Genomic DNA, 60,492 nt, shown 5'->3' on the forward strand with positions numbered 1-60,492 from the left:
CTTGATGATGCATTTGTTAGATCTAGATAGTTTTGGGTTTTTTGAGCTTTTTGGTCCCATAATCTTGATATCCATGAATATGGTTCATTCTAATCCAAATGAGTTGTCCTTTAAGACCTTTTTGGATGTTTTGAGTCATAAAAATGTGATATTGGTCCCTTTTTTCCCTCCATGCAAGAGTTATGATATTTTAGTGGAATATTAAGTTAGGGTTACAGCTTTTGGACCATTTCTAGCCATAGTTAGTCATAATGGTGGAAAGTTTATGACTTAGAACAATGTTTTAGATCTAGATCTGAGTTTGGATGTAAGGTCTTTAAGGAATAAGCACTTTTGAAGAAAAAAGGATCCAGACGGCGTACGTTGGGCGTACCAAGAGGTATGTTGTGCGTACTGGGCTAAGACCCTGTGGATTGGGAGCATCGCGACTAGACCCATCATAGAGACTCCGTACGTGGCACATACTTACTCTGCTTTGACTTCCTTTGACTTTTTGACTTTATGACCTTGACCTTTGACTAGGGATTGACGAAGTTTGACTTAGGGGTATTTTGGGTATTTTGAGTGGTAAATTGAGTTTAGGTCACTGTTTATTGTATAGGTGACTGGTAGAGGCAACATTTGGAGCAGTGACTTGTTCAACTATATTTTCAGACTGTAAGGTGAGTTTTCCTCACTATACTTGTGGGTCGAAGGCACCAATGTCGGCCTAGTAAATTATGTATCCTGGTTTAGGATGTTGCTATGCTGTAGTGATCTGATGAGATATGCATGTTTATCTGTTTGTTGTTATATATTTATATGTTGCATATGTCGACATAGTGTGGTTTGGGTTGAGGTTGCACTGCTTTGTGTTGTCGGCCAACAAAGTTCTCCAAATGTGATTTTTGGATTCGAGAAGTCTAATTCTTGGGTCATGTGGTTAACCAAGAAGGGATAATGGTTGACCCAGTAAAGATGGAAGCTGTAATGAAGTGGGAACGACCAAAGAGTCCTACGGAGATCCGAAGCTTTCTAGGATTAGCCGGATATTACCGAAGGTTTATCCAAGGATTTTCTTCGATAGCTGCTACATTGACAGCTTTGACCCATAAAGGAGCCACTTATACTTGGAGTGAGAAACACGAAGAGGCATTCGAGAAGCTAAAGAAGAAGTTGTGTGAAGCTCCGATTCTTTCTCTGCCCGAGGGAGTTGAAGACTTCGCAGTTTATAGCGATGCATCTGGAGTTGGGTTAGGTTGCGTTCTGACCTAAAGGGATAAGGTGATAACATATGCATCGAGACAATTGAAAGAACACGAAAAGAACTACCCCACTCATGATCTGGAGTTGGCAGCGGTGGTATTTGCATTAAAGATATGGAGACATTATCTTTACGGCACGAAGTGCAAGCTTTTCACTGATCATAAGAGTCTTCAGTATCTCTTTGATCAAAAAGAGTTGAATATGAGGCAACGACGATGGCTGTAGTTGCTTAAGGATTACGACTGCGAGATACTTTACCACCCTGGTAAAGCAAATGTCGTAGCTGATGCTCTAAGCCGAAAAGTCAACCTGGAAAGAAAAAGGCCAAGATCGTTGAGAATAGAAGTTGTCTCGACTATTGTGGAAAGTATTAAGAAAGCTCAGGAAGAAGCTTCAGAGAAAAATGATCGGAAGGAAGAGAGTTTGGGCAAAAAGTTGGTGTTTGGTACGGATAATCAAGGATTAAAGGTATTCCAAGATAGGATTTGGGTACCTAAAACGGGAGGAATGAGAGATATTTTGATGGAAGAAGCTCACAAGACCATGTACTCGATTCATCCCGACAGCACAAAAATGTATAGGGATCTGAAACCCTACTACTGGTGGCCGACGATGAAGCTCGATGTTGCGAAGTATGTGGTAGAATGTGTAACCTGGGCGAGAGTTAAGGCGCAACATCAGAAACCATATGGGAGTTTAGAACCTTTACCTGTACCCATGGGTAAATGGGTAGACATCACCATGGGTTTTGTCACTAAACTGCCCAGAACGAAGGACGGTCACGACATGATTTGGGTGGTCGTTGATCGGTTCACTAAGAGTGTACACTTCATAGCAGCTAATGAAAGATGGCCGATGGATAAGCTCGCAAATGCTTACGTGAAGGAGGTGGTAAGACTTCACGGTGTTCCTTTAACTATTGTATCAGATCGTGATAGTCGTTTCACGTCAAGGTTTTGGAGGAGTCTACAAGAGGAATTGGATAAGAAATTGTGTTTAATTACAACTTATCATCCGCAAACCGATGGTCAGAGTGAAAGAACGATTCAAACATTGGAAGATATGCTAAGAGTGTGTACCCTGGAATTTCAAGGTAACTGGGATGAACATTTTCCTCTGGTGGAGTTTTCCTACAACAATAGTTACCATTCGAGCATTAAGATGGCACCTTATCAAGCCTTGTACGGACAGAAGTGTCGTACGCCGTCTTGTTGGCTTGAAGCCGGAGAAAAGCAGTTTATGGGCCCCGAGATATTCCATCAGACTGCTGAAAAGTTGAAGGTGATTAGGGAAAGGATGTTAGCAGCTCAGGATCGTCAAAAGAGCTATGCTGACAAGAAGAGACGACCGATGACATTCGAAGTTGGAGATTTGGTTTTGCTTAAAGTCTCACCGTGGATGAGACTGATAAGATTTGGGAAACGAGGAAAGTTGAGTCCAAGGTTTATTGGACCATTCAAAGTTCTTCAAAGGATTGGGAACCAAGCTTACAAGCTCGAATTACCCGAAGAACTAGATGGTATTCATAACACATTCCATGTGTGTTATTTGAGGAAGTTCACGGGAGAAGTTCCCGACATAATTCCAATTTCAGAGTTAAGGATGGATGAGAATAAGAGGCTAATCGAAGAGCCCGAGGCGATTGTTGACCGTAAGACGAAGAAGTTACGACGCAAGATGGTCGACTTAGTGCTAGTCCGTTGGAAACACACGAATGGGCCGAATCTCACTTGGGAGACGGAGAGTGACATGATGAGTCGCTATCCGCATCTGTTTGTTGATGCATGATTCTGGGACGGAATCATCCTAAGGGGGAGAGAATTGTAACGCCCGTGTTTCGGGGCTAAACATTAGTAGATGATGTAATAGTCTAGGTCAACCATTGTAACCCATTTTAAAGTAATAAAGATGAATTACTTGAATATTATGTGAATTATGTGCTTTTGTGTGCTTATTGCTTGTTTATAATAATATAAAAAAATAAAAGATAAAAATAAGCGTCAAAAATAAAATGTTAGATGAACCCGATATCTATGACGAAAGTCGTAGTGGTCGTGACAAGGATTCTGGAGATATAAAGAACGCCGAAATCCGAGTTATAACGAAGAAGTTATGACTTTCGAAGTTTCGCGACAAAACCGGCACGACACTGCGTGACGTAAATAGTGAATTTACGATAGAGGACTTTTTAGCCTTGGTGATCTACACGAAAGCCGTAGTGTTCGTTAAACCGAGAGCGTGCATAAAACGAACGCCTAAATCTGACTTCGTATGAGGAAGTTGTAATTTTTCTAAGTTTCAGATCGGCAGTGCACAGTCCGAAGTTCAAATAGTAGATCGGTCGACTGTTGGCCGACACAACCTACACGAGAATAGTAGATCTCGTCAATAGGATCTCAACGATAAAAATACAGACGAAAACAGACGTCGGATGAAGAAGTTATGGGTTTTTATCGGACTAATCTTGTCTCGGACTATTAAAGAATATAAAATTTAAACTCGTTCGAGAATTAGCCGACAAAGTCTAAATGGAAGTCGTAGATTACGGTCCCCCCTACGCGTGGATATAAAGAACGTCAAAAACGGAGCTCGTACGTGAAAGATATGAATTTTTGAAGTCGGAGTATGAAATTGCGAGACTATGCGAGGAGGGTACGCCCAACGTACCTTCGGACGCTAAGTGTACCGAAGTACGCCCTGCGTACGAGGTTCTACGCCTCGTGTTCTCGGAAGTGTGCGGACCAGAAGATAGCCACGTCGCCCCACCGAAGCCTCGCCACGTGTCGTCCTTATCCGAGACTACGCCCAGCGTAGACGAGGATTACGCCCAACGTAATCCGAAGTCTCGCAGCTATAAACAAAGGCCGAGGGCTGCCATTCTTTTCACAACAAAATCTCTTCTCTCTCTCACTACTTTCTCTCTCTAGCCTCCCTTAACCTCCCTAAAGCCTAGGAAAACCCCCTCGCCCCCGAAGGAAGCTCCGGAGAGCCCGAAGGCTCCGAGAAAAAGAATTTTTCGGTTTGAAACTCTGCCCGCGCGGAGCCCGATTTTCAAGCAAACTTCCCGGTTTCGTCAAAGAAGATTATTTTAAGAAGCGAGGTGTTGTCCGAATCACTCCGTAACAGGTGAGTGTATAGTCACTTTCATCTTACACATAGATATGAAGTATTTTATATAAATTATGTGCTATGTGTATATATATGTTATCTGCTTACCAGAGATGTTTGCTGGATGAAAGATCTATACTTCCTTCTTTCATATCTGAAACTTTTTCCTTCAGATATACACTTTCTCATCTCAGATCTAAGCTTTTCCTTCAGATCTAAACTGTATACTTTGAGATCTATGTTGGACGAAAGATCTGAACTTCTTTCCTTCAGATCTGAACTTTTTTTCTCCAGATCTAGACTGTATATGTATTCTATGCTTTGAAAGTTATGCTGGATGAAAGATGTAAACATTATTTTTCAGATCTAGATTGTATATGTATTTTATGCTTTGAAAGTTATGTTGGATGAAAGATGTAAGCTTTGTTTTACAGATCTGGACCATGTATGTATTTTATATCTACAAATATGTTGGGTAGAACATGGGTAGATGAAATAGATGATGTGTGATAAAATGATGAGAGGCCTTGATGTTTACGATGTTTAAGATGATCCAGTCGTCTAGCGGAGTATAGATGACGACCACAGACTTTTCTAGGCAGTCCAGTGGAACGCTAGCAGGCTCGCAACCTGTAGGTGTTTTTGAAGATGTACTCCATCCCCCCCCCCCCCATGGTTGCCTTTTTGACATGTATCGCTGAGGAATCCCCTAAGCAGTGTTGTCACCCCGAAGAAAAATCCTTAGGATATGTCCCTTATAATTATGATGATTTAGGGACATAGAGTGAGGATAACGGGAACGGGTAATCGGGTTAGTGATTTGATGAAAATAAATAATGAACTTATTATTGTGGGTTGAAAACCCTATATGCTCACCAGGCTCCTAGCCTGACCCACTCAGTTTTCTTGTATTACAGGTAGTGGAAAAAGCATAGTTGGATGACTTGACGAGAGATTATGGATTTGAGGCCGGATTGTGTTTTGTGGCCTAGAATGTTTATTTCTTTTTGGTTTATGCTTATGGTCTGTATCGATGATTGACATCCCGAGTTTTTGTAATGTAATGAAAATACATTTCTTTAAGAAATGCTTTGATAAAATTTATATCATATTTTGTTTTGGGAACAAATTTCGCAATACTTTTCTTAAGAAGTTACTCTGATTTTTATTAAAAAGCATAAACGAAATCGGTCTTTTCTGGCCGTAAAAATGGGGATGTCACATGGGGATCCTAGGATATCCTAGGAAGTGTTGTTGTGTGCATGGTACGTTGTTCAGCGGGTTTTGGTAGTATCATTATGAGGAAGTAACTTAAAAGATCTGGGATGATTCTTGAGGAAAGTATGAATATGTGTGGAAGGTAGTATTAAACCCATACTACTGGAAGCACATGATCCACTTGAATCAAGGAAAGTCACGGGGAGTCTAAGAAGCCAGTAGAGGATGATGTGTATGTTTATGTTTAGTGGGTAAAGTGTAATGGATTAATGATGACAGTTTGGTCCTGTTTAATTGGATGACGACGTCTGAACGGGAAGCGGAACCCTCTAAGATTGGTGTGAACTCAGGGTTACATGGTTGGATTGTCACTGGGGTTTCACAAATATTGCGGGAAGAGTTGCACGGTATTGTGAGTCGGATCACTAACAGGTTAATTGCCAAGTTCGAGGAGTGAATTGCAGCCTTTCACATTCTTCAATGGCAGGCTAATTTTAGATACTTCAGATAATCGGGGCAAGGCAAAGGCTTGATCATGCACATCCTTCAGTTTTTATGAGATTTTATTTTGGGATACTCTAATTTGTGATTTTGACCTTCGGAAACTAAGTTTTGTAAACATTTATGGTTTGTGGTTTGGTTTTGAAAAATGAAAATTTTACCTTGATTTTTGGGATGTTACAAAAAAATTTTAACATCAATATTTTAATCAAAATCATATACAAATACTAAGGTGATAATACATTGAAGTTTTATTTTAATATTACCAACTTTTTAAATTTTGAGTAAAAATTATATAGAATTAAGCTGATAGAACTCAAAAGTTTTTTTTTACTAATGGTACTTAATAAATATTTATGAAACCTAATTAAATGCTTAAAGCCTTAAATTGTGTTTAATCAATTAAATAAATAATATGATCATCTATGTTAAAATAAATTGTATAAAAACCTTCAACCCAATATTAAAAACAAAATTATAAGCATAAAATAAATTGTATAAGATTATGAGTTATATAAAAACATTCTATTTTAAGTCTAGAAATTAGTGTTGTAAAAATCGGTCTAGGCGTCCGATTAATTGGTGCCTAGACGATATGCGGTCTCCAACCGCTTACGATTAAGGGTTAGAGGATTAGGCAAATCGGTCTTAGTCAATATGAATCAAAGTCTATTCAACTTGGTCCAAATCGGACTTAAACGATCCAACTAAAACTCCAAATCGGTCCAGCTGACTTTAAGGGACCTGCCAACTCAAAGGAGTCAGCTTGCCAAAACATAGTTGGGTTTCTTTTTCCACGGAGGATGCATGCTCCCTTTTATGAAATACATTTGCCTTGATAGAATTCTCCCACCAACGATGTGGGATGCTCAATCTTTTAACTCATCCTTAATCTTTTTTGCATCTCGTTCTTCCCTGGTTTTCTTTATCGTTTGTTTCCTTCTCAATCTCATTTTGGATTTCTCCTATCCTTCAAATATACCTATCGGAATCTACTTTTCTTCGGAGGTCATCAAATGTAGAGATGAATCTAATTCTTCCACTAGAGATCGCATCATCGACGAATTTTGTGATTGGGTTGATAGTATCGATGAACCAGGTGTTGTTCCAACCCTAACTTACCCCTCCGTCCACCACAAAAACATACACTTCCATATTAATCATTGAGCAAGTTTTTTCCACTCAAATTTATTTCAAATTCAAAGATTCTGAGAATAGATTGGTGAAATCGGGGTTTTGCTTTTTTGTGCCCTTACCTTCTGGTTCTAATTGAGATGATGATGAGAATATTGTAGTAGAGTATGAAAAAAAATCATGAAGTTAGAATCGAATAAGCTTTAGTTCTAATTTCAAAGTTCTTTTGATCTGCAGGAACATCGGCTTGCCTTACTGCAAAATTCTATTGTCGAAATTCAAGAAGCACTCCTCATATTTTATTTTCTTCTCATGTAAATGGCCAATTTTTGTGTTATGTTTCATTGGTTTATTTACATATTTTCAGTTTTCTTTCAAACATCTTCATTTTACAATAACATTTTATATATTTTTCACCATACTGTTGTGATAGGAGCAATGAATATTATAGCATCATCATCTACCCAATGGAGTGTGTTAATATTGTAATGGCGGATTCAATGGAGGGATAAGATGGTCTTGGTTAATATGAACAACCAAAAATGTGATGCCTCAACAGATATGTCTTGCTCCATTGTTAGTTGGATGTGCTTTGTGTGAGAAAAGATAATTATAGAGATCTAACATGTATTTAAATTGGCTTTGTTTCACAATGATACTAGAAAAAGAGTCAAATTGAATTGCCATAGATCTCCACAAAAGTCAATTGTAAAACACACATATTAGATATTTATTCTTTTTACACATGCAATTTTTATGCTTATTTACTTATATTAATAGGATTAAAGTTAGATTTATTAGTTTTTGAATAAATATCTTAATAATTAATGGTCCCCGATTAATTCTAGCCTAGCCGATTAATCCTTTAATCATAGTCCACCGATCAGCTAACGTTGAACGTTTTTTTATAATCTTGCTAAAAATAAATAAATAAAAATATTGATTTGTTATCGACTTAAGTGCATTAATATTTAAATGGTGTATTTACAACTAAAACGTTGGTTTAAGCTATTTATTTTACAGATCATTGCCATTTTTTTTCTTTTATATTTTACTTTAATGTTTTTTTTTTCATGTCGTTTTTTAATTAAAGACATCATGCTATCCTGCCAAAACTCAATTTTATTTTAAATTAATTTTTTTAATTAAATTCATATATGATTATTAATGTGTTGCTAGATTGAAATTTTAATTTAATAATAGTACTCTTAAAATTTCAAATATGGTCTTTAATTGATATTTATGGTTCTTAATTGATACTTATGAAATTTAATTAAATATGATTTAAATAGTTAATTATATTTATTCAATTAAATTAATAATATGGTCATGTAACAATCAATAATTATATTAAAAATCTCCAAAATTACTATTAAAAATGTTGGTTTAACTTGATTTCTTTTCTTTAAAGACAAAATTGCAAAAATGGTCCCTGTGGTGTGCATTTTTTTGGGGTTTTAGTCCAAACTACGACTTTTTTGGATTGATGGTCCTTTTGAGCTAGTTCTGTTGCGTTTTTGGTCCCTCTAAATAGTGAAATGACTTTGATACCCTTGGGATATTTATTTTCCATTTTTCTTTCATTTATTTTAAATCCAATACTAATTTATTTATTTTAATAATTAAAAAAAATAAAAAGGGTCTCTCTCTCTCTTCTCTCTCTCTCTCTCTCTCTCTCTTAATCATCACCTTCGTCTCACCATCCCCCAAAATTCACCTCACTAACAGATAATGCTTCAATGGTGTCTTCACCCCCAAAACCAACTTTGATTCTCGATGTCAATTTTTTTTTGCCATTCTTCAATGATGAAATCAAGTCTTCGAAGAATCCGATTAAACATATACATCTTTGTCGTCATCTGAAACCCTTCTCAGATATGTTCATATCAAGCCCTAGGTGAAGAAATCAACTCTGTGAGACTCACGATCGATGGATTCAGCAAGTCTCAGATATGTTTATATCAAGCCATGTGCATCGTAATTGTCAAAATTAGGTTTTCAGAAAGTGAAACGGCAGTAAATAGTGAGCAAATAGAGGAGAAAAAGGATAAGGAACTCCGGTAAGCTCCTCCTTGGTCTATTTGTTCGTCATCGATGGTCCAATTAAGGGGAAGCATAACAGAACGACAACAAATAGTGAGAGGGTGACTGCAATCGGTGGAAGAAGGAAGAGCAGTCGGTTCTTCCGGTGAGCTCCTTCTCTCGGTACTCCAACCTTCGATGGTGCAACTGTCATACGGGGTGATTGCGGTGGTGTTTAATCAGTTGTGAGGAGGGCTTAGCCGGCAGAAGATTATTGCCCTTTTTCGGCGACCCTTGTAGGTCCTTTTTCTCTTCTTCGGTAATCACAAACGCAGGGAAGCAGAGCAGCAGTAGTTGCGCCGGACAGGAGGTGTTTGGTAGCCGGAGTTGATGAAATTGAAGGGAAGGGGAGGAGGGTTGCCATCGCTGGTGAAGGTCACCGGTTTTTCTTCTTCTTTGGCCAGAGGTTGAGAGAGAGAGAGAGAGAGAGAGGCACTCTAATTTTTTTAATAATTAAAATGAATAAATAATAATTAAATTTTTAAAAAAATGAATTTAAAAATAGAAAATAAATACCCAAGGGTATTAAAGTCATTTCAGTTTACCGAGGGACCAAAAACGCAACAGAACTAACTCAAAAGGACCACCAATCCAAAAAAGTCGTGGTTTGAACTAAAACCCCCAAAAAATGCATACCACAGAGACCATTTTTGCAGTTTTGACTTCTTTAAAAGAAGGAAGGTGTTGAACTTTCATAACATATTACTATTAAGACAAAACTTCAAAAATGGTCCCTGTGGTTTTCGAAAATCTGAAGTTTAGTCCCTAATTTGAAAAAACCTCACAGATGGTCCCTGTGGTTTCAAAACTTTTAACAAATGGTCCTTTTCACTAACTTCGTTAGCTTTTGGCCGTTAAGTGAAGGGCATTTCCGTCATTTCACTACCACATGGACCATTTATGAAGTTTTGCTTTATTTAAAATATATATATATATATATATATATATATATATATATATAATTATTTAATATTAAAGGATCTCCCTCTCTTTCTCTCACACACACTCTTATCTTGCCAACCTACGACTTCTTTACTCAGACCAGTTAAGTAACTAAGCTTTTGGCTACTGATTTTGTTATTTCTTCATGATTCTTGACTTTTGGTTCTCTATTTCTTCTCTAGTGCTTGCTTCTTGACTTTGTTGCTGAAATTCTTAGATCGAGGTTGGGGTAACTGCCAAATTCCTTTACCTTGTTGGTATTTGGGATGAGTTCGTGCAGAGCCTTAATCCTCTCTGCAATGAGATCAAGTTTTTGAAGAAAACATAATACGAGGTTTACAAGAAAGATAAGAAACATGGGCCTGAATCTTCTAGCTCTACTTCTCTGACGTGGCTGTGATGGTGCTCCACCACCAGTGTTGCAATTGTGGTCTGTACTTGGTTCATCAACACCGTTGTTGCCGCTCCCGTAGATCGAAGTTCTATAAAGCCAATAGCAATAATAATCAAAAAGCACGCACACACATATGGGGAAGGGCGGTGATTATCGCGTCCACAAATTGATGATGACAACAAGCAGCTGATAGTGGTCGGGAGATGTAATCGAAATCGACGGCGCTAGGGTTTCTAGGAGGTGGTGTCGTCGTCGGAGTCGATGGGTAGTATGTGATGCAGTGATAGTCGTTGGTGGCTATGAAGGGGGTTATGAAGGTGGAGGTCGGAATAGGGGAATGAGACTGGTGGTGTACGATGGGTGATTTGGCGGTGGTGAGTATGTGTTTGCAGAGAAAAGAGAGACGGGAAGGAGGGGGAACATTGTGTTCACCAATTGAGAGAGAGAGAGAGAGAGAGAGAGAGAGAGAGAGAGAGAGACCCTTTAATATTAAATAAGTATTTTTTTTAAATAAGGCAAAACTTCATAAATGGTCACTGTGGTAGTGAAATGACAAAAATTCCCTTCACTTAACGGTCAAAAGCTAACGGAGTTAGCGAAAATGACCATTTGTTAAAAGTTTTGAAATCACAGAGACCATCTGTGAGGTTTTTATAAACTAGGGACTAAACTTTAGATTTTCGAAAACCACAGGGACCATTTTTGATGTTTTGTCTACTATTAATGTGTCAAATCTAGAATTTATATTACAAATAATTTTTCATTAAAGTTATATACTAATGTGTTTCTAGATATCGTTAGTGATTTTTTAGAATATTTTCAATTCACAATAGTTTTATCAAAAAAACGAAAAAAAAAAAAAATACAGAAGCTAGAATATTTTCAATTCACAATAGTCTCTTTTATAAGATTTATAAAGATAAATATTTTCAGATTTATTAAAATTGCAAATTACTTTTATACAATTAATCTAATTATACAGTTCACAACTTCACATAACTTATTTTCTTTTCTCAGGTTTAGTTTGTTATGGTTTAAAAGTTGAAACCAAAAACCGAACAATTTTTTTTCGTTTTTCAAACTTGAACCGATATTGTTTGATATTTAATTTTTTAAATTTAAAGAGTATGTGTATTTAGTTTACAATCCAATTTAGATTAACCTAATCTGAACCGGTTTAAATTGGTTTAGCTTTGATTTAGTTTAATTGTTTTATTAATATTTTGACTTAAGAACTCCGATTTATCCCCGTCCGGTTACATATTTGCCGTTGGTCAAATATTCGTTTAATCATGGTGATGCAAGCAGGTTTACAAGTATATATGTGGCGTTATAGTGTGGCCTGTCCGGGGGTATAAAAGTCAAAATCAAACCACAGACCAATATACACCTATTAGGCTATTACTAGGTCCACACACCAAAATTTCTAACCGGAATGAACGGTCAACACAACATGCTTTGAATAATTTATTTTACCACTAACCGCCTTATACTATTCCAGTTCTTGCAAAATCATCCCCTCAATGGAATATTTGCTCTTAATCAAGGTTGATCCTCAACTTAATAACTTAAATTCTATAATTTAAACAAAATTCGAAGGTTTTGAATAGTGCACACCTACTTAAAGAGCTAGTGGTACCACATCGAACAATATATTACTAGCACATTAACACTATTTATTTAGTTTTCTAATAGTGTATATCTTTTGCATGATTTCTTAGCAAGAAAATACAAACAAGCTTAACTCATTAAGTCTAGGTGCCCTTCAAAGATGGATTCTTCTAATTCTTATGTGACCCTAAACTCGTGGATTCCGTCAAGTAGGGGTGGGAATTATTTGGTCCGGAACCGAAAAACTTGAAAACCAAATCAAACCGAATTGTGAACTTGGTTTTTGGTTCGAGTTTCGGTCTCATGAAGTTTAAACCAAACCAAACCAAAAAACCGAATTTTATAAATTAATTAATTTAAATATATATTATATATTTATATATTAAATAAAAATATTAATTATAAAGTAAAAAATTATTTTAGCCCATTTACTATTTTATGTAGTGTTAAACTTGATCGGTTGCAAGGCAGCCCTCACGAAATACCAATCGTCAAAATTCGATTCCTCAATTGCCATTCCCGCTCATAAAAATTCTTTTAGCCCATTTACTATTTGCAACTTTAGGTTTCTATGTTAAAAGCAATGTAATTTATGTTTGGAAAATTGAAACACTAATTTTTATTTTAAGATAATATTTGGTTTCCTCGGTTTTCAGACCGAAACAAACCGGATTAGAATTTGGTTTTCGGTTTGGTCTGAAGAATTTGAATTCGATTTGGTTCAGTTTTCGAATTTGACCAAAAAAAATTCCAAACCAAGGAAACCGAAGAATCCGTAAACCGAACCGATTCTCACCCCTACCGTCAAGTGTCTATTTTTAGAATACATAATAGTTAATAACAGATAGATAGCTCAGTGTAATAATCCTAAATTTGTGACAAGAGATTTGATAGACATCTATCACAGATTGCTGCAATAATAACCCTAAAACTTCTATTACAATAGAGCTTGGTGATTTTTTTTTTTTTGTAGTTGTATGATGACCTTACAAGTTAAGTGTTCATATTTAGAATTGAAAATAATAGGAGGTAGCTAAATGTAAAAATGCGTGCTGTACAAGTGGGAACAAGCCAAAGTCAAATTCCTCGGTAGTTATATCTTATATGACCGAAAGTTTCAAAAGCCCTTCACCGTCCTGACACGGTCTATTCCTCTTATATATATCACACCTCTCCATCTTCTCATTCTTCACTAACCTAAACAAAACAGCTCCACCACCACCATTATCGCCGCTGCCACCACCATTTTCGATCACTGGTGCCGCCACCTCCTCCTCCTTAAACCATTCGTTTCAAAAGCAATCAAATTAGCTTACGGAATCAAGGAAACTGATTAAAGATGGCAATGAGAGATAACTGTCTTGCTTTTGGTATCATCTTTTTGTTATTGATAACACAGCTTAGTGTTGTCCATGGCCGAAGCCTGGAACGGACACCCCTCACCACCACCACCACCATTGCAGCTACTGAGTGCGAACAAAGTGGTGGAGGGATGGCGGAATTCGGAGTTTCTTCAACCAACGACACCAGTGATGTAACCAGTAGTAGTCGAAGATTGAAGATGAGAACATTAGAATACATATTAGCTTCTGGGCCAAGCAAACGAGGACCAGGCCATTAGCTTACATAAAATTCCATTTTTTTTCCAAATTTTCTTGGGTTTTTAGAATTTTTTATTGGAAACTGCGTGTATACATGTAAAGTGTAACCAAATTCCAGGATATATAATTTTAATCATACGATTGAGAAGTTCTTGTTTTTTCTGATGTTTGTGTTAGATGTATAAATCGCTTTAATTTGAAGGAATGCATATCTGCATGAATTTAACGGTTTGTAGGTAATAATAATGCACGGTGGCGCTACGGCAGGAGACAGCGGGAATTTGTCCTGCGCCACCACACATGACGGAACGTAGTTCAAGTTTGAATTTACTTTTATATTAATTTGAGAAAAATATTATAATAATATTATGAGTTGAAATCAGACTTCTGTTCTTTCGTAAAAAAAAACTTTCTTTAAGACGCAATTCAATACAAAACTATTAATCGGAGTATAAAGTTGCTTTATGGAAAAATAACTAGATAAAATTGTTGAAAATTATTTTGGTTTTTTCGTATTATAACAATAGTTTAAATGTTTGTTGCATACATATTCCTCATATTCCGACATTGTAGCTATGAAACATATGCTAGAGTTTCAATTGGTTAGATCAGATCTTAAATTCCATTCCCAGTTAAGTTTTACTTTTTGAGTTATTGAATAAATATGAGGGGAAGTTCAATTCTAAGTGTATTATTTATGTTGGGTTACTTCCATTCAATATGCTCCGTAATATCGCAAGGTGTTGTAGGTGTGTGTGGTGTGTTTTGCATTTGAACCTTTATGTGTGGAATTAATGGTTCATAAAAATATCAGACGTGAGTTTGAAATTGATTTTGTTTATGCGTTGGTTTGCTGCATATGAAATCTTTGAAAGGTCGACATATAGACTTTCTAAACATGTTATTTTTTTAAATGCATGAAAAAACATGTTTTAAACTTTTGATTTAAAAATTGAGTATAAATTGATATAATCAAGAATTTGTAGAATATCAGATTTGTTCAAAAAAAGCAGGGACCTTTATTTACTACTATAGTAAGTTCCAATGAACAATTGCGTTTATTAGACACACTTTGCCCTACGGTTTTCACTTATCGTTTTGTTCAGTTTAGTTTAAATGGTTTTTTAACTTCAAAAAAATTTATAAAAAAAATCGAACAAAATAAGGCTCTGTATAATCCATTTTTTGTTTAACTGCTTTTGGTTTGTTCGGTTTGCGGTTAAATCCAAAGAACATATATCAAACTTCTTTTGCTTTGGTAGACTTACATTTTCTCTTATCACATAATTTTAGATGATTATAATACTTTGTATCATTTTTTTATTATTATACAAAATATTATTTTATAGTTAATATTAGCACTTTAGTTATTTTAAGCATGTATTTGTCTATAATTTAAGTATATAATTATAAAAGTTGACGTAAATTTATAAGAAACATGATATATGAACATAAAGTTAATTATAAGAAATGCGGTATATACGAATTATGTTTATAGTGTTAACTTGTTTTTTGGAATCATTTGAAAGATCCGGCAACCACCACCACCCACCTCTAACAACCACATCATCTTTCTACAATCCATACAACTTTATCATTTTTTTCCTACAATGCATTGAATTCTACAAAGTTCAATAAAATGTTATAAAATGTAATTTATAGTAAATATTTAATAATTAAAAACTTTTCTTTTTTCCATTGAAGAGTTCAATGGCCATTGAACTCCAAATCTATTGAATGTGAAGGTGACATCTCACAATGATAAAGTTCATCCATTGAATGACACATAGACTTGCCACCTCATCAACTCTCCCATTAAACTTACCATTGTGAATGCTTTTATTCACATGTGAAAATTTCCACTAAATCAAACATTTAACCTAAAATCCAAATTTGAATCAAATCTAAAACTGAACCATAAAATTAAACCAAAACATGAAATCACAAACTTTTCTAACATTTTCCTTTAGTATCAAATCCAGAAATCTAAAAACATAATAAAAATCAAATCTGAAAACACAAACCACAAAATCAAATCTAAGAAACATGAAACCAGACACGAACCAAATCTAAAAACCTAGTGAAATTCAATCCAAGCATTTTGTTGATGTAAATATCGAGTAGTATCGATGAATGGTTGTTTGTTGGCAGCTTCAGACGCACATGTAATCACATTGTTGGCTTCACACGCACATGTATTAACTTCGTTGGCTTCATTGGCCCTTCGTACCTCCACTTTGAAAGGTGGTGACTAGAGTGAAAAAACCAAATATATTGAAGAAACATACATATTGAAAAAAAAAAATACAATACAAGTTATTTCATGTCTAGAAAAATAAAACAAATTAAACACTAGGATTGTTGGTCCGAATTAAATACAAAAGATATGGACAAAACTAGCATATTAAACAAAACACAAAACCAATAAACTACATAATTTACCAAATGGCTTCTAGCCCAACGGTATCAGGTGTTGCCCTCCCTCCTTGAGGTTGAGGGTTCAAGTCTCGTCGGAGACATAGGTGGATGTATGAGTAGTTTAGGATTATATTGTATTTGCCGTTCAAAAAAAAATAATAAAGAAAAATAAACTACATAATTTACTCTTGTATTTATTTTCCATTTAAATGTTTTGCTGTTTAATTATCATTATTTAATTGAGGCCTGGATAGTGAATTTCGTATAGGGAGGAAGAGACGGCGATAACAATGGCAGCGGAAACAAATGCCAGTAATGTCGTCGTACAGCTTGAGATGAAAGAAGCCCTCGATACCACCAATAACATGGAGAAGAGGAACATTTCCTTCAGCATTTGGCCCCCGTCTATTTAAATGTTTTGCTGTTTAATTATCATTATTTAATTGAGGCCTGGATAGTGAATTTCGTATACAAAGGAAGAGACGGCGATAACAATGGCAGCGGAAACAAATGCCAGTAATGTCGTCGTACAGCTTGAGATGAAAGAAGCCCTCGATACCACCAATAACATGGAGAAGAGGGTTCAAGTCTCGTCGGAGACATAGGTGGATGTATGAGTAGTTTAGGATTATATTGTATTTGCCGTTCAAAAAAAAATAATAAAGAAAAATAAACTACATAAATTACTCTTGTATTTATTTTCCATTTAAACGTTTTGTTGTTTAATTATCATTATTTAATTGAGGCCTGGATAGTGAATTTCGTATACGGAGGAAGAGACGGCGATAACAATGGCAGCGGAAACAAATGTCAATAATGTCGTCGTACAGCTTGAGATGAAAGAAGCCCTCGATACCACCAATAACATGGAGAAGAGGAACATTTCCTTCAGCATTTGGCCCCCGTCGCAACACACACGCGATGCCGTCAGAAAGGGCCTTGTCGACACCCTTTCCACCACTTCGATCCTCTCTAAACGTTATGGCATTGTACCGACAGAAGAAGCCACCGCTGTCGCCGAACTTATAGAGGATGAGGCCTTCGTTGCCGCCTCCGCCTCCTCCGCCTCTGCAGAAGATGACGGCATCGAGGTCCTTCAGGCTTACTCGAAAGAGATAAGCAAACGGATGCTTGATCACATGAAATCTAGATCCGCTCTGCCGGAAACAGCGTCGACGTTGGAGGAGGAGAGTTGTGTGACCATCGCCACTTCCGCCAATTATGCTTCTAACGATGATGAAAGCTCTACGGTCGAAGTGACTGAATCTCAAACTATTTGAAACTTAAAAGGTTAGGGTTTCATATTTGTAGTTTGTTTTCGGATCTACAAATTTCTGGGGTTTTGGTTTTCATGAGGTTATATTCATCAAATTTTCAAAATTAGAATCAATTTCTAGATCTATTTTTGATTTCGATGTTTGGATTTCTAAGATGTTTTTGAAAAAATTGTGTTGGTTCTCGACTTCACTTCTTATATGCTTATTTTGAGTCGACGAAATCCAACTGTATCGTGCATTGAATCTGGAAATTGGCTCATCCATGGCTTCGCTAAATTAAGTTACCGTTCCTTCAAAAAGGTTAAGAAATTAGATTAAAGTTTCCAAAATTGGGATGCATGGATTTTCAATCTAAGTTGTTATCGGTCATATTTTCATCATGATCCATCTATGATTTCAACTGATTAATTAGTGAATGGGAATTTGACTTACGAGGGTAAATGTTTTTTTTTTGTTTTTGTTCGTATTTAGGTAACTTCTTTATTTTTGTATATATCTAGTTAACGAACTTGTTGGAAGTGTTCAGGGTCAGTAGAATTCAAATGCCCAGGACGAGCCGGAAAAAAAAGGCCCTAAGCCCTAACGTGTAACGACTAAAAATACATAAACTATTTTTTTTAAACGACTATAAACTTTGTAGCAATAAACAAAGCAAAACCATAGTATTTTAATGAGTCATTACATATTGTATGTGACAACTGGAAAAGTTAGAGTCAAGCAAAGTCTAAAGATGTATTATGTATAAATGAAACCACATCTTAACTTTGTTGCAATGAATCATCTATAGACAAAGAAGCATCATTTGTGTAAGCAAATATATATATATATATATATATATATATATATATATATATATATATATATATATATCTAAAACCATGTTGGAATGAACCATTGAAAGTCAAATAAGGTCAACAAGTTATCAAGGAATAAAGGAGGCAACAAAAGTCAAATAATTAAACCTTAAAGCATGAATTATACATTGTAAGGAGGGTTTTCGACTTTTAGGCCCTATACCTTTGAGTTTCGGTCACATAGGACCGAAATCACCTTCATGGGATTTAGCCAAAACCGAAAACACCTTGTATAAAGCCCATTAAGGCCGAAATCTCATTCTTGGATCATACTTAGACCGAAATCTTCTCCTTAGTTGAAGCTAGGACCGAAATCAACATTTTAAAGTGGTATGCAAGTGATTTCGGTCATGCCTTGACCGGAATCACTCTTATTTAGGCCGAAAACCCCATAGGATTTAGATATTTTATGCAATATGATTGGTTGATTCATTTCCCAAAGCGATATATCACACTTACCAACGTAAGTGTCACTTCTCTTACACATCTTATATCTTTTATCCCATATATATAAACCACCTTTTAAGGACCATTCTCAAACACTTCACAGTTAACAACTTCACTCCCATTCTCTCTCAAATATCAAGCCTTATTTCCCCCTCCAAACTCATCAATTAAATATCCCCAGGAGCTTTTTATTTCAAGGTTGTTCTTAAGGATCATTATAAGTTCCTTATAATCTAGTATTTATGCAGACCTTTTTATGTTAAGTTCATCTTATTCACACATTAGTATGTGTTAAAACTCTTAGGATTCAATCATTTCCGAGTGTTCGTAACTTGAAGATCGTCACCGTCACTTCGTTATCAAACCGCATATACAGATAAGGTGAGTTCATACCCCTACATTTTTCAAGACTTTTTCTATGTTTTAGGGGGGGGGGAATACAAGTAACACACAAGAAATTTTATGTTAAAACGTAAACATTTAAATACGTCATTTTACTATTTTTACAAAAAGTATTGAATACGTGAAACGGCTTTACTACCAACCTCGTATATTTTTACATATAACGTTTTGATTTAAAACGTATAGATATGAAAAATGGTTACAAAATACACTACATTATATATATATATATATATATATATATATATATATATATATATATATTGAGTACAAAACGTTCATTTCATTAAAACTATATAAATATAGTTTACGAAACTTTACCACCTTTGTAACCCGTTGAGCAAAGGGTGTAATAATTGTTTTACGTCACTTCTTAATTATCCTGGAAAAAGGGGATAATTACATATACAAACGTTTTCATTACAAAAACACATACTCTCGTTGAATAAATTTGTGAGACATTGTCTTCATCGTACCTAACTGAGGTATATACGAAAGTCCTGTTTCATAACCAGAATCTCCCGTAAGAGAGTGTGATACTTGTGTATTATCTATACGAGACTGATGATCTCACACCCTGACTATTAGCTACAGTCAGACCGGCAGGTTATGGGTGACAAATTTCATAAACACTTTGACGCCTGAAGAACGTCGCGACAGACAATTCATTTTTAGCACGGTTATGAAAACTCACATGGGGAAACGACTATACGTATATTTTACACGGTAACACATTTCTTCAAACGGTTTTATACATGAATAAAACTACATACGAGTATTTTAAGTATGGAAAACTGGTACATTTTGGTCTTGGAACATTTAAGACTACAACTCATTTCTATGGAAAATATTAGATTTTCTTGAATAAACACCATCATTTTACAAGTGAACGGCTTACATATCATTTATTAAAAAATATCGGATTTTCTGGAACAAACACGATATCTTTTCACAGAAAGGCTTACTATTTTCATATAAACTCTTATGAACTCACCAACTTAATTGTTCACACTTTTTCAAACAACTTGTATTCTCAGGGAATCAGTAAAACAGGTAACCACCAGCTTTTGAGGATGGGACGCTAAGGTGTCAAACAAATCTTTTGTCATCATATTGTAATTGACTTCTGAAATATGTAACACTTACAATGATGTAACTTTTTCAATTATATATATGATGGTTGTGTTTGCTTTCTTTACTACTACTCAATTGTTATGATACAACACATGAAAGTCACCCACCCCCGGACGTTTCCGCCATCCTGGTTTGGGGGTGTGACATTGTAACAGCTAACCGACGATCCGGGAAGCTCTCCTAGCATTCTTGATATCAAATTGGTTGATCAACCCATCGTACTCTATACTTTCTAAGATTTCGTTCTCGATAGATATCATGACCAAACCGCTATGTCTTTCTTGGTTCATTGTTGAGCGTAAGTAAGATTTCAACAACTTCAATTTCGAAAATGCTAGATTAAGAGAATGTCAACCACAAGGAGTGTAAAATGCTCTAGGATTTAGATCTAAAAAATCTCTTTTGCACTGCTTGGTGCTTTCCTTTCATATTTGCCCCATTATCATAGCCTTGACCACGCATATCAACAATTTCAAGACCAATAGAACTCCTCAAGTTTAATATCAAATAGTCCTTTTCCGGTGGTATCATCAACATTCAAAAAACCTAAAAAGGACTCCTCCACAGTTACAGAATTATATGATAACTTTAAATACCTCACTATTATAGTCATATGTTCTTGGTGACTTGAATCGGGAGTACAATCAATTATGATTGAGTAGTACTTTGCTTCCTTTATCTTCTTGATAAGTTCTTTTTTAATTTCTTGAGCTATCAAAAGTATTAGTTCGTTTTGGATCGTGTGCCCAAGATAATGCACATGAAGTTTGTCACTTATGATCCGCCGCACATGCTCTTTGATAACCGGATCACACTTCCAACATTTCAATGACACCCAAAAAATTTCCAATACCTATTAAATACAATTAACAAATAAGAAGTGGAATCAGTCATAATAATTAACAAAAAGGTAATTGGTGGAATTGGATAAAAAAAATATACAATTTATAATTACCTTTTTCATACAACTTTTCATTTGATCCACGGAATGCTAAATTATGTTTAGCAAGAAACTTCACAACTGCAATGATTCTCAAAATGACTTGTTTCCAGTAATCTCTTTCTTTATTGAATTGCTCGTATTGAACTTTATCAATTGTTTCGTTCAAGTTCAATCATTTATGCATATCAAACCACTTATTCCTATTTATGAGATGATCCAAGGAAATTTCATGTTCTTTAACTCTAGTAGTAACATGGTGTCAATGTGAATAACCTTCATCACCCAATTTACCTTTAGAAATCCATTTTCTAAATACTTTACAACAGAAACAAAATTCCTTGTCAAGCTCTTTCGAATATACTAGCCACTCTCTATCACACTTGTCCAAATTAGATAAAGTTCTTGTATATAATGCTGCAGAAAATCGTCTACCATTAATATCGTAGGGACCATACATAATACTAGCATCTCTTTTAGGACCTCTCTCGACCAAAAGTTTTATCTTCTCACGATTAAGTTTTTTCCACCGTCTTGGATCACATATATCAACAAGATCTTTAACGAGCTCTACTTCTTCTGCCTCTTCTACTACTACTTCTACATGCTTGTAACATCCCAAAAATCAAGACTAAATTTTTTTTTTGTTTTTTTTTTATTTTAATACTTGGGAAATTGTCTGAGGAAAACATTACTAATATCATGTCAAACCACAAAACCATAATTACATGTCTCAAAAACCATAATGTCAAATAGTATAATGTCATAGTAAAATCCCAGGGTTCTCAAATGCGGAATCATGTGTGTGCGATGCGCTGCTACCCTGCCGGCTCCTTCCCCTTAGATGAAGAGGTACCTGAAACCAAAACTGAAAACCGTAAGCACGATGCTTAGTGAGTTCCCCCATCATACCACATACCATACAACATACATTCTGTCGGGCAATTATGGGGTGCCAACCTACCCATGTCAAGCCATTATGGGGTGCTGACCTACGCATGTCAAGCCATTATGGGGTGCTGACCTACCCGTGTCAAGCCATTCTGGGGTGCTGACCTACCCATCGCCGCTGTCTCATGTTTAACTCCTTCTGATCAAAGATATGTTGCAAGCTCTTATGGTCAGTGAAAATGGTGCACTTGGTTCTGTAGAGGTAGTGTCTCCAGATCTTTAACGCGAAGACCACTGCTCCCAATTCTAGATCGTGAGTTGTGTAATTGACTTCGTGTGCTTTCAACTGCCTCGAAGCATAGGCGATAACCTTTCCTCGTTGCATGAGCACACAGCCTAGGCCCTGATTGGATGCGTCACAGTAGACAACGAAGTCTTCCGTCCCTTCGGGCAGGGACAAGATAGGTGCGCTGCATAGGGCCTGCTTCAATGTTTCAAACGCAGTGTCTTGCTTGACTCCCCAACTAAAGGTTACACCTTTCTGTGTCAGGGTAGTTAAAGGCTTAGCTATTTTGGAGAAGTTCTGGATGAACCTGCGATAATAGCCTGCGAGACCCAAGAATTGCCTGATTTCTGTGGGTGTCTTTGGTGCCGACCAATTCTCGATCGCTTTGATTTTGGAAGGGTCCACATGTATGCCTTCCTCACTAACCACGTGACCGAGGAAAGTTACCTTCCTGATCCAGAACTCACACTTTGAGAATTTTGCATAAAGCTTCTCCGCCCTCAGTGTTTCGAGTACCTGCCTCAAGTGTTGTTTATGATCATCTTCGCTCCGCGAATAAACAAGTATGTCGTCATGGAACACAATCACGAACTTGTCTAGGAAAGGGCGGCACACCCGATTCATCAGGTCCATGAATACTGCCAGTACGTTGGTTAGACCAAAGGGCATTACTACAAACTCGTAGTGTCCATAGCGAGTTCGGAATGCTGTCTTGGGCACATCATTCTCGTGAACCCGCAACTGATGATACCTTGACCTTAGGTCTATCTTCGAAAAGTAACTGGCTCCCTGAAGTTGATCGAATAGGTCGTCGATTCTGGGTAGGGGATAACGGTTCTTGATGGTAAGCTTGTTCAGCTCTCGGTAGTCGATGCACATCCGAAAGGATCCATCTTTCTTCTTTACGAATAAAATCGGGGCTCCCCAAGGTGAGGAACTCGGTCTTATGAATCCTTTGCTGATCAGCTCATTGAGCTGGCTGGATAATTCTTGCATTTCTGCAGGCGCTAAACGATAGGGAGATTTAGCTACAAGAGTAGCTCCAGGGATTAGATCGATACGGAACTCGACTTGACGCTCGGGAGGAATTCCTGGGAGATCTTCGGGGAAGACATCAGGAAAGTTACAGACTTCGGGGATTCTCTCGAGATCTTTAACTTCTTGCGTCTCGTTGACAACATGAGCTAGGAATGCATGACACTCCTTCCGCATATACTTCTGGGCCTTGATGCATGAAATGATACGAAGGCTCGAACTAAGTTTATCACCGAAAATAGTGAGGGCTTCGCCAGAGGGAAGATTGAGATGGATAGCCTTCTCGTAGCAAAGGATATCATCACGATTGGGGCTTAACCAATCCATGCCGATAATGACATCTAAACTCTTAATGGATATAGGCATAAGGTTGATGGAAAAGGAATGACCGTCTAGAGTGAGAGTACAACCTATGAATATATCGTTAGTGCTCTCCTTCTTTCCGTTAGCCATCTCGACGGTAAATGTTTCGGTTAGAGGTTGGGATTTACACTTGATTCTATGTTTGAATGCATGACTAACAAAACTTCTCTCCGCACCAGAATCGAAAAGAATGCATGCATAAGAGTTGTCAAGTAGGAACGTACCCGTAACAACGGTAGGATCAGCGACTGCTTCCTCTTGGCCCATCGCCAGCACTCTTCCTGTATTGTCACCCGTTTTCGCTTTGGGGCAGTTTCTTTTGAAGTGCCCAACCTCTCCACAGCCATAGCAGGCTTGACCAGCACCCGCCCCAGGAGCCTGGTTGGTTGGTTGAACAGGTGTCTTGCAGTATCGAGCCATATGTCCCTTCTTTCCACAGTTGTTGCATTTTAATTCACGGCAGGGTCTGTGATGATGAAAGTTACACTTGTTGCACAGAGGTAGGTTTCCAGCATAGCCACCGGTAGAAGCTTGGATGGTTGGAACAGCAGTGGGAGCAGCAATAGGAGTAGTAGCAGGGTGGACTGCCACTGTTTGCTGCTTCTTGGAGGGTTCCTGAGGAGACTGGCCCTTGCGTTTGTTCCAAAATTTCTTCTTCTTCTCGCCACTCTCCTTTTGTGGCTCGGCGAACGGTGATGCCTCATCCAGATCGATCCCATGATCGATCAGAGTCTGTGCCAGATCCTTGGCGCTCTCAAACGTGGCCGGTCTAGCAGCCAAGACCTTTCCTTTGGTTGGTTGTGTCAATCCCCAGATGTACCTCTCGATTTTCTTGATTTCCGGGGTAACCATTCACGGACAGAGGAGAGCCAGATCACAGAATCTAGCGGTGTAGGAAGCGATGTCAGAACCCTTCATCTTCAAGTTCCAGAGTTCGTGCTCCAACTTTTGCACTTCGCCCCTCGGGCAGTATTCCGCAAGCATGAGCTCCTTCAGTCTTTCCCAACCCATGGCATTAGCCACTGGCAGGGTTAGGGTTTTGACTCGACCATTCCACCAGGTCAAGGCTCTGTCGGTGAAGGTGCAGGCGGCGAACTTCAGCTTGTTGGCTTCGGAACAGGCGCAAATTTCGAAGATGGATTCGATCTTCTCGAACCATCGAGTTAGAGCGACAACACCTCCATTTCCGTCGAAGGGCTTGGGTTTTGCGGTCATGAAGTCCTTGTAGGAACACTCCTTTTGATGTCCCTGACTTCCGTCTTGCCGCTGGGGGTCGGTTCCACCTCCAGCCCCACCAGCGTTCACTTGTGCCATCGTTGCGGTTACGACAGCGGTAACTGCTGCCTGGAACATGACGGGGTCGAACTGAGGGGGTGGTGGTGGTGGAGTGTCGTCGTTTCTTCTGATGGGTCTTGGTCGGGGAGGCATCTTGTTCTAGAATCAATCAGGAAGAAGAGGATGGTAAGTCCTCGAGATATATAAAACAAGATATATCTCATCCTGATAATAAAAGTATACTACGGAGCGATAAGCACAGAAAGGTTACTAACACAAGTAAGTTATCGCTTAAGAAGAAAGTGGTATCAACACTTGGAGTGAATCTGTATACTGAATTTGGCACTAGCTAAAATACTCCTACAGTATTTTATGTCGGATGCTTTTGTTCTTGGTAAGTTTTAGGCTTGCTGTAACACCAAAGTCACTCCCAAGCACATATTGGTCATGTCTCGAATGAATATAGTTGATCAGGCTATATTGACCCTAGACATGATTACATAACTGCCCAGGTTTAACCGCAGTGTCCCAACATCCAAATACTTTTGTTTCGTTCTATCTATGACTCTGGTTCTGTTATGTATGCATACTAGTATACTTGTTACAAAATACTTTATATTTCGAAAATATACTTTTAGTTTAGAGCACTTAGGCCTCTTAGTGTTTATAGTTGTATACCATGTAAGGTTCGGTATACTTAGTTCGCTATAAACAAGGGCTCTGATACCAATCTGTCACACCCCCAAACCGGAACGGCGGAAACGTTCGGGGGCGGAGGAGGTCATGTTTAGCATCACAACCAATGAATAATAGGAAACATAGCAACACAACCAATACAGAGGATACATATATAAGTAAAATGTTTACATCAGTTTGAAATCTTGTTTTAGGTACATCAAAAGTATGTAAAGTAATAACATAAGACTCTTATTGCTCCAGCTTCTCAAATTCCAGCACATACCTATCTACTGATTTCCTGAGAATACAAGCAGTTTTGAAAGAATATCAGCATAAAGCTGGTGAGTTCATAAGCATTTAGTTTTTGTTGAAAATGTTTCTTTGATCCTTTTTGAAAAGTGTTCCTCAATAAAATCCTATATTTTCTTGTGAAAAGCAGTGTTGTAAGAGTGTCTATTAGTAGAAGATAAATCATCAGTTTTAGAAATGCAGTGTTATCCTGGGAAAATCCCATATTTTCCCTAAAAACAAGTTGTCCGTCATAGAGGTAGAGATGTAATTTTAGAGATCCTTGATTACTATCAGTGTATATATGAAGGTAGTTTTATTACTAAAAATTAAACAAATGAAGGGTAGAGTCTGTAAACCAAATTTAGTTTATACTTATTTGCGAGTCGTATAACCATACTTGATATGACCTAGAGACCTTTATAACGTTCTTCAGGCGTTAAGTTAAATGACATTTGTTCACCCCAGGCGTGCCCGCCTAACTGTAGCTAGCAGTTCAGGTGTGGGATTGTCAGTCCCGAATAGATCTATTCACAAATCTCACGCTCTCCCTCCAGGAGACTCTGGTTATACTAAAAGGATTTATCACTGTACACCTAAGAGTACAGTATTGAAGTAGAGCCTCACAATTCTGTATAATCTAGTTTACTAGCAAGAAACAGTATAAAACAGTAATTATCCTTGAATAAGTGTACTTTATACTTCTAAGAAAACATATAACATAAACTAAATCGGCCATAGTTTATATATATTCATCCATGAAATCTGATTTGGTAGAAACTGCCTAGAGGGTTATCCCAAACTATACCCATTATAGTTTACTAGTGTTGTTATGGAAAATGTTTTGTAAAACCTTTCTGAAAGCTATGAAGTGAGATTTCCAAAATAACAATTTCCCTTATACTCAACATGTTACAAAAGGGATAAAATATCCGAGTAAGTTATTAAACATGGAAATCGTTGAGTTGTATTAATAAGTTTAAAACTTAATAAAATACTTTGAGTTTGCCTTGTATTCCCCCCTGAAAACATTAAAAACACGGAAAAATGTAGGGGTATGAACTCACCTGTAGTGAGTGGTTCTGACGTGTGGTTGGAAGAGGAGTGCAGAGTGTCAGGTGTAACCTTGAGCACACAATGATCCTAATAGACACATATAGACATGTATGTGTATGAATTTAGTGTATAGACGACTAAATAAGAAGGGTAACACTCTTATTGGCTAGGAAACTCTAAGATTTATGGAATACAATCACATATGATTGCATAGCTAGGGTATATGGCCACCCTATAGAGTTTACGGTCAAAGAGGTATGACCATTGGAGTTCACGGTCTTGGAGTTCACGGTCCAAGTGTTCACGGTCTTAGTGTTTACGGTTTTAGTGTTTACGGTCATGGAGTTCACGGTCTAATGACCTTACGGTCATAAGGTTTACGGTCTATGGGTTTACGGTTCCATGGGTTTATGGCCCATGAATATACGGTCTTTGAAGGGTGTACGGTCTAAGGAGATACACTAGACAGTAAACTCATCAATCGTGCACAAATGATGGTTTTCAAGGGTTTCATTCAAAAACATTGGATTCTAGGGACCATGCTTAGCCTTAGGAAGGGTAAAGGCTATAAGAACACCCTTTATAAGGGTTTACGGTTTATGAAGATTCATAGGACCGTAAACTCTTTTGTTCATGCAAAGAGTGATGATCTTAAGTCCAAAATGAAGGATTGTAATTAGATAGATGTAAAGGAGAATGGTACTTACGATTTGGAGGCAAATGGGGGTGTTTTCGGTCCAAAACACAACCGTGTTCTTGAGGATTCTCGATGAAGGTAGAGAGGGAGTAGAGAGAGAAAGCCTTTGAAGTGTTTAAAGTGTGAAATGAAGGCCAAATACTCTATATATAGGGTAGAGTTCTCGGTCAAAAAGGGGTCCACCTGACCGTAAACGTGTTTACGGTCTACACGAGTTTACGGTCGTAAACTCGTCCTGACCGTGAACTCGATGATTTTTGAGTGAAGGTTCGAGTTTTTCCGCGATTCTGGTTCAATCCGACTCGTATAAAATAAATATTATTTATTTAAAACGCAAAGTCTTTCTCAAACTAAGAAATTTGACGGAATTTAATAAAACCCAAATTTTATTAACGGAAACTGGGTAAGGATAACGGAAAAAGTTTTGGGTTGTCACAATCACAAAGTGGGTGTGAATAACCATGCAAATGTACATGGTGCCCTCATTGTTATAGTCACCTATTCGATGTGCCGGTTAAACACACATGATCCATCGAACTACGACAAACAATGAGTCACCCTTTGACACCTTTGCTTAGAACCCAATTAATGTGTCGGTTAACCACACACGCTCCATTAACGTCTTAGCAAGGGTACAAAGTGTAATTTCATGGAATTGCATCAAATTCACTTTTGCCTAAAGTAACTAAGATTGAGAATTTTTGTAAAAACATTTAGTTACTTTTATAATTCATTATACTTATTAATGAGGAAGTGGTTGCCATATCCTACCCGTTCGGTTAACGACCCTCCACCAATCAAGGAAGCGGTGGGTGAGAGTGGACACCCATTAAACGGCCATTTTATAGGCCATAACCTTATACCCCCCTTATAGATCGGCTTCGTGAATGAGGTCTACTAACGGTAAGACTAGCATTTAAGTTATATATATATATATATATATATATATATATATATATATATATATATATATATATATATATATATATATTAATCTTATAATATTATAAAGTATAAGGTTGAAATTTTAAAACTTGTAAAATTCTAAGGTTTGAAATTTAAATAGTTCAAATTAACCTTTTAATCATAAAATTTAAATTTCAAAACTTGAGGACAAGTTTTGAACTTTTCAAAACACAAATGATCAAATAGCAAATAATTTAAATTAAACAATTAATTTAATGATTATCTAAATTTGACCTCGTCAATTTTACTTGCAAGATAATTCGACAATTAATTCAAATAATCAAATATTATCAAATAAGGAATTTATTATTTAAACAATTGGTAATTATCTTTTGATTTGGTAAGGATAATCATAAAACAATAATAAAATTCGGATTTTTTTAATAAAAAACGATTTAGGCAATTATCCTTAAGCAAATCAGCAAGAAATCCCGAAAATCCCTCTGTTTGACGCTCCGACTCGCCTAGTTACTAACTGGACTTGCCGAGTTGGGCTGACTCGCCGAGTGCAGCTAGTGACTCGCCGAGTCAGGTCGAGCAGAGGGCCAAAAAAACGATTTTTTCAGCAAGATGAACATACAAGGCATCAATACAATGGAAACCAAACAAAGCTCTGATACCACTGATGGGTTTGAGCCAAAAGAACATCCTATGTGCTCATGCAAACCCTAATGCTTGGATCTAGGTTTCACTAATTGTACATGCAATCATCCAAGACTTACAAACCCTAGATCTAATGAGAATAATTCGAAATTATATGAAATAAATCAGATCTAGATCATTACCTCTTATTGCTTGCTTGAATCTTCTTGTCTTTGAAGCTTAGAGTCACAAGTGTCACTCCTCTAATGGCTTACAAACACCAATAGCAAAAGAATGATCTTGGAGAGAGGTTGGAGGCTTCTTGAATTCGCCTCTATAGCTCTTTTGAATAGGGTAGCAGAATTCTGGAACCTTAGGGTCCTATTTATACTGAAACTGTTAGGGTTTCAGTCAAAAACCCTAATGGACAGCTTAGGCCTTAAGCTATCCAAGGAAGCTTCTGGAATAGGGCCTTAGGGCCGAAATTAGAGATGGACACCTCCTAATTTCGTCCATGCCTAGTCCAAGAGGCCCCTCAGCCCAATACTCAACTATCACACATTTGACAGTTTAAGTCCCTGATATTAAATTAATATCTTTTAGCCAAAAAAATTAATTTCTTAATTAATTCTTGTCTAATATTAATTTAATTATATGATTTATCCATTAATATATTATTCATATAACATATTAATGAATCATGATAACCTCTTTATTCACAAATCATCCTATCATGTTGCTTTGGTGAAGGCAACCCAAAAGGACCATGCACAACCGGGTCAAGTACTTACCAAATATAGTTACGGGCTTAGACACTAATCCAACACTGACCTACCCGCGTCAGGCCATTCTGGGGTGCCTGCCTACCCTTCGGTCTATCTCACCCGGTCACGGGGACTATTTCACCCCTACTACTATCACGTAATAACATATCATAATCATGCTGTCAGACATATCTGGGGTGTCCGACCTACCCTTCGGCCTTAACGACCGAATCGGGGACTATTCCCCTCCTTCTACCACTATCTCATAGAACATATCATACTGGCACATATAACACATCAAGTAATAGCAAACCAGATAATTATCACAAAGACAATCATCTCAACTGAAATCAACTACTAGTGGGTCGGCCTTGGTGCCTTAAACCCACTTCTACTGGTAGGTAACTCACCTCGCTATACCGTAGTATCTGCACAATCCTCGGCACGGGAATCAACTCGTCTCTACTCCTCAATCCATACACAACAACCTTTCTCGATTACTAATACATACTCATAACCCCCTTACAAGGGTCAACCCAAATCCAAGTCAAAGTCAAGGTCAAACCCTGTTCAAAGTCAACTTTGGTCAAGGTCAACGTCCAGTTGACTCCACTCGCCGAGTTGGTCCACCAACTCGTCGAGTCCCCACTTCTACAAAATGTTAAGACCCGACTCTACTCGCCGAGTCTAGCAAGAGCTCGACGAGTTCTCCTTCAACCATAACATCGGGACCATCTTCAACCGACTTGCCGAGTTCATCCTTGAACTCGTCGAGTTCATCTTCATCTGAATGAATGAGTCTAGTCTATGACTCGCCGAGTTCTCCTTGAACTCGTCGATTCCGTCTTCATGAGGTTAGGACATTGCCTTGAACTCGCCGAGTCCGTTCATCCACTCGCTGAGTCCTATGATTTCCAGGTCCAAAACAAACCCCTAGCAGGCTGAGTGTTCCTTCCACTCAACCAAAACCATTTCCAGAAGACGTTTGGGGGAAAAATGCGTCCCGACTCGCCGAGTCACCCAAGCGACTCGCTGAGTCCCTCCTAGTCCAAAACTATAATGTCGATTATAATGGGTCTTAATGCATCAAAATCATAGATCTGACCTCCTAGGGTCCATTTCATACGTAAAGCTATGAACTTGATGTCCATGCATGGGGTTTTTGGCTCCAAAATCCATGAAAAGGGGGTTTATAAGATGCATGGGCTTCCCATGGCCATAAAGTTGGCACCTTTATGCCATGGGAACCCTCAATGGTTCAAGATCTGAAGTGTAACTCCATGATACACACTCAATCCGAATATGGCCTTAGAAATGCCCCAAAATGATAAGATCTAAGCCCTAGAGGAGATCTATCAAATGAGAAGTCAAGTTTGAAGCTTTTAACCTTGAATGGGATGGAAATAAATCAAAACCTTTGGATCTACTAGTCTTCTCTTGATCTTCCAAGCTTCCTTCTCTTCTTCAAACTTCAAATCACCACAAAACACACAAAAATGGCTCAAGATCACTCAAACAAGGTTAGGGTTTCAATATAGGGTTTCTCTGAGTTGGGAGGGGTGATGGAGGCTGGTTTGGGACGAGATAAAGTGTTTAAATAGGGTGCAAACCCTAAATATTAGGGTTTTGTCCAGACAGCTCCTACTCGTCGAGTCGGTCCCCCGACTCGTCGAGTAGATCGCTAAAACCCCCGCATAATGTCGAGTCTACTCGACGAGTTGGGCCTCCAACTCGTCGAGTCCCATAGTAGAATACCAAAATACTTGAATTTGCATACGTACCAGGAACCAGGTGCTACAATGCTCTTGCTCTTCAACATGATCTTCAACATACTCTTCAACGTGCTCTTGCTCTTCAACATGATCTTCAATATGCTCTTCAACGTGCTCTTCAACATGCCATTCAACGTGATCTTCAACAAGCTCTTCAATAGGTTTTCTATGGATAAATTTATCTAGAGAACCAACGTCAGCCTTTCTCTTTTCTTCATCAAGTTTTCTCTTTTTACGTTTTTGAAAGTCGGATGGTTGTTTGGACTTCATCACTACAAGTTCAATAGTTTTAAACTTTCAACTTTCAACATTCAAGTTGTTGGATTAGGTGTCTAAGCCGATAACTATAATTGGTATGTACTTGAATTGATAGCAGCACAGTCCTTTTGGGTTGCCCTCAACCTAGCAACTGGACAAGGAAATTATGAAAGGAGAGATATTAATTTATAAGATTAATGAATTAATATAAATGATTTATTAATATGTTAAAAGATTAATATATTAATTAGAAATCATTATGTTTAATTAATAGTTAGCCAGAAATTAATCAGAATTAATTTTGGGGTTAAAAGAATTAATTATAAAGTGCAGGGACTAGTTTGCAATTAACTAATAGTTGAGTGGAAGGTTCCAGAACCCCCTTGGAAGGAGGTGGACGAAATTCTTAGGGGAAACCCTAGAGATTTCGTCCAAGGGGTCCAAATAAGGCCTTTGGATCTTGCTTAGGCCCTAAGCAAAGGATAACTAGGGTTTTCCCTAAACCCTAGATCCCTCAGCTATTTAAGGAGCCTCCTGGCTCACATTTGAGGTCACTGATTTCTTTGGAAGAAACCCTAAGGCCGAAATTGCATACTCTCTCCATCCTCTCTCCTCCAAGTTTCCTTCTTGCTAGTTCTTGGGTGTGATTCCATTAGAGGCATTACATTTGTGGTGCTAAGCTTCCAAGAAGATCAAGATCAAGATCAAGAGGATTATCAATTGTTTGCTATAACAATTGAAAGGTATGTAACTCCTAAACCCTAGTTTGTTAATTTCGAAATTAGCCTCTCTCCTCTAGGGTTCTTGTTTTGCAATTCAAAGTTATATGTTCAATAGTTAAAACATAGATCCAAAGTAGGTTGCATGTGAACTTAGGAATTGTTTTCTAGTTTATTTGTTTTACCTAAAACCCATCAGTGGAATCAGAGCCATTGTTTGTTTTAAATTGAATTGCTATAATTGTTGAATTGCAAATTAGGGTTTATAGCTATTAAACCCTAAAGGCCAAATTTTCGATTTCTAGGGTTTTAGATAAAAGGGTTTTTTTTCGAAAACCCTAGCCTCCAAAGAACCCTAATCGAAATTAGGGTTAGGGTTTTGAAAACCCTAGCCTCCTCCCTTGTAAATTTCGAAATTGCTAGAAGTTTTAGAGTTTCTTGTTTTGGATAATTGTTACTTAATTAGATTAATTGGATAATTATCCTTACCCTATTTTTCGAAATTTAGAGGGATAAGGATTAGGATTAAATTAATTGATTAATTTAATTAGATAATCCTTACAAGATTTAATAATTTGATTAATAGTTAATTAAAAGATAAATATTAAATCTAGTTAATTGGTTTATTTAAATTTAAATTTAATAGTTTGAATTTCGAAATTTATATAAACCCTTGAAGTTTTAAAATGTTTTAAAACACACCCTATATATGTATTATGATTAAAAGTTTAATATTATATATGCATAAGAATATGGTCAGTCAAATCGCTAGTATGCCTCATTCACGAAGCTAATCTATAAGGGGGGGTATAAGGAAACTGCCTATAAAATGGTAGTTGAATGGGTGTCCACTCTCACCCACCGCTTCCTTGATTAGTGGAGGGTCGTTAGCAGAACGGATTTGATAGGACAACTACTTCTCATTAAAAGTATAATGACATTAAAGAAAGTACTAGAACATTATTTTTAAAATCCCAACTCTAGTTACTTTAGGAAAAATGTGAAAAGTATGCTAATCCATGAAATTGCACATTATGCTTTATTGGTCGTTAGTGGAGCGTGTATGGTTAACCAGCACACTAAAGGACACTAATAAAGAGTAGTAATGGGTATCTCATAATTGTCATTTTGATGGAGCGTGTGTGGTTTACCAGCACATCAATAGTTAATGATAAAGACAATGAGGTTACCAAGCACATTTGCATGGTTATTCACATCTTGTTTGTGATCCTCGGCATCCCAGTCACAAATAGAAGAGCATAATCTGAGATTAAAACATGCCATTGAATAGTTTCAATGTATCTCAAAAGAATTAGGAATTTCACTTCGTTTGTTTCGTCTAATGGTGGAATTGGTGAATCGTCATTCACCTACCTTATGAAATTTACACTTGGATCTCGGCATCTCATTTCTAAGTTGTGAATCTTCATAGTTGGATCCTAACCTTGATATTTTATCTTTGGGTTATTATATTGAGGTATCTTGAAATCTAACTAAAACTTTCTTTCTTTTCAGATGTCTACTCCTGGAAACACTTCTGCTTCATCCTCCTCCAACCAGAACTTCTCTTTGCTCAATATCTGCTCCAAAGTCGTTATGGATGGCTCAAACTATAACGATTGGATGCGCAACATCAAGATGGCTCTTCGTTTTGAGAACAAAGAATATGTTCTTGAAAAGGAGCTCAAAGAGCTTGATGAGTCTGAAGCTACTCCTGAAGATCTTGCTGCCTACAAGAAACATTACGATGATGCTACCAAAGTGGCGTGCATCATGGTGGCAACCATGTCCCCAGAACTGCAGAGGTACTATGAGGACTACTGGCCTTTTGAGATGAACAAGGACCTTATGGAAAAGTACCATAAGCGAGCTCGTCAAGAAAAGTTTGAAGTAGTCAAGTCACTCATGGCTTGCAAGATGAAAGAAGGGGAATCGGTTGTGTCACATGTGCAAAGAATGCAACGCTACATAGAGCGTTTGGTCAAGCTCAACATTCACTTTGATGAGGAATTGGCCATTGACATGGTCTTGAACTCACTACCTGATTGTTATGGTTAGTTTATTCTAACTTACCATTTGAACAATACTGAGCAGACCTTGGCCCAATTGCACAACTTGTTGCAGACAGCTGAGGCAGGAATGAAGGGTAAAAGTATACCCTCCACGCCTTCAAGTGCCCCTGTGTTGGCTATTGGACAGGGAAAGGGGAAAAAGAGGAAAGGTCCTCCCAAGCAAAACTGGAAGAGCAAGGCTCAAGCTGGGTCGTCTAGTAATGGCCCAAAGGCTAAGCCCAATGGTTCCACTCCCCATGTTTCTGATCCAAAAGAGGTCGTTTGCTTTTACTGCAATCAAAAGGGGCATTGGAAGAGATCTTGCCCACAATATCTGCAAGATATCAAGGATGGCAAAGTGAAGCCATCTTCGGCAGGTATTTACACTATTTCTGCTAATAACTCATTATCTTCTCGTTCATGGGTCCTTGATACAGGATGTGGTTTTCATATCTGTTCTGATTTGCAGGGACTAAAGGAAAGTGAGGAGATAGAGCGAGGAAGGATAAACTTGATCATGGGAAATAGAAAGTCTTCACCAGTGACCAAGATCGGAGTTTATCAGCTTCTGCTTAGCAATGATGTTAGATTAGATTTAATAAATTGTTGCTATTCGTCTGAGATGACGAGAAACATTATTTCATTTCATGCATTGTTCAGACAAGGTTTCAAATATTCTTTTAATGATTTGAATGGTTCAATTTCTGTTTATAAGAATGGTGTTTTTATGTTTGAAGCTTTACCTTGTGATGGTGTGTATGAAACAGTGACTTGTGTTGATAGCTTAGGAAATAGTGTACTTAATATTGACTTGTCTAATAGTGTAGACAAGGCATGCTTGTGGCATTGTCGTCTTGGACACATTAACAAGAAACACATAGCCCAACTCCAAAAGGATGGAGTGTTGAATCATTTGACCTAAAATCAGATGATATGTGTGAATCTTGTCTTTTGGGAAAGATGACAAAATCACCATTCACAGGGTCTTGTGAAAGAGGTGAAGGTCTGTTGGATCTCATACACACAGATGTGTGTGGGCCCTTCAGATCAACTACAAGAGATGCTAATCGATTCTATGTGACTTTCACTGACGATTATAGCAGATATGGATATATCTACTTGATCAAGCATAAGTCAGAAACTTTTGAAAGGTTCAAAAAGTTTAAGCATGAAGTCGAAAATCAATTGGGCAGAAAGATAAAGATACTTAGATCCGATAGAGGCGGGGAGTATCTTAGTATCGAGTTTAACGACTATCTGAAAGAATGTGGGATAGTCTCACATTCTTAGGGGAAACCCTAGAGATTTCGTCCAAGGGGTCCAAATAAGGCCTTTGGATCTTGCTTAGGCCCTAAGCAAAGGATAACTAGGGTTTTCCCTAAACCCTAGATCCCTCAGCTATTTAAGGAGCCTCCTGGCTCACATTTGAGGTCACTGATTTCTTTGGAAGAAACCCTAAGGCTGAAATTGCATACTCTCTCCATCCTCTCTCCTCCAAGTTTCCTTCTTGCTAGTTCTTGGGTGTGATTCCATTAGAGGCATTACATTTGTGGTGCTAAGCTTCCAAGAAGATCAAGATCAAGATCAAGAGGATTATCAATTGTTGGCTATAACAATTGAAAGGTATGTAACTCCTAAACCCTAGTTTGTTAATTTCGAAATTAGCCTCTCTCCTCTAGGGTTCTTGTTTTGCAATTCAAAGTTATATGTTCAATAGTTAAAACATAGATCCAAAGTAGGTTGCATGTGAACTTAGGAATTGTTTTCTAGTTTATTTGTTTTACCTAAAACCCATCACAAGTTACATCAACCGATAAACATAATTGATAATCTTATAATCTAATTTCAATTTCCGATAAACAGTTAAGACTTAACTTATTCTAATTTCTCATAATATGATTTCTTCTTTCAACATTCATTAACATATTCTAATTTCTCAATTATCATAATCTTATTTCTGATTTCAACATTCAATTTCTGATAAATTATAATCTTATTAATCTGATTCAAGTTCATTAGTTCAACTATTCAACATTCAGTAAAGTATAAAACATTCAAGTTCATTATTAATCTGATAACATTCACAATTTCACATTCTGAACCCTGATTTTTGATAATATATAATCTGGTAACATTCACATTCAATTAATCATAAGTAATTCACTAATTCTGATAAGTTGTTTCTAAAAAGTGTGTTATGACAAAACTTAAAAGAATGATCAACTGGAAGTCTGGATTCTGGAACAAAAAAGAAAACAAGGAAAACAGTCGACTGATAAATTGAAAATACCGTTGTTGCCCTTTTGATTTCTGAAATCTGAATGAATAAAGAATACTCTATAATCGCAGAAAACTCAATCGTCCCTCCCTCACGCTCTTTGCACGTTGTTGTACGCTGTTCGCTCACTCGCTTGTCGCTCACGCTCACGATCACATAAAATTGGACAACATTCTGCCTCTCTGGATCGCTGGAGTTGGATTCTAGTGATAGCTGGGCCTAAATCTGATTTAATTTTTTATTAAATATAATATAAGTAAAAAAAATTTGGGCCCCTGAAAATAAAAGGCCCTCTGCAGAGGTCCTTCTTGCCCACCCCTATCATCGGCACTAGAAGTGTTCATAAACGACCATTATGACCGACTGCAACAAGCTACAACCGGTTATAATGGTCATATGTGAACACTTCCAGCAAGTTTAGTAAATTCATTACCTGGATGTGTACAAAAAAAGAAGTTATCTAAATGTGAGCAAAACGAAAATGTAATTACCTTGATAATTCAATTTATTTTCTTTTTTGTTTTACCTTTTAATTTTGTTTTGGTATAAAGTTTAACATAAATGGTAAATATTTTTAAAATCATACCATTTTGATAAATATCTTTTTAAAATACACTAATTTTATTAAATATAAAAAAATATAATTTTACTATGTACACGTGTAAAAATAGAGAATACATGCTGCTCAACAATGAATATGGCAATCACCATCCACGTCACACCGACGTTTGTGTCAGCCGAAACATTTGAGATTTACATACCTGCAAAGCATGTTTAATTCAATAGAGAAAAACAAACAACAAGTCATGAACCAGAGAACTGTAATAGAGACTAAAAGTACCAGAGATTGAGACCAATAACATGAAAAAAAACATCATCTTCAATAAAGTTTGTTCCATGTATTACAAAAATTTAAAATACAAAAAATAAAAGTAGTTTATATATATATATATATATATATATATATATATATATATATATATATTAGCTAATAATTATACTACCAAAAATGGCTCCCAACATGTCGTGGCGTATTTAAATGGTCATAAATATTGTTTTAAAGAAATTTAAATGAATCAATATTGCAAACATTATGATCGACCGCCTTAATAAAAAGAGAAATTAACTTATCAAGGTAATTATCTTTTCATTTTGTTCACATTTGGGATTTTTTTTTTTTGTACACATTTAGGTAACAAACTTGTTAGAAGTGTTCACATATGACCATTATGATACCGATTGTAACTTGCTATAGCCGGTCATAATGGTCATATGTGAACATTTTCAACAAGTTCGTTACCTAGATATGTACAAAACTAATGTGAACAAAACGAAAAGGTAATTACCCTGATAAGTCAATTACCCGTTTTATATTCGTAACACATTCAAGTCTATCCTAGTGAATCTTTTTTTATTATTATTATTTATAAATTATGTTTCTTGACACTTGATCTCTATATTTTGAGGAATGAGGCTTGGTGGAAAATTAATATAGTCTATAAAATCACCAAATTCTTTCAAGGGAAAATGTTGTATATGTTTTATACTTTTATTGTCATTCTTTTTATAAGTTATATTTTACAAAGTAAACTTTAAGGGTATGTTTGGTTGGCTGCTATAGAATAAAAAATGATCCATGTCATTGTCATTGTATTTGTCGAGGTTGTATGTTAATACTCATCAACAAACCATTTTCATAACATCATTACACATTCAAATATCATCAAAATAACTATTTACATTCCAACAAACCATTTTCATAACATTCATCAATATTAACAATTTCATCAATTTTAACATGTGATGAGTTAAAAGAAAAGAAAATTGTAAATAGGTAAACATTGGTGTCTTAGTGCATTAAATCATATTATTTAGCTTAATCAATTAAGGTATTTTGTCTATATGAGCAAAAACATCCATATCAAATTATTTGGCTTAATCAATTAGGTAATGAGAGGTTGGACATAGGTCGCAAAGGATTCGCCTTCTTTCGATTGTTTTATAGTCTTGCCTAACTTCAAATTCATCACCCTATCAATAAAAATCATTAATAAGTTTGAGTCGTATTTTATTTGTTTTTCTATTCTACTGATTTATTTCCTACGTTTCATGCTTTAGATATGGAGGACCACATTGCATACACTATATTTATTAACATTCAATCAAGCTTAACATTTTTATTATTGAAAATATTACATCTCTTCTCTATGTAGACAACCTAATCATTTCAATTGTTGTTAGCTTATTAGTAATCTAAATTAACTCAATCATTTATTATACGTTTTTTTGCAGAGAAAAGATAATGTTTGTGTATTTTTTTCTGAAAAACAAATAAATCTAATTGTTATAAAATAAGGTTTGTTAACAAAAGTATATTAATCCTACAAATGAACGAAATGTCATATGGTGAAGAAATGGTTGCAAACTCAACCGATCGTTGTTCCTTGACTAACACTAGACTATGGTTGTATTTTAATGTTTTCTAGTTATTCATTAAAATGACCATATTTTGTTTTAAAGTATGTCCACGTGAACACCTGTTTACTGTTTTTCATAAAATGACCATCTAATCTGTGAAAAAAGGCTTGCAAAATTGCGAGTTAACTTTTACTTACAAAAAGATTTCGGTTATGTTTGTCATACTAGCTGAAAAGTTGACTGATAGCTGAAAAGCTAACTGATAAAAAATGATGTTGGGTAAAAACTAGACGATAATCTAGCTGAAAAATATAAAGCGACATAAAAGGACATTTAGAAAAATATGATTTTTATAATTAATTAAGGATATATTTAAATTATTTTTAAAAGCTCCTGAAAAACTAGTCCAAGTAGTTTTTTAAAAAGCTGGTTTATAAACTACTTTTTGGTAGGGATGTCAAAAACTTCCATGGGACTCCGTTCCCGTTGTTAAGTTGTTAGTATAATGTTTTTAATATGTCATAACTTTTTTTATTTTTAACATGTAAAATTCTGCTATAAATAATTATTTGTTACCTAAAAAATAGCTTATTTTGCACAAACAACTTCTTTTAGCCCACAAAATGATAGCCCAAAATCAATCGGGGGCGGGGGCAGGGGTAATAAGGGGGATTCGAGGGTAGGAAGGTTGGACATATCGGGGTGCGGATACGTGGGAACAGGGAAATTTCAGGGGCGGAGGCATGGGATGCACTCTCCGTCTCGTTAGTCCCCGTTGACATCCCTACTTTTTGGCTTACCAAACATGACAACTTAAAAAGACTAAAAAAATAAGCTAAATTATTAGCTGGCGTGCCAAACACAGCCTTAAAGTGTTTTTGACACGAAGCTTTTTGAGAATTTTTAACTTTTATCTTTCAAGAAAAAGCTCAAAAAAATGTTTCGTTTGACAATAGACATTTTAGCTCTTATTTTAAATAAAAAACTCTGAATCCAAAAATGCTACTACTTCAAGTAGTTTTTGTGAACTTTTAGGTTTTAGTTTTTAACTAATTTTACACATTTAAAAGCTAACAATTATTTTTGTCAAACAATTCGGCATAAAAAAATCTTACAGCTTTTAGTTTCCAACTACCAAATACTAACTTCCAACTTTCAATTACGAGCTAATTTTGCCAAACACGACTTTACTTTTTCTGACAAAAATCAAGCTAAACTTTGCTTCGAATTTGCGATTCAGCTAATGGTTTGTGTGATACCATGCATACGTTCTTAACAGAAGATGATAGTGATTTTGTTCCTATTGTTCTTATTAAAACTCATATGTTTACTAATTTACAGTTTTTTTAAATAAAAGATAGAAATTAAAAAGAATAAGAATATGATGGTGATTGGTTTGTTCTCTTAAAAATCAAATTGATTGTATAAGTGAGAGAAAAATAAAAAGAAGAAGATGATGATGGTGGTCACAAATCACATTGTTCCTATTGTTCATGGTAGATGATAATTAAAAATCATATCGATCTTTTTCTCAAGCAGCAACACAACCACACAATCATTGCTAATATCAGTAGAAAATATTATGTGGATGGAATGAAAGTTCGAAGTTTTCTCTCTGTCGTAGCTGTTATCATATGGAGAAATCACGATGGTGGGAGGCAGTAGGATGATCCATATATGTGACAATAAAGAAGTGAACAAGTGTGGGTAAGGTTTGAACACGGAAACAATTTCACGTGGATGTAAATAAGTTTTGTATGTCCAGGCCTATCCGTGAATTTTCGAGCCCATCTATGATCTAACAATCAAATAAATTATTTGTGATATTTCCGAAAATATGGATTATTGGCAATAGTCAATAGTAGAAAAATTATCTCGTCATCTTAGTCAATAAATTTGTCTGAGAAACATTTTTTCTTGATGGAGAAGTAAAAAAGATAGCGTAATCAATGACATCACGTATCTTACTTTTCTTGCAACCAGTGTTGTGAACCATTCAAGAAAGCAGCTTAATTCAAACAGATCTGAAAATTATAATATAATATCATATTCATATGTAGACAACCTTGTAATGGAGTACACAGTAGCCCCACATCTCCACCGTGATACGCAAGCACACTAGGTCCACAACCTGAACATGACTTTCCAAACTTAGCATGTACATCGATCCTAGTCTCTGTCTATCTCTCTTACTATACATATGTATGTGTGTATATATATAAATCCATATACATTGCAACACCTTAACGACACACGCACACAGATAATTAATGGATCAAACTCATATTCTCCTCACTTCTTCTTTTTCATCCTTGATCTTTCTTATCTTTCTTTACAGGTTTCTTATACGCAGAAAGGGGAGAAATCCACCACCAAGTCCACCTTCTCTTCCAATAATCGGCCATCTTCATCTGATTATCAAAGGACCTGTTCATAGAGTGCTTGAGCAGCTTTCTTCCAAGTATGGTCCTGTTATGGCTCTTCGTTTTGGCAATCGTCCTGTGCTCGTAGTAACCTCTCCATCAGCTGTCGAAGAGTGTTTCACCAGAAACGACATCGTGTTAGCCAATAGACCACTCCTTCTAAGCGGCAAATATCTTGACTACGACCACACCACACTTGGTGCTGTACCTTACGGCCGTCTCTGGAGAGACCTCCGCCGCATTACCACCCTTGAGCTCTTCTCAACAACCAGACTCAAGGCTTACATGGGAGTCCGACATGATGAAGCAAGATCATTAGTTAAGTCTCTGTTCCAAGATTCCGGAACTAAAGATTTCGCGAGAGTAGAAATGAGATCAAGAATTCAAGCTGTATCGTTTAATATAGTCATGAGGGTCGTCGCCGATAAACGGTTCTATGGAACGGAGGTGGCGGACTATAAAGAAGCTGAGAAGTTCAGGGATATAATAAGGGATGTATTCGAAATCAGTGGGGCATCAAATCCAGCTGACTTCATCCCTCTTTTACAATGGATTGATATTCAGGGTTTGAATAAAAAGCTTTCGAAGTTGCAAACGGAAACCGATACCTTTTCACAGAACCTGATAGAAGAACGTCGGAGCAAACGCCGGAATTCTTCATCCGACGAAGGAAAGCCCAAGACATTCATCGACGCTATGCTTTCTTTGCAGGAATCAGAACCAGAATACTACACCGATGATATAATCAAAGGCAATATACTGGTATGTAAGCTCAATCGCATTAACTATATTCTTTCAGGTTAACTTTTGTAACTTGATGGCATAATCTTTTTGTGTAGACATTGCTACTCGCCGGAACAGACACATCATCGGGGACAATAGAATGGGCAATGTCGCTTCTACTGAATCACCCGAAAGTGTTGGAAAAAGCTAGAGCAGAGATCGATGAGCATATTGGACATGAACGTTTGGTAGAAGAGACCGATCTTCCAAATATCCCATACATCCAATGCATCGTGAACGAATCGCTAAGACTATTCCCGGTAGCACCATTGTTGGTGCCACACGAGCCTTCAGAAGACTGCACGATTGGAGGATTCGACGTGTCACGTGGCACGATGGTGTTGGTGAATGCATGGGGTATCCATAGGGACCCGAGAGTATGGGAGGATCCGTTAAGTTTCAAGCCAGAGAGGTTTGAAGGAGTGGGAAATGCAAATGAGGGGTATCGGTTTATTCCGTTTGGAATGGGACGTCGGCAGTGTCCTGGTTCAGGGCTTGCGAATAGGGTGGTGAATTTGGCGTTGGCGTCGTTGATTCAGTGTTTTGAATGGGAAAGAGTTGGGGAAGAGCTGGTGGGGTTGTCGGAAGGGAAAGGTCTAACCATGCCCAAACAAGACCCTTTGGAGGCGATGTGTAGAGGACGGCAAACAATGAGCCCTGTTCTTAGTCAGCTTTGAACATGGTGTTTTGTTTTCATATACCTCAATATTAATACGAGTATATTTTAATTACACTGTTTTGTATTTTAATGATTATATGTCATTTTGATAAATAATTTCTTTTAAATGGCTACTTTATTAATACAATTGTTAGAAAAAAAAATTGAAAATCTAAAATTATTGATATAAAAACTAAAGGTGTACGTCCACAGTGAAGTTCATAATCACTCTACATTTCTTAATATTTTATTATTTTCTTTCCTACCATCTAATGAACTCTACAATGTTTGATATAACACTACAAAAGCCAATTTGTAATATTTATTTAAGAACCAGAAAAGATTATTCAGGCGTTGCGGGGTTGGAATAAAAAGTAAATTTGATGGAACATATTAACAATGTACTTTTAAAAAAGCAGCCCAAATAAATAGAACTTCAAAAGTTATTACAATTCATATCATACTAAAAAAAAAAAAAGGATAATGACTTAAAAGGTAATATTTATCCCTTCAACTTGTTAAACTGTACACATTTAGTCCTGATGACCGGCTACTCCAGGTTAGCCGGTAAAAATGACTTAATAGGGTAATATATTTCTCACTTTGTACACATTTAGTCATTAATATTTTTGTACACATTTAGTCCTTAATATTTTTTTTGTTGCAAAATAAGTCATTTTTGTTTTTGTACTCATTCAGTACTTATGAATGATTTCTTTAGGTTTTTCTCACGGCATCTTACGTGGGATAGTCATATGGTGGTGGGATAGGTTGAGGTGGTCCTGCTATATGTTGTAGGCCAAGATACCTGAATACCTGATGTGGGCCGGTTGTAAGCCGTAGGCGCGGAGGCTCGAGAAGAGTGGTTGGGTTAAGGCGACATGCCGACAAACCCTGAGTATTCCAGTCCGATGACTGGTTAGACCTGTTGCATGTTGGCATTCAAGTCCGATGACTGATTGGGCCAATGTATTCCAATCTGATGAGTGTGAGCTCGTTATGCATGATAATACGTTTGTTGTATCAAATATTTTGGGGGAACTCACTAAACTTTGTGCTTACCCAGTTGTTTATGTTTTCAGGTTATATCGTTGATCGTGGGAAGGCAAAGACATGATTGTACACACTCATCAACAATATTGAGGATTCCGCATTTCTTATATTACTCTGATTTTCGATAAATGTATTTTGGAATAAACGTTTTTTTCTTAATAATGAATTTATAATTAGGGACTTTTGCCTTATTTAAAAATGAAAATTTTTAGTTGTGAAAATGAGACGTTACACATAAACATCAACAGCCCCACACACTTCATCAATGATTGTCTCACGTAAGATGGCGTAAGAAAAACTTAAACAAATCATTCATAAGTACTGAATGAGTACAAAAATAAGAATGACTTATTTTGAAACAAAAAAATACTAAGGACTAAATGTGTACAAAAATAATAATGACTAAATGTTTACAAAATGAGAAATATATTACCCTATTAAGTCATTTTTCCCGCCTAACCTGGAGTAACCGGTCATAAGGACTGAATGTGTACAGTTTAACAAGTTGAAGGGGTAAATGTGAACGAAAAAAAAAACTCAGTGACCAAATGTGTACAAATCGAAAAATATATTACCCTTTTAAGTCATTATCCCAAAAAATAAATCTAAACATACATCTCCTTAGATTACCACAAATTATATTACTCATTTTGAGCATATTTTTCTATTTCTACTAACACCTTCAATCAGCCCAATGAAACAAATGATTGACAACATATATCCAAGGGATACCACCAACATTGTTATTTTCGCCTTCACGTCTCAACAATCCCTGAAAAAAAAATTATTTATTTTTTTATTAATTCCAACTACAAGTATTAATAAAATAGGAAAAATAAATAATAAATAAATAAAGATATATACGAGTTACTTGTGAAGCTTGTTAGTTTGTTGGATGACCGAATTCTTCTCTTTAGTCAGCTTAGAAATAGAAAATGATAACAGAAGCTATAAGTAGTAACCCCTGTTTAAACAACTTGTAAAAACCAAATCTTTTGTAAGGTCAGATATATAATCTTGTAGTCACTACAATAATCAAGAAATCAGGTTGTTTTTTTCTAGGTATTAAACAGATAATAGATGTGTAAAAGAGTGTTTGCTAAAAAATTAAAACACAAACTTCCTGAAAAGCAGGACAAGTCATCAGCTATTTAGCATCCTTTGTCACATATATCAACTTGAATTTCACTTTCTCTATAAATGCGTTGACATGACCTGCAATTAATAGAAAAAATAAACCATCTTTCAGTTTCTTGATTTTCGATCCACAACAAAAAGCAGCATGGTGATAAAAAGGGTGAAAAAGTTGTCATGCCCAAAACTAAGCTTACATTGAATAACAAACTGCAAAAAAAAGAAAATAAATAAAAAATAGAAACATGGTTCAAGCATTTTATCGAGCTGGTGTGCATAATGAAAGTTTCTTTCAAATTACGTGGACTTTAGGAAATCACATCCCTAAAAAAATGAGATTAATTTGTTATTCCCATTCTTATCTTGTAAAAAGGTTGGTAAAAAACATTGATTTGAATTTGCAAGAAGGGTTCAAGGGAATTACCTTATTCAAATTGAACCAATGATAACCTCTAATGTTTGCAATCGAATGTCAAGAATAGCATGTTACCACATGATATTATTCATTAGAACTCAGAAAGCTGAAACCAAAACCTAGAAACACCATTTCTGTAGAGATTAACACCAAACTTCAATAAGATAATGAAAAACAAACCAACATAAATGTGAAAAAATATACCAGAATGAGAAGAGCTTTGAGCTATATTTTCCAGCTATTGCTTCCAGAATCTGAACAGAAACTTCACCAGTTAGATGAGACTGGATTTAGTCTGAACAAAGAGAAACACGCAGCAAATGTATGAGAAGATAAAGCACAGTCAGTGCCGGTTTTTGTGGCGCAGTGTTTGATTCTGTTCGGGCACAACAGTACCCGGGTGGCAAAATAACAACCACCGCTGCATTTTCCGGTAGTTGGCACCGTCACCATCGAGAAGGAGTGCATAGTAAAAATCGAGAAGGAGTGCATAGTAAAAATAGACAAAATTACAAAATTGGTCCTCTGGTTTGCCGATTTCTTTGGGTAAGGTCCAAAAAAAAAATTATTAGCAAAAAAGGTCATTATTTGGTGGTTTAGCTTAGAGATGAGCATAACCGGGTACCCGCCTATTTTTGCTGGAACCGGAACCGCTCCCAGAACCGGCGGTTCTTAAGTTTTTGGTATTGGAACCAGAACCGCCTACACCGGTTCCTAGAAAATTGGAACCGCTCCCGGAACCGCCGGAACCGGTTCCGGTTCCGGGTACCCGGCTTCTAGAGAATTAAAACTTGTTATTTTATACATGCCATGTAAATTATGTAAATTAACCTATACAAACAATATAAGTACAAGATATAAAACCAAAACATTTACAAAAAGTTGATCTTTTAAATAACAAGCTATTAAAAACATTTCCCAACCAACAACAAACTACAAACTATAAAATAGCAACAGGATACTGAAATTGTAATTCATAAAAGCAAAAACAGCAAAAACAACAATATTAACAGCAACACCAATCAACAACAGCAGCATCAACACATAATACCAAAAACAGTAACATCGAAAAACAGCAACAGCAACAATCAACAGCAACAAAAACAGCAAACAACAACAGCAATAACAGCAACAACAATTACGTATTCCCTCGTAAGAGATCTTCCATATTGCAACTAATTTTCTACACAAAAACAACTGAAACAATCTAAAACTACTGCTTGTATCATGAGCTTCCACTTCTTTATGTTTAGAATCAAGAGGATTTTGATTTAACCCTTTATCACTTTCTTTTGTCTTTTGTAAAAAGTCAACTTCTTGTAACAATCTAGCTCATTTCAGGACAAACAACACTTCTTCTGCATCTTTGATAGCTTGAAGAAGCTCTGCATGAACCTGATTAACAAAATCAAAATGATTAATCTTGACATCCCCATGACTTATCCAACTGTGAAATGATACAACTTGTATCATTTCATACAAGTGGTAATTGCTCAAGACTTTGTTCAGAAGAATGATGAATAAACAAGAAACAATATAAACGAATAGGGTTCTACAGAATTGTTAACGGATAAACGATTTTTTGATGGGGTATGCAGTTAATTGTCATCCTCCAAGTTCTATTGTAAGATTCTAAGGATGAAATGAAACGAATTCGCTATGTTGATGAAACCATCTAAACATATCATCATATTCCCCTCGTAGTTAAACTCACAACCTCGAATTCTTAAGGTGTGAGATCCTATCATTATAGCATCACCAGTTACATGCCAATTTATAACATTCAGTAGCCTCAGCAACGGCTCGCGCTAAATCAAAAGATATAAACTTCGTAAAAGAAACATAAACTGGTAAGCATGTTAAAATCAGGGCGATTGTGTATAATACCTCAAGGATTTCGGTATTTTGGGGGTCAGACGCTAGAGCTTCATCAAGAGCAGCGATTGATTATCTTTGTTCTTGTAGTTGAAGCTCGAGCTGTAGGGCTTCCAAGATGAATAACTTGAACAATCAAAGCAAACACAGACGAACACAGATGAACGCAGGCGAATGGCGTTTGATGTTAGGAAGACCGGCGGATGATAACGGTGGTATTTCTAGTTAACCGATAATGTGAGCGACGTCAACTGGTTTGAGAGGAGAGAGTGGCGAGAAGAAGAGATTGTGTCGGCGTTTTTTTTTAAGAATGAATCACACAAACCCTAAAAATGACTAAGGTCAGGTAAAAGTTCTTTACCCTATTTTTTTTAAAAAAGTCACAAAAAAAAATATATATATATATATATATATATATATATATATATATATATATATATATATATATATATATATATATATATATATATATATAGAAAAAGGCGGGTACCCGTCGGTACCGGTTCCGGTTAACCGCCGGTTCCAGGTATCCGGAATTGGAACCGGAACTGGCGGGTATCCAGCGGGTATCGGTTTTGTGAAAATGAGAATTGGAACCGAAACCACTTAAGGCGGTTCCGAAAGTTTAGGAACCGGAACCGGAACCGCTTAAGGCAGTTCCAGTTCCGAGGCAGTTCCGGTTCCGAAAGCAGGTACCCGCTTCCGCTGCTCATCCTTAGTTTAGCTTTAGTTGTAGTTTTGGTCCCTGTTTCGTTAACTTTAACATTTGGCTGTTAACTTTTTTAAAATGATAATTTTACCCTTAGGGACCATTTCTGTAGTTGTCTCTTTTTACCAAACTACAATGACCATCTTTGCAATTTTCTTTTTTATTTTATTGAAATATTATACATTAATTCTTCTTCTTTTTAATTCTATTAAATTATAGTATATTAATTCTTTTTTTAATTTCATTTTTATTGGATTATTTTTTAATTGATTATTATATATTAATTAATTTTATTTTTAATATATAATATTCATATATAAATAAATATTATAATATTATATTATTAATTTCTTTAAATTAATTCTTTTTTTATTTTTTTTATTGGATTATTTTTTTAATTTCTTTTTTATTAGATTAAATTTACCATAAAAATAAATAAAAATGTCATTTATTTTTTATTGGATTATAAATTTAGTTTTAATGTGTAATATTAATTCTTTTTAATTTTATTGATTCCACCACAAAGCCATTAAAATGCATAAAAGCGCCGCACCCCATCGTTAAAAATCGTCAGGACCACCACCAATCACCTTTATCGAATTTCTGATGGAAACACTACCATCCTGTTCACATTTCGTCGGAATCCTCCGGATTTGCCACTAAGGCGGTCGTTTTTTGTTACAACTAATATTATGTTAACCACTAGGAGGTCCGATCCAAACACCCCTGGTCAGTTACTCCATTCATTGCTTTCTACCACCTTGCACCGCCACATCATCTTGTCGGAAATCGTCGACCGTTGCCTATAATCTATCATTCTCAACCAAAACTATAAGAATTGACTACCCACACTGCCGCCAATGGCGACAATGTTAGATATAGGGTTTTCAAACCACCAGATCCACCGTTATATCTTTTCAAGTAGTACAGGCTTGAAGCTTCGATGTTATAAGGTTGTGTGTAACATCCATACAAATTTAATAAAATTTAAACTTTTTCAAAACAACCCTTTCTCTAAAAAGTGTTTACGAAACCATTGTGTCCAAAACATTATTCAAAATCAGAGTCATTTACAACATAGTCTTCAAAACATTTTTATTATTAGAGTATCTCATAAATCATAAGTCCCCAAAACACGAGGATGTGTACGATCACGCCTTCACATTGCCACAATCTACCGAAGTACCTGAAACCATAAACCAAAACTGTAAGCACGAAGCTTAGTGAGTTCCCCCAAAGTACACACATACAAACAATAGCACATATACAAAACAACATACTATGGGTTCAATCAACCATCGGGTTGGAATACCCTAGGTCCTCAACTTCAAAAGAGTAACTAAATTCAAGGAGTAGCTAAACTCAAGGAGATTCTGGATCTATAGCTTTCCCTTCAAGCTAGGCACCACCAACTTCAAGCTCTTTCAAAAAAATGAGACCAAAGAAGCAACTTTTAAGCTCACACACTCAACTTGGGGTAAGATGCATGACTTCTAGGGTTTCTGGACAGAGGAGGCGATTAGGGACGCCATCAATGGGGCTTGAGGCCTTTAAATAGGGTGCAACACCCTAAAATTTAGGGTTTTCATATTCAGCCACCAACTCGTCGGGTTTTCCTCTCCAACTCATCAAGTTGGTCCAAAAAGATTCGCGACCCAAAAACTTTCAACACGTCGAGTTGAGGCCATCAACTCGACGAGTTCCAAGGAAAATTTGCATTTTTCTGTAAATTCTCATACCTTGGAATCGGGATGTTACATTATGCCTGGGTTTTGGAAGCCAACGAATGGAGGAACTGACAAGGTAGTATGATTTTGTGGCGTAAGCTGGTCAAAGGCAACAAATGGAGGAATTGTCAGGGGTGTTTGGGTTAGACTTCTTGTTGGTTCAAATAGTGATGGTTCTAGTGGAAAACGATCGGCTTGGTGGCAAATACAAAGGATTCTGACGGATTGTGAAGAGGTTGTCGCAGGTGACTACTGGATAGCGGCGTTGGGTGAAACATGTTGGTAGTGTTTCCGTCGGACCTCCGATGAAGGTGATTAGCGGTGGTCCCGACGATTTTCGACAGTGAGATGCAGTGCTTTTGCGTATTCCGAAGACTTTATGGTAGAATCAATAAATTAAAAAGAATTAATATTATACATTTAAAATAAATTAACGATCCACTAAAATATTATTTATTATATATAGAATATAATAAATTAAATGTAATAATCCAATAAAAAAATCTAATAATTCTTTTAAAATAATCCAATAATTTTTTTTAAAAAAAATAGTTAAAAGAAATTAGTAATATAATAATGTAATATTTATTAATATATAAATATTATAAATTAAAAATAAAGCTAACTGATAAATAATAATCAGATAAAAAAATTAATCTAATAAAATTAAAATTAAAAAAAGAACTAATGTATAATAGTTCAATAAAATTAAAAAGAAAGAAGAATTAATATATAATAATTCAATAGATTTAAAAACAAGAATTGCAGAAATGGTCCTTGTAATTTGGTAAAAAGAGATAACTGCAAAAATGGTCCCTAAGGGTAAAATTGTCATTTTAAAAAAGTTAACAGTCAAATGTTAAAGTTAACGAAATAGGGACCAAAACCACAGTTAAACCACCAAATAATGATCTTTTTTGCTAATAAACTTTTTTTTGGACCTTACCCAAAGAAATCGGCAAACCACAGGGACCATTTTTGCAATTTTGTCTTAAATATATATATATATATATATATATATATATATATATATATATATATATATATATATATATATGATTTGGTCCAATAGAATAAAAGTATTGTTCTTTTAGGAACATACTTTTAATCTATATATATAATTAGAAAAATTCCCTTGAAAAGTTTAGTCATTTAACTCTGAATCATTGAATGCGAATTCGAAATTCAACTTTTTAACCGGATCAGCACTAGATGGTCTAAGCAACCGCACCAATTTGAATTGGATTTCTCTTTCTAACAACAAATTGGGTTGAGAAATACCAACAACCATCAATCAATTATCGAATGTTGCCATTTGAATTTTGGGAACAACTCATTTTCAGTCACACATGGGGATTGTAAAAGCTTGGTTTTGTTCTTTGGTATATTAGCTACTGTCAGAACCAGTTATCAGATTCGTCATGAATATTCATGTGGGCCATAGTACGTTTGATTTTTGTATGTGTGTGGGTGGGTGGGGGTGGGGGGTGGGGGTGGGGGTGTTATTTGTGTGCATATCAATATCATAATTGTTGCTTGTATTTATGAAGAAAAACCCACTTACCATATTTCATCAAGTTTAATTTCCATGTTTTATTTTGATTCTTGTTAGATTTTGTGATTTGTATAAGGACGTAAATGCCAATTTTAGGTTAGATTCTGATGTTTGATTCTAGTTTGATTTCAAATTTAATTATAAGGTCTGATTTTCATCTTTGATTTTGGTTGTTTGTTAGCTTCGATTTCATGTTTTATTTTGGTGTGGTATTAAGTTTTCCTTTTTGGTTTGATAGTTTGATTTCAGGTTTTGCTTTGAGCTTTGATTTCAGTTTTTTTTTAATTTGGTGCAGGTGGTAACTGATGATGGTTGTAGGAGGTGAATGGTAGTTCTGGACTGCTGGTGGTGGTTGTCCAATGTGAAGGATGGTGCCCAGAGGTGGTTGTCAGAGGTGAAAGATAGTGCATGTTGGTGACTGTGGTGATTGTCAGGTCTATAAACAAGGAGAGAGAGAGAGAGAGAGAGAGAGAGAGAAAAAAAGAGAGGTGTTGTAGGCCATTTTTTATTATTTAATTATTAAGATAATAAAATAAATATTAAAAAGCTAAACAAATTAATAGGGGTAACATAGTATTTTTAAGTAAGATTTTGACCAAAACCACAAAAGATCCAAAATTAGACCATTAGTACAAGTCCAAACTTTTTTGAAGTAAAATTGCAGTTTATTGATGTTTGTGTGTGTGTGTGTGTGTTTTAATTAAGATAAACTAGGATTTTGACCGCCACACGTTGCAGCAACGCCAATCTGTTTTGTAAAATGAATTTTGACAATTGTATTGATAAAAATTAGATACTGTTACATTTGTTGATACATAAATATACAAAATCGGTATCACTGACTAACTTCAATATATACCATGGAATGAAAACATATTATATGTGATAAAGTTCATACGTACTAAATGAACATAGAAATAAGCATGAAAACGTAAAGAAATTGAAATTTATATCGACACGTACACAAAAATAAGTAAAATTTTTTTAAGTTAAGAAACGAAAGTTTAAATAATCAAAACTGTATTATATGTGACTCGGCTCATACGTAGAAATTGTATATAAAAATAAGCAGAAAAACATAAAAAAAATTAATTCGAAATATAGACAAACTTGAATTTATACTGACACATACAAAAAAACAAGAAAGTTTTTTAAAAAAAATTACGAACGAAAATTTTAATTTTACATCGAAACGTTGACGTCCTCGAACATACTCACACATACATAAAAATAAGCACGTAAAAATTAGCTTGTTTAAGTTAACTGTAACATCCCAAAATCACGGTAAAAAAAATTCATTTTTAAATTAAGAGAAATAATTGTTTTCAAATAAAACTCATATCAAAACCATGTATCAACTACAAATATCCCAAGATCATTATATCACAAAATCTTCCAAAAATATGACATCGAATGATGTGTACGATCACGCCTTTGCTTTTCCTCCGATCATCTGACGTACCTGAAATCATAACAATCAAACTGTAAGCACGAAGCTTAGTGAGTTTCCCCAAAATACCACCACACAAACATATAACAACATGCATATTGGGTCCACAGCTAACAGACTAGATTACCCCTAAGCCCACAACATGAGTCTGACTTGCCTTCCGACCCACAACTCATGTCTGGCTTGCTCCTGAGCCCACAACATAAGTCTGGCTTGCCTTACTGGCCCACAACTTATGGCTGGCTTGCTCCCATTGTAACGTCCGTAGATCCGGGCTAGTCAATTTAGAGATAATAGAGGTCGAAAACGACTTTTCGACAAAAGATTATTTAGAATAAATAATCTTAACCAAGTGGTAGTGTATGTTACAAGGGTTCCGTACATATAAAGAACGCCGAAATCCGAGTTATAACAAATAAGTTATGACCCATCGAAGTTTTGCGACGGAACCGACACAACACCGGGAAGCGTAAATAGTGAATTTACGATAGAGCAACTTTTAGCCTTAGCGATCTAAACGAAAGTCGTTGAAAATGTTAAACCGAGAGCGTCCATAAAAAGAACGCTCAAATCTGACTTCGTATGAGGAAGTTATGATTTTTCGAAGTTTCGGCTTAGCAGTGTACAACCCGAAGTTCGAATATTAGATCGAACGGTTTTTAGCCGACACAACCTAAACGAGAATCGAAGATCTCGTTAATAGTAGCGTAACGATAAAAAGACAGACAAAAACGGACGTCGGTCGAAGGAGTTATGAATTTTTAACGAACCAATCCTGTCCCGGCCTGTAAAATTATAAAATTTAAAATAAAGTCAAAATTAGCCAACGGAGTCTAAACGAAAGTTGTAGAGTACGTTCCCGTCTACGTGTGGATATAAAGAACGTCGAAAACGGGGCTCGTATGAGGAAGATACAAATTTTTGAAGTTGGAACTCGAATTTGCGAAGCTGATGTGAATAGTGATGACGTGGCTCGATCTGGATCGTCCATTGTTGATCGGAGGACCCGCTTCGGATGAGTGACACGCCACCCTTCGCATTACGCCCAACGTCTGAAATGAAGTACGCCCAGCGTACTTCGGTCTCATGCGGTTCCGAGGCGTCCACGTCGCACCATCCGGAGATCGCCACGTAACAGCCTTATCCGAAGTTACGCCCAGCGTAACCAAGGGCTACGCCCAGCGTAGTCCGAGGTTCAACCACAATAAATAGAAGTGCGAGGATGCCGACTTCTTCACTCCAAAATCACTTCTCTCTCTAACTTATCTCTCTCTAACCCATTCCAACCCCCCTAAACCCTAGGGAACCCCCTAGCACCCGAAGGAAACCCCGAGGCTCCCGGAGTCCCGAGAAAAAGGGTCTTTCGGTTCGGAAACGCTGCTCCAAGCGAAGCCCGGTTTTCGAGAAAACCCGCTGTAAGTGAGCTACGCCTACGTTATTTTTAATATAGCTTCTAATTAATTATAGTAACATTAGTAGGACCTTAAAATAATTATTTGGGCTATTATTATGAGTTATATAGAGCGTTGTTTAACACTTATATAATAGTAATAATAGCTAGACTATTAATTAGTCGCGGTTAACGTTAGACTAAACCCTAGTGTTATTGATACTAGGTTTTGTCAAGGGAAAATTGTTTTGAGATAACGAAGTGCTGTTCGAGTACCGAGTCACCACCTTATCAAGTGAGTGCATAGTTACTTTCATCTTACACATAGATATGAAGTATTTTATATAAATTACGTGATATGAGTGCATATTATCTGTATACTTGCTATCTATGCTCGATGAACGATTTTATACAAGTTTTATATGATTTAAACTATATATGTATTTATATCTACATAATATGTTGGGTAAAACGTGGGTAGATGAAATATGAGTTGGATGATGAGTTGAGAGGTGATATAGACCATGAGGTAAGGGTGAGAGGTGGACGATGTGAGAAGCCTTGTTCCCAAATGTTGGCCCCGTCATCTAGCAGAGTATAGATGACAACCACAAACTATTCTAGACAGTCCAGTGGAACACAAGCAGGCTCGCAACCTGTAGGTGTTGTGAACGATGTGTTCACCCGGTGTACTCTAAACCCTGGCGTGTAACATCCAAAAATTTTACGCCAAATTTAAACTTTTCCAATCATAAAAACCAAATACTATTTTTTTACAAAATATTTTCAAACATTATTCATCAGAGTGTCCCAATAACCAGATCATAAGGACGAGGAGCGGTACGGTCACGCCTTCGCCTTGCCATGATCTCCTGAAGTACCTGAAACAATAAACTGAAAACTGTAAGCCCGAGGGCTTAGTGAGCTACCCCAAAATACCAATACCACACCAATAATACCATATCAGTAACAGACAATCAACAACATGCATACTGGGTCATCGGCCTGACTGGACCGCCCTGCAGGGCCTACAGTCTATCTGAATCTGTCCCGAGCCTTCGGCATAACTGGGTCGCCACGTGGGCCTACAGTCTCGCCGGACCGCTCATAGGGTGTGTTGGCCTTCAGCACAAAGCAGGACCGCCTCAACCCAAGCAACAAGCAAATAACCATGTGCGCATAGCTAACACATATTGTCATATACAAACATCAACATATCTATCTCACTGATCATCAATCATAGTATTCTCTCATAACTAGAGCATCGACCTAGCAGGACTCTAACATACCAATCCCTACGGATCATAAGAGCATAACATATTGTCTATCCTTATTCCGATCTAACAGGTCATAACTATATGTAGCATACCATAACAATAACAACTAAAGGGCCGGCCTTGGTGCCTTAGACCCTATTGATATAGTGAGGATAATCATACCCATAAGTTCCCAACCTTTCAAGGTTCCCCATAAACCAACTAATCAAACCCTGGTCAAAGTCAAAGTCATCAGTCAAGGTCAACAGTCCATGTTGACCTTGACTCGCCGAGTACCCTCGGCTACTCGCCGAGTCCTTGAAGTACTAACCCACTCGCCGAGTCACCGGAGTGACTCGTCGAGTTCCTTCGGTTTACGATCGAAACCCTAAGTCCACTCATCGAGTTTCCTTCTTGCAACTCGACGGTTACACGCGCATACTTAAATTGGGGAAACCTCAACCGACTCGCCGAGTTGTTCATACAACTCGTCGGGTCTACGGCAATCTTCATCGGACTCGCCGAGTTGTTCATCCAACTCGTCGGGTCCAGGCTCATCTTCATGAGACTCGCCGAGTCAACCTTGCGACTCGCCGAGTTCCTTCAGTCCTTAAGCCATACAGACTCTTTTAAGCCATGCAGTGGCTCCAAATTACAGATCCAAGCTTCTAAGGCATGCTTTTCACGTAAAGTTACAAACTTTACGTGCATGCATAGCTACAAAGGCTCTTAATGTCAAATCTAAGCTCACAATGGGGGTTTCATACTCAAAGAGGCCTCATACATGACCAAATTCGGAGCTTTATGACTCTAGAACCCAAGAAGGGTCCAGATCTGAAGTTACAACTTCAGATCTAGCTCATATCCCACATAATCATCTCAACCAAACCATAAAAACCCTAAATCTCAACCAAAAGAGGTCTAGAAGGAAAATGAAGTAAAGGTGACGACTTGATACCTCCAAATGATGCTATCTGAGGTAGATTTCTGATTTCCCAAGCTTCCTTGCCCCTGGCCTTTTGTTCTCCAAGCTCTTATTCTCAAAAGATCTCTTCTCCAAAGCTTTAGACACACAAGAATGAAACACCACACGAATTAGGGTTTTCTGAGCTCTCAAAGGACTACAAAGAGGCTGAAGGAGGCTTATGCTTCTTTAAATAGGGTGCAAAACCCCGGGATTTAGGGTTTCATCTGCCAGCTCCTACTCGTCGAGTCCCTTTATGGACTCGGCGAGTAGGCCACTAAATACGCGTCCCCAACCCGCTGCTACTCGACGAGTAGGACAACCAACTCGTCGAGTAGACCTTAAAATCAAAGAAATTCATATTTAAACAATACCTGAGAATCAGGGCGTTACAATTCTCCCCCACTTGAACTAGACTTCGCCCTAGAAGTCTGCTGGAATAAACAACGCCGGGTAATGCTCTCGCATTTCCGTCTCCGGATCCCATGTCCACTCGGATCCCCTCCGTTGCTCCCACTGCACTTTTACCAAAGGTATTTCTTTGTTCCTCAAAATCTTCTTCTTCCTTTCCAAGATGGCCACAGGCCTCTCTAGGTAATTCAGGCGCTTATCGACCTGAATATCATCCAGTGATACTACTGCCTCCTGATCCATAATACACTTTCGCAATTGCGAAACATGGAACATGCTATGAATTCGGCTGAGCTCCTCCGGTAGCTCTAGCCTATAAGCCACTTTTCCAACCCTGACAATGATCCTGAATGGCCCAATATAACGGCGACCCAATTTTCCCCTCTTCCTAAGGCGGATCACACCCTTCCAGGGCGAGACCTTCAGAAGTACCATGTCACCAACCTGAAACTCTAAATCCGATCGGCGTCTATCAGCGTAACTCTTTTGCCGACTCTGAGCGGTCTGCAGCCGCTGTCTGATCTGCTAGATCTTTTCGGTAGTCTGCAAGACTATCTCCGTCCGACCCATCACTCTGTGTCCAACTTCACCCCAACAGACCGGGGTTCTACATCTACGACCATACAACAGCTCAAAAGGCGGGGCGCCAATACTGGAATGATAGCTATTGTTGTAGGCGAACTCTGCAAGCGGTAGGTGGGAATCCCAACTCCCACCGAAGTCAATGACGCACGCCCTCAACATATCTTCGAGGGTCTGAATGGTTCGCTCACTCTGTCCATCGGTCTGCGGATGAAATGTTGTACTAAAGTGCAGCCGCGTACCCAGTTCCTCATGGAACTTCTGCCAAAAACGGGAAGTAAACCTGACATCCCGATCGGAAACGATGGAGACTGGAACCCCATGGTGAGAGACAATCTCGCTGACGTACATGTCGGCCAATTTCTCGGCCGACGAACTCTCCCGTATGGCCAAGAAATGGGCACTCTTGGTCAACCGATCCACGATGACCCATATAGCATCGAACCCCTTCGCCGTCCTCGGCAACTTCGTAATGAATTCCATCGTGATTTGTTCCCATTTCCACATGGGAATCTCCAGAGGCTGCAGCTTACCATGCGGCCTCTGATGCTCGGCCTTGACCATCCTACAGGTCAAGCACCTCTCGACATACCAAGCGATTTCTTGCTTCATACCGGGCCACCATTAACTCAAACTCAGATCGCGGTACATCTTGGTGGCTCCCGGGTGTATAGAAAAGTGAGACTTATGAGCTTCCTGCATCACTATCTGTCGGACCCCTCCAGACATCGGAACCCAAACCTGACCGTGTCGGGTCAATAATCTGCGGCTATCCTGAACAAATCGGGCGCTCTCGCCCTTAATCCACTCCATCTTCCAGTTCTCTGGTCTCATGCCCTCAACTTGAGCATCCCTAATCAAGTTCACAAGCGGGGAATCCACCGCTATCCTCATACACCTTGCTGGGGTAGAAGACCCAGCTGACTTGCGGCTCAAGGCATCCGCAACCACATTTGCTTTACCAGGATGGTAAAGGATTTCACAATCATAGTCCTTGACTACATCCAGCCACCTGCGCTGCCTCATATTCAGGTTCGGCTGATCCATGATGTGTCTCAAACTCTTGTGATCTGTGTATATAGTACAACGGACCCCGTACAGATAATGCCTCCAAATCTTGAGAGCGAATACCACCGCTCCCAACTCAAGATCGTGCGTAGGGTATCTCGTCTCATGCGGCTTCAGCTGTCGTGATGCATAGGCTATCACTCGTCCCCTCTGCATGAGGACTGCTCCCAGTCCTGTGATGGATGCATCACAAAATACTACAAAATCCTCGACTCTCTCGGGGAGCGTCAACACTGGCGCCTCACATAAACACCGTCGGAGGGTCTCAAACGCCCTCTGCTGCTCAGGGCCCCACCGGAAATCCACCCCCTTCCTCGTTAGACGAGTGAGGGGTACTGCAACCTTGGAGAAATCTCGAATTAATCTCCGGTAGTACCCTGCTAATCCCAAGAAACTCCTGATGTCTGAGGGAGATTTTGGAATCTCCCACTGCATAACCGCCTTAACTTTGGCCGGGTTGACCAAAATCCCCTCCTGGTTAACGAGATGTCCGAGGAACTGGACCTCTCGTTCCCAAAACTCACACTTCGAGAACTTGGCATACAGCCGTTCTCGTCGCAGAACCTCCAGCAGCTACCTGAGGTGCTCCTCGTGTTGCTCTCGGGTCTTGGAATACACCAAGATATCATCTATGAACACAATGACCGAGCGATCGAGCATCGGTCTGCAGACCCGATTCATCAGATCCATGAACACTGTCGGCGCGTTGGTGAGCCCAAAAGGCATCACCACGAACTCGTAATGACCATAACGAGTCTGAAACGCGGTCTTCTCCACGTCTTCCTCCCTCACCCTGACCTGGTGATACCCGGATCTCAAGTCGATCTTGGAAAACCAAGATGCACCCTGCAGCTGATCGAAAAGATCATATATCCTTGGGAGTGGATAAGGGTTCTTCACCGTTAACTTGTTCAACTCCCTATAGTCAATGCACATCCTGTGCAAACCGTCCTTCTTCCTGACGAAGAGGATCGGTGCTCCCCAGGGTGAACTACTTGGGCGAATAAACTGCTTGCCCAGCAGCTCCTGCAACTGAGATGCCAACTCCTGCATCTCTGGCGGTGCCAGACGGTACGGCGCCTTAGCGGTAGGGGCCGCACCCGGCACTAGATCAATCCTGAACTCTACCTGCCTCTCGGGAGGCTCTCCAGGTAACTCCTCTGGAAACACTTCAGCAAACTCCCTAACCACTGGAACCTCTGAAACGGAAGTATGATCCTCAATCCGCGTATCTATCACATACGCTAAATAACCAGTACACCCGTGCTGAATGAACTGCCGAGTCCTGGCGGCTGAACAAAACCCTGCTCCCACTTTGATGCCCTCACCATACACTACTAGTTCTCCCCCACTT

General features: G+C 37.3%; 2 protein-coding genes and 2 long non-coding RNA genes across 4 annotated transcripts; 2 read left to right on the forward strand and 2 right to left on the reverse strand.

Annotated features, from left to right (window-relative positions):
- The first annotated feature begins 17,045 nt into the window (after positions 1–17,045).
- Positions 17,046–17,716, forward strand: LOC145113276 (MFP1 attachment factor 1-like). Its single transcript, XM_079049390.1, has one exon. It carries the CDS (start codon positions 17,046–17,048, stop codon positions 17,532–17,534), a length of 489 nt encoding a protein of 162 aa, XP_078905516.1. The 3' UTR covers positions 17,535–17,716.
- A 24,190-nt stretch (positions 17,717–41,906) lies between these two features.
- Positions 41,907–43,677, forward strand: LOC145112657 (cytochrome P450 81Q32-like). The gene is made up of 2 exons (XM_079048815.1): positions 41,907–42,870; positions 42,948–43,677. Exons 1-2 carry the CDS (start codon positions 41,956–41,958, stop codon positions 43,566–43,568), a joined length of 1,536 nt encoding a protein of 511 aa, XP_078904941.1. The 5' UTR covers positions 41,907–41,955; the 3' UTR covers positions 43,569–43,677.
- A 1,505-nt stretch (positions 43,678–45,182) lies between these two features.
- LOC145104428 (uncharacterized) lies at positions 45,183–46,803 on the reverse strand. Its single transcript, XR_013707083.1, has 4 exons — positions 46,356–46,803; positions 46,161–46,285; positions 45,467–45,817; positions 45,183–45,374 (listed from the first exon to the last, which is right to left on the reverse strand). It is a non-coding gene; the product is annotated as an uncharacterized LOC145104428 (long non-coding RNA).
- A 354-nt stretch (positions 46,804–47,157) lies between these two features.
- LOC145104432 (uncharacterized) lies at positions 47,158–48,345 on the reverse strand. Its single transcript, XR_013707086.1, has 2 exons — positions 48,039–48,345; positions 47,158–47,546 (listed from the first exon to the last, which is right to left on the reverse strand). It is a non-coding gene; the product is annotated as an uncharacterized LOC145104432 (long non-coding RNA).
- Between the last annotated feature and the right edge of the window lie 12,147 nt (positions 48,346–60,492).

Source organism: Lactuca virosa, chromosome 1 (assembly GCF_052849685.1).
Source record: "Lactuca virosa cultivar CGN04683 chromosome 1, Lactuca_virosa_CGN04683_v6, whole genome shotgun sequence".
Taxonomy (NCBI): Eukaryota; Viridiplantae; Streptophyta; class Magnoliopsida; order Asterales; family Asteraceae; genus Lactuca; species Lactuca virosa.

Excerpts from the sequence above, each read along its gene's own strand:
- LOC145113276 (XM_079049390.1), top strand. The coding sequence starts at position 17,046 with ATGGCAGCGGAAACAAATGTCAATAATGTCGTCGTACAGCTTGAGATG.
- LOC145112657 (XM_079048815.1), top strand. The coding sequence starts at position 41,956 with ATGGATCAAACTCATATTCTCCTCACTTCTTCTTTTTCATCCTTGATC. Across the intron at positions 42,871-42,947 it reads TAATCAAAGGCAATATACTG|ACATTGCTACTCGCCGGAAC; the intron begins GTATGTAAGCTC and ends CTTTTTGTGTAG.